General features: G+C 42.4%; 1 protein-coding gene and 1 pseudogene across 3 annotated transcripts; both read right to left on the bottom strand.

The window, feature by feature from the left end:
• Positions 1–5,710: 5,710 nt before the first annotated feature.
• On the bottom strand, positions 5,711–15,558 carry LOC136130342 (solute carrier family 2, facilitated glucose transporter member 3). 3 transcript variants are annotated; one of them, XM_065886553.1, is made up of 10 exons: positions 15,462–15,558; positions 13,763–13,855; positions 13,059–13,219; positions 11,989–12,229; positions 11,373–11,535; positions 10,898–11,085; positions 8,047–8,151; positions 7,580–7,681; positions 6,764–6,967; positions 5,711–6,220 (listed from the first exon to the last, which is right to left on the bottom strand). In XM_065886553.1, the coding sequence occupies exons 1-10, from the start codon at positions 15,474–15,476 to the stop codon at positions 6,008–6,010; spliced, it is 1,485 nt and encodes a 494-aa protein (XP_065742625.1). In that variant the 5' UTR covers positions 15,477–15,558; the 3' UTR covers positions 5,711–6,007. The 3 variants fall into 3 exon arrangements, with proteins under 3 accessions (XP_065742625.1, XP_065742626.1, XP_065742627.1); XM_065886554.1 differs by having other exon boundaries at positions 6,008–6,220; positions 13,059–13,086; positions 13,816–13,855; positions 15,462–15,476; XM_065886555.1 differs by lacking the exons at positions 13,059–13,219; positions 15,462–15,558 and having other exon boundaries at positions 6,008–6,220; positions 13,763–13,776.
• A 21,216-nt stretch (positions 15,559–36,774) lies between these two features.
• On the bottom strand, positions 36,775–37,188 carry LOC136130347 (large ribosomal subunit protein eL28 pseudogene; annotated as a pseudogene).
• Between the last annotated feature and the right edge of the window lie 34,901 nt (positions 37,189–72,089).

A 72,089-nucleotide genomic window follows, 5' to 3' on the forward strand; every position in this document is an offset into this window, starting at 1 on the left:
GTTCGAGCCCTGGTCCGCGAAGATCCCACATGCGGTAGAGCAACTAAGCCCGTTCACCACAACCATTGAAGCCCGCACGCCTAGAGCCCGTGCTCCGCAACAAGAGAAGCCACCGCGATGAGAAGCCCGCGCACCGCAACGAAGAGCAGCCCGTGATCTCAGCAAATAGAGAAAGCCCGTGTGCAGCAACAGAGACCCAATACAGCCAAAAGAGAAGACCTGTCTTATGGTAATGCATGGAATTCCATTTATTTACTTATTCATTCATTCATTCATTCATGCTGCTCTGGGTCTCCGTTGATGCGCGCAGGATTCCTCTAGTTGCGGCGAGCGGGGGCTACTCTTCGCTGTGATGCGTGGGGCTTCTCATCACGGCGGCTTCTCTTGTTGCGGAGCACGGGCTCTAGGCGCATGGGCTTCAGTGGTTCCGGCGCGTGGGCTCAGTAGTTGTGGTGCAGGGGCCTAGTTGCTCCGTGGCATGGCACGTGGGATCTTCCAGGACCAGGGATAGAACTCACGTTCCCTGCACTGGCAGGCAGATTCTTAAACCACTGCACCACCAGGGAAGTCCCTGGAATTCCCTTTAGATCATCTCTTAGCGAGTTGAGTGCAATAAAGTTTTCTCAGTAGATGTTGCTAGAAGGATATTGTAGAGGGAAGTGGGCTTCTGCTGGTTCCAGCGCCTACACCACAGATCAGCAGGGTGGATGAGCGAACATTTGGTGGTGTCCTGCCCCAGCCAAGCACGAAGAATGCAAGCTCCCTCAGCCACCTCATGGCCCCGGCCCACGTCTGGCAGTCGCTATTCACCCCAGGCCCCAGGCCTCTCACCTATTCACCCCAGGCCCCAGGCCTCTCACCTATTGGAGAGTTGTCAACTGCTTGCCTGGGGAATGCACACCAGCTCTGGCCTGTGTAATCTAGCAAACTCCTCTGCTAGCCAGTAGACTGCTACTATGCCTTTTCCAGTGAGATCTGAACCTCAGCTTTGGGGAGGTGGCCTCCCAAAGTTGTCCTTCCTTGGATACTCTCCCTCAGCCCTAGGATACCATACTGAGTTCTCGTCCATCATTTTTAACTTGTTCTTATCGTAGCCTGATTTTTTTTTTTTTTTTTTTTTTTAGTTAAACTTTCCCTGTTTAAGTCAATGTGTGGTTTTGGTCTTCTTCTTTATGTTTTTAGTTGTAGAAGTTTTGGTATTCTGATAGGAGCCAGACTGATATACTTAATAAAAATCAATTATATGTCAGGCAGTGTTCTAGGCATAACAAGACAAGGTACTTGCTTTTATGGAGCTTATCCTCTGCGGAGATTAACTAAACCCTAATCCACAAAGTAGACTCAGCCATACAAAATTCTGAGGCAGAATATTCCAAGCACGAGAGGATAAATGTCAAGAACCTGAGTGATCATGAACTTGATGTACATGAGAACTAGAAAGACCAGTGGGGCTAAACTTCAGTGAGCAAAGAAAGTAACAAGAGCAAATCCTTTGAAGAAGCAAACCCTTTAGGCAAGGGAAGCAGAATTTAGTGTCAGGACAGTTATGAGAATGAATGCAAGCAGATACAAAAAGCTACACCAGGGTCATAAGAGTAAACGAGGCCATATGGTCACCCAGTTTATAGGCCACAGCAAAGAAGTCTGGGTACTATTTTTTTTTTTTTTTACTTTTTTTGTTACTCAAAAATCTCCATTTTTATTTCATTTATTTACTTATTTTTAGTTTTTTGCCGCACCGTGTGGCTGGTGGGATCTCAGTTCCCCAACCAGGAATCAAACCCAGGCCTCTGCAATGAAAGCACCAAATCCTAGCAGCTAGACCACCGGGGAATTCCACCACCACCAACAAAAAAATCTCCATTTTAAAATTTAGCTCTCCGACTCTGTTCTTTTGCCTTCAACACTCTTGATTTTCTGCTCCTCAATAAGGAAAGCATGCTTGATCCTGTCATGGACACATTTACCTCCCATGGGCCCACCATAGGTCCTGGTGACATGCTTTTTTTTTTTTAGTTAATTAATTTATTTATGGCTGCGTAGGGGCTTTTTCTCTAGTTGTGGCGAGTGGGGGCTACTCCTTGTAGTGGTGCGCGGGCTTCTCATTGCAGTGGTCTCTCCCGTTGCAGAGCACAGGCTCTAGGGGCACAGCCTTCAGTAGTTGTGGCATGCGGGCTTCAGTAGTTGTGGCACACAGGCGTAGCTGCTCCGCGGCATGCGGGATCTTCCCGGACCAGGGCTCGAACCCGTGTCCCCTGCACTGGCAGGCGGATTCTCAACCACTGCACCACAAGGGAAGCCCCCGACATGCTTTTTCATTTTAGACAAGCTTATAAAAAAGTTTAGGTCTCACAGCACGAGCCCCTCAAAGTCAGCCTGGGCACACACTATATGTAGGTTTTGGGGTTCCAGATGGCCTAGTTTTGTTAGAGGCTGTTGTAGGACAGTCTAGGACGTACATCAAATGCTGGGCCATTCTGCATGCCTCTAGATAGCATCCCCTGGATACTATTTTAAGTGGAATTGGAAGGCTTTGGGCAGCGAGTGACATGATCTGATTTTAAAAGATCACTCTGGTCGTGTGAAGAATGAATTATAAGGAAGCAAAGGTGGAAAAAGGGAGCTAAGGCAACCACAATTTTGGAGAATACGGTGCACTCACTGGGGCTCTTTCAGGATAGCCAGGGTGTTTCATCCTTTCATCCCCTCTAACACACAGAGTACCACAGTATAAAGACTATGTTGGGGGTAAAGAAGCCTTTATGGAGCTCCTGCCTGGGCTAGTAGAAATATCTGTAGTAAATGAATGGAAACTAGGGAAGGGAGTGTCAGAACTACATGAAAGGAAAGCATGGAGGTGTGGAGTGCCTGTAGTGGGTATGAGGCGTTATTTTTCTGTTTTCTAGTTATTTATTTGTAACTAATTATTTTTATTTTTTATAACTCATAGCACTCTGATTTACAAAACAGAAACAGACTCACAGACTTTGAAAACAAATTTATGGTTACCAAAGGGGAAAGGTGGTGGGGAGGGGGACAAATGAGGAGCTTGGGATGAACATACATACACTACTGTATATAAAACAAGGACCTACCGTTGAGCACAAGGAACTCTACTCAATATTCTGCAATAACCTATATGGCAAAAGAATCTGAAAAAGAATGGGGATATATATAGAGAGAGAGAATACATATGTATAACTGAATCACTTTGCTGTACACCTGAAACTAACACAACATTGGTAATCAACAATACTCCAATATAAAATAAAAATTAAACAAAAAAGGAAAGAAATGGTGAATCGAAATGAAAGGTAGCAGGGACCTTGCCCCTGGAGGGGTTGTTAAGCCAGGGGACTGTTTTTCCTGTAGTCGACGGGAAGCTACTGAAGAATGTTTAAGCAGGACAGTGATTTAAATGTATATGTATATGTCATATGGATGCCCTGACATCAGTGTAGGATGAATTTTAGAGATCGAAGACTGGAGGAGAAAGGAACTAGGTAGGAGCATAAGAGAAAAATCAGAAGAATTCTCACTGGGGAAAGCAAGCAACATAATTTATTAAGTATGCAAGGCAATGCGCTAAGGCTTTTCCATTTCATCTGCATAATAAGCAAGTATTGCTATTTTCATTTGTACGAGACTCTCATACAAGAAACCTACTTAAGGTTACAACGGGTACTGGGTGGCCACATTGGGATTAAAGCTGATTTTGTTGTCACAGGAAGGACCAAAACAAAACAAAAAAGCCAAGCCTGTGATGTTATATATACATTCAGAATTTTTATTTCAAAACAAAGAACCATAGTAACAATAATAGAAAATCCGTTTGGAAATTATTCACAATCTGGTCACTGAGAAATGGGAAGACCTCCACACTGCGTGACTGCCAAGCCACTGATTCCGAGGGGCCAGCGTGGAGGTGCAGGTAGAGGAAACTCAGCCGTTCCAGCAAAGCCCCACCCCACGGCTCTGTGAGTTTTTATCCAAAGGCTCAAGGACCAGAGGGAATGGTGAGAACTTAGAACCAAAATCCTGGCAACAGGCAAGGGTTTGGCTAAAGGGCCTGAAATACGTAAGCACCAAAGAGGGAGAGGGAGATCAAGCAACATATGAAAAAGGGAAGAAGGGCCCAATCTCCATTTCTAAAAATACTGGGTAACTGGATGGGCGTGGAGGTGTTCGTGGCCTCTGGCAAGTGTAAACCCCTCCATCTCACCTAACTCTCCGAACCACCCCAGAGTTAGAAGCTTCAGTTTGTTTCTTACTGCCTTCAAGGAATGCCTCCCTCTCCCCTGTGACTCCCCTCCAGCACCCCCCAGAGGCACCGAGTCCCGGAGCATGGAGTGAGTCCTCCACTCTCAGTCTCAAAATTTAGGGAGTTCTCCCCTTCCTCTCCAAAAAGGAAAGGCAGCCAGATAAGACTGAACTCTAAAGTTTGAAAGAAAACCATACATAGATTCAAATTCCACCCAGCAGAGGCAGCGCTATCGACATTCTATCCAAAAGGGGGCCTTAGGAACACAGAGGAAACAAGTTACCCATAAACTACTTCCACCCAGAGCAAGGTGACAATGCACATCCACTCACGCTCAAGCGTGAGCTCCACTACACATCCACGCATACTGTCAAGTGTGGTCTGTGGGAAAGTTCAAGTCCCTGGAAGGACACTTGACATAATACTATGGTAACATGGTAACAAGGGTAACTTGACATGGTAACAGACATAAACGAGCATGAGATGACCCTAATGTAACAACATACTTCAACTGGATAATAATCGTTCTGGAAAAATCCTCTCCCAGAGCTGAGGTTACAAATTCCAAGGTAGCTATGCACATCTCTGAATTCTTTTAAAGCTATGGCTTAAAACAAAATAAAAATCAACATCTAAAATCTTCTAAAGAACAAACTGAAGAAATAACGAACCTCTACCAAGAACCAATATTTTGGCTTGTTCATTTGGAAGGCTCTCCCACCAGATGATAGGAGTATTAAAAAAAAAAAAGTGAGTTCACTACAAAGAAGCCGTTTGGTCCAGTGAGGGGAGAGAGGATTTCTAGAAATAACCATCCCTTCTCTGGACTCCATCCAAAATTAGAACCCATCAACTACCATTAACTACAATGCCCATCTTAGTGATAATCCTAGATTTCAAGTAATACTACATATAATCTTAAACAAAGGAAAAAGTTCCAAAGGAAACTAATAGCTTCTTCATACAGGCACGTGACTTTTCTGAGAAATTTGAGTTTTCACCTGAAGGACAGAAATTGTTAAGAGGCAACGTGCAAACCTCACACACCACGTCATACACCCTCCAACAATGCATCACATTTCTCCCTGAATTTGTCCTTTCTTATTGCACCCTAACCTCTCCGGTATTAAATCTTCCGCCCTATAACCTCTTTAAGCACCTCCCTCTAACCTCAATTTCCTTATGCTTTCATTATTTGGTAAAATTACTTTGTACTTACAAAAATAAATATTTATGCAATAAAACCAGAAGATCAAATAAATAAAACTCAAGTTAGTTTGCTCTGCAGAGCCGCATGGAAGTGAGGAAGACGGTCTTATGGAATCCCTCTCTGCCCTCCACATTCTTACGTGTATCTGCTTCCTGGTAAGTTGAGGTCGGAGGAACTGCAACCCCATGCCCAGTCCCCTAAATGCCCTCGAGAGGCAAGAGTAGAGCCTAAGGGAGCAGGAGCTGGCAGAGTTGTCATATGCCAAGCAGCCAATCCCTCCTGAAATGAAGGCAGGTTCCCTTGGTCTCTCCTGAACGGAAGAGAATGTCCAAGAAATGAAAATTTTAAAAGCCTTTGAAGATAACAACTAACCCCAGCATTGGGATCCTCTGAGCGCCCAAGGGTGTGTGGGATGAGAAAAGAATTGAGTAGCAGCATTCAGAAACAGTCCTGGGTTACAACCTGATGAGGTCTCTCCCTTGCTTAGGGAGAGGTTGCTTTTTCATGACAGGAGGGAGGTGGGAAGGAGGCACTGCTTAGACGTTGGTGTCCTTCGTGGGCTGGATGCTGTTCATCTCCACGATGGGACCTTTCTCATCTCGGTTACCCGCCGGCAACTGCCCTTCAAAGGCTCGTGTAATTTCCTCAAAAGTCCTGCCACGAGTCTCAGGGACTTTGAAGAAGGTGAAGACCCAGAAGATAACAAGGAAACCCGTGAAGATAATGAAAACGTAGGCTCCTAAATAGAACTAGGGAAAGGACATAAAACAAGGAGAGTCAGTGTCAAAATCTGGTCACTGATAAACTCCAGTTTCCCTCGCAATCGTTATTTCCAGTGGGCCTGAAGCCATAACCCTTCCAGACTTCATGAAGACAGTAAGGTTTCTTCAGAGACTTGTTTATGATTTCATTGGTAGCTTACTATATTTCTCTGCAATTTTTTGTCATTCCTTTTCCTAGTCATTGAAGTTAGCTGTTTCCAAATACCTACTGAGTTATTTTAGGCCTTCTGATTATGAGTTTTAAGATCTGGGTTTCTGAAAGACTCATGGGAACTGGGAATGCATTCTAGATGTCCACTGCTGGTTCCTTTACTTAACAAATCAGCTCTAGGCCATCTTATAATAGGACCTACCTCATCATTAACATCATAAAGCCATTAATGCTAAGCCAAATGATGGATTTTAAATATTGGTTTGGAATCCTAAGCCTTACTATTACCATTCTGTTTCTAGGCAGAACTATGTATTAGCTGGTTTCAAGATGGGCTGGGTGAGTTTTAAGTTACTTACTGCAGCTGAGGGGAAGAGCAGTCCGACCAAAAAGTTGGAGGTCCAGTTGGAACAACCAGCCACTGCCATGGCAGCCGGGCGGGGTCCCTGGCCAAAGAGTTCAGCCACAATAAACCAGGGAATGGGGCCTGGGCCAATTTCAAAGAAGGCCACGAACAGCAAGATGGCCGCAATACAGATAAAGCTGATCCAACCATAATTCTCCTACGAGAAAGGAACAAAGGAAAGTTAGTATTAGAGACAGCATGCCCCAGGCAGCATCCAGCTTCCCAGAGATGAGCACTGACTAATAATGAAAAGTTCCTTCCGTCCCGTGGTATAAAGGAGTTACTGGACCTAGAAGCCTTAGGTCCTTGTTTCTTTCTTCTTTTTTTGTTTTGGCCTCACCATATGGCATGCGGTATCTTAGTTCCCCCACCAGGGATTGAACCCGTGCCCCCTGCACGGAGAGTGCAGGGTCTTAACCACTGGACCGCCAGGGAAGTCCTAGAAGCCTCGGGTCTTTGAAACCTAGCAGTGTGATCACAAATGTCATTCTGCACTGAGACCATCTTATCAGCTGTAAAAGGGGAATAATGACCTCAAGATTTCTTTAAGAATTAAATGAGATAATGTATTTTACAAACTATATGGTATATAGATATAGGGATTATAGCAATTTAATTATCTATCTCTGATAATCCACTTGTCTTAAAACTCTGGGCATGTTGCCTCTCCCAAATGTCATTTGTATGATCTCCAAACCTCAACTACCCACCCCCTCACCTTTCCGCACCACCCCCTTCCCCCGCCCCTTCCTTCGCAAAGAAGACTCACCTTTAATAACAAAGAAATCGTCATGAGGACGGAACAAAAAGCCATCCCTCCGAGGCCTATCAGGTGTAGCGTCCTCCTCCCTGCCTTTTCTACCAGGAACACCTAAAAGAATAAAAAAGAAATATGTGCATTCCCTTTCATGAAAACAACTCTATGAGCTCTGGAACCTGCCTGACCAACAGCAGGCTACCTGCTATAGTTACATTTGCTCTCTTCCAGCGTCAAGTTAAAAGCACCCGACAGAATCCCCTCTATACTTCCTCTTGCCCATCCATTCCCTATGTGTTTGAAGAGTGAAGACTGTCTTACCCATCATTCAATAGCCCTTTTCCCCCAAAAGGAATTAAACGGAAAAAGGTTTAACTAAATGACGGAAGGGGGGTGTGGAAGGACATGCAACCCATCCTTGAACGTGTGTAGCAAGAATTCTTCTCCCACCTCAACAATGATCAAAACATCCGACTTACAGAAACCACGGTGAAGATGGTGTTAACCACGCCTGCACCAATAGTGGCGTAGATCGGCTCCTTGACACCTGCATCTTTGAAGATTCCTGTCGAGTAATAGAACACCTAACAGGGAACAAAAGATGCAACTGTGAAATACAATTGTGCATAGCAGTTACATGGAACCCTCCAAAAAAAATCAACTCTGAAAAGTCCCAGAAGTTAAGGACTACTTCCCAGGGGTTTTGTTCAATCACGGTATCTTTTCCACAAACGAATGGTCTTCTGTTATCTTATATCTATTCTCTTCTTCAGTCGTCTTCAATTCTAGCTACTTACTTCCACTTTTTTTTTCCTTCTAACTATGCTTCTTCTTACTGCTCCATTTAGCCTCTTCCTTAAGTTTACTTTAGTAACTTACATATAAAGGCTTAAGTCCCTTTAAGTTTTTCAATGACACTTTTCCAATAGACTTACTCCAACTCCCACCCCGACCAACAATGACAGGCATTGATGTCTCCACTTGATAGTGAAGAAACCGAAGAGTAACCTCAGCCTGATTGTGATTTAGAAGCAGAACTTGGGCTGGAATTCCGGGGACTGGGTCTTTGCAAGTGTTTTACAAACTAACACCAGCTATTCTTTTAATTGAATACAATTTAATGTATACTATTTTTATTATTTGTTCAACACTGTGCTAATACGTAGGGCTGCTGCAACTACCACAGCTAAAGAGATGTCAGAACACTGGTCTCAGACCTCAGGATAACAAGGGAACAGGGTCTAGATGGCTCAGTCCCTCAGGTTTGGTTTAGGGGTTTATGATTTCACCCAGAGTACCTGCCCTCGTAGCAGCCAGTATTCATCAGACTTTTTGATGAACATGTGCTTCGACAATGGGAGTGACCGTCTCCAGAAACAAGTCTTCAAATCCCTACTACCTAAGATAGAAACTATGTATATTTTCCAAAATAAGATTCAGGCTGAGCTCTTGGAAACTGAGATATGGGGTGTCATCCTCATTGAAAACTGCTGCTCTAGGAGAGAAGCATGGAATTAAAAAAAAAAAAAAAAAAAATCGAAGAATATTTAATAATATAAAGCTTGTGAGGAAAGACGTTCGAACAGTTAAAACCAGAGATGAATAGCTATGCCAATTCTCTTCCTTATATAAAAGCTCACATGTCAACAACCTAACACGTTATATACTCATCTCAAGCAAACTTCTTACAGTAAAATCTTGCTGCCTGGTGCCATGGAGCTAGGCCACATCATCTTACCTAAAGGCAGTTTACTCTGCTGGGTAAACACTATCCAGCCTCTTACCCCCTCTGCCTTTAAGGGAAATTAGAAAACATCCTTTGTTCAAAGGTAGGTTGGAAAACTGACTTTCTTTCACACACCATTTCCTGAAAGGGCGGGGACAGGGGCTGGGCGATGGGTAGGTCCTACCAGCAGAGCACTCATCTATCATTTGTAACTTTCCAAGGATGGTCTTTTTCTGATCCTGTTTTGCAGGGCTTCGACTCGGGGGGGAGGCAAGCAGGCGCCTGGGGTATAGAATTGAAGAAGGCGGTCCTTCTCAGGACACGTCTTGTATCTGGACACCTCACTCTAGTCCCAGCCTCACTGTTCTGGAAAGTCTTGAGAGTATATTTGAATTACAGTGGTTTTTCAAATGTGGATATTGGAGATTGAGATCCATCAAAACCACCTGAGAGGCTTTTTCAAACTATCTTTCCTCCCAAGGTCTGATATGACAGCCTCTAAGTCCTCAGGAGATGCACTGCGATTTCAAACACGAGTATCCTTGTGGTGCGTTAGGGAGAAAAGGCTAAGGACAAACTTTGTATTTTGAGTTATCACGTGTTTTGCAAAACACTTTGTCACAAAAAGATTTGATCACACTGATCACATTACGATGGGAAACCCTCAGGGCGTGAACCAGTACTTAGAAGGGGGACAGGGGTGGGTGTTCTTCATATCCAAATATTTTATCTGCAAAAGGATAGGCATAGGAATACCCTCTCTGCCCACAACCAAAACTCAGGAGCAGAAGCTGACTTTTGCATAGAATACAATGGCTACCTGCCCACTGCTAGCTCGCATTTTGCCTCACGCTTAACTATCATAGTCACTCTTCTAAGTTGTAAAAGATATAGAGAGTGACAAGCCCAGCTCACTCTGAGGTTGCCTGTGTGCCCACACACCTCCTAATTGCTCCCCAGGGCTTTACACTGATTTTAAATTGTACAGTCCTGGGAAAAAACCCAAGGTATATCAACTCTCAGATCTGCTTTGATTTTATGGCTTACGTTATCACTGATAACATCATGTAATAAGACAGATCAGAGTTAAAGAGGACTGAACATTTTTAAAATGAGTGGTCAAAGAAAGAGGATTAATAAAAACTGACAAATTGTGATACTCTATATATTAAAAAAAAAATCTGGAAGAGGACAAACGTTAACTATAAGTTCCAAGGCTAAGGGTGACAAACTTTTAGTTGATTCTCTCATCTTTCCACATGGAAAACATGTACTATAGATAATTTTAAGAAATAGGAATTCCCTGGCAGTCCAGTGGTTAGGGCTCCGTGCTTCCACTACAAGGGGCATGGGTTTGATCCCTGGTTGGGGAACTAAGATCCAACCAAAACAATTTAAAAATAAACAAATAAAAATGAAAAAATTAAAAAAAAAACGAAATGGAAACCTGGGTAAAGAGCATGTTTTGAGAGGCTGCTCTGTGGCAAGCATTGTGAGGGGCCCCTGGGTATAAAAGAAGGTGAGCAACCAATGCTATTCACCTCTAGTCAGGTGTTTTAAGTGGAATATTGTAGGACACGTTTGACAGACAAGTGGGCACTCACAGCGTTGATCCCCGAGAGCTGCTGAGAGAGCTGGAGCATGATGGAGATGAGGATGGGCTGTCGGTAGCTGGGGGCTCGGAAGAGCTCCACCACAGTGACTTTTTTTTCCTGTGCCATCCTTATACTCTCATCTTTCATCTCCTGGATGTCCTGAGCCACATCCTGGGTGCCCCACAATCGCTGGAGAACTGGTGAAAAGCATGAAGAGGAAAGGTTAATGATAAGGTGCTGTCCCGAATTCTTTTTCCCCGTGAGACGGATGGGAAGAAGCCGCCCAGATGAGCCCTGCATCTGGCGGCTCAATCAGCATCTGGCTTTAACTCGCCTTCTCACCCCATCCTTCAGGGGCTGCAAGTTTCTGACTTAAGCATAATCAGACAGGGAAAGGAGATGACGAAAACCAGATCCAATGTCCTCATCCTAAAACAAGCCACAAGCTTAAGATTCCTACAGTGAAGGCATGAAGGGCACTCACTCTCCTTAGCGCTCTCCTCTTCCTTTCTGTTAATGAGCAAGAATCTAGGACTTTCAGGGCAAAATGGAAGGGCAGCACATTGGAGAATGGCTGGGATGATGGTGAAGCCCAAGAGCAGCGGCCAGAGCTCTTTAGTCCCCAAGATGATTTTTAGACCAAAGATCTAGAAACCAGACAAAGACAGTACTATAAATTCTATACTGTACAGGCTACAGGTTGATTAAAAAAAAATGTTCAGAAGATCATCTGTTCTTTCATCACGGGAAAAGATAGTCTCTTCTACTTTTTCTACCCTGCCTGCTTCCTTAGCCGTCTGTGAATTATAGTAATATTAATTAATGTCTGAAACATATATAGTTGAATGTGTGCCAGACGTCCTTTTTTTCAATTGAAGTAGAGTTGATTTACAATGTTGTGTTAATTACCGCTGTACAGCACAGTGATTCGGTTATGCATATATATATATATACATATAAAGAAATATATATTCTTTCCCATCATGGTTTATCATAGGATATTGAATACAGTTCTCTGTGCAGACATTCTCTTGACTGTCTTCTCTATGTAAATTCATTTAATGAGTTGTGAAACTAACACTCAGTAAGTTCTAGAGTACCTGGGCCACCAGAATCCCAATAACGATGCCCAGCTGGTTGAGAGTGCCAAAGGCCCCCCGCAGGGCAGTGGGCGATATCTCTCCAATGTACATGGGCACGAATCCTGTGCAGAGTCCACAGAAGAGGCCAATAACCAGTCGGCCCAGGATCAGCATTTCAAATGACTCCGCTATTTTGCAGAACCCCATAAGGCAGCCACCAGCGATGGCCAACAGGTTGACAATAAGCATTGAATTGCGCCTGAAAGATTAAACAAAAACAAGTGAAGTTAGCAAAACAGACCTGATCCCCCCCTTCTTTCCTAATCATTCTACTCTTCTCCAGGCTCACATATCTTTTGGTCTAATTTTTCCACTTTCTAGTATCAGAACATATCTGGTTGGGATAATCAAGACCAATGGTTCTTACACCTCAGTGTGCATAAAATTCACCTAAAGAACTTGTTTAAGATTCTCCCCTCTACGTCCTAGCTGCAGGCTAGGATTTTAGCAAGCACTTTAAGGCCAGTTGTTCTCAAAGTGGTCCACAAACTAACAGCATCAGCTAGAAATTTGCTAGAAATTAAAATTATCCCACCCTACCCCAGAGTAATTATTAGGCCTGAATCTGGGTTGGAGCCCAGCAATCTGTGGGACTAGTTTTCCCTTGATGGGAATTTGAGGTTCTCTCATTCAAATGCATCTTCACCTCCCTGCTCTAAGCCTCAGTTCTCGTCCTCAATGCAACCAGTATAGACCCCTTCTTTGCCCAGCTTCTGATCAAGACCTGCCAAACCGGGACTTCCCTGGTGGCGCAGTGGTTAAGAATCCGCCTGCCAATGCAGGGAACACAGGTTCAAGCCCTGGTCTGGGAGGATCCCACATGCCGCGGAGCAGCTAAGCCCGTGCACCACAGCCACTGAAGCCCACACACCTAGAGCCTGAGCTCCGCAACAAGAGAAGCCACTGCAGTGAGAAGCACGCGCACAGCAACGAAGAGTAGCCCTCGCTCACTGCAACTAGAGGAAGCCTGCGCGCAGCAACCAAAGCCCAACTCAGCCAAAAAAAAAAAAAAAAAAAAGTATTAATACCTGCCAAACCGGTTGACAAAGAGTCCAACAGAAAAGGAGCCAACCATACCACCAACGGAGAAGATGGCCACAGACAAGGACCACAGGGACGTGAGTACCACCTCAGAGGGAGGGTTTTCGAACCTCTCTTGCAAAGTGTAATTGAGATAGTCCTTTATGATCTGCAAATTAAAATGGTTGGTGGGAGAAGAGACCGTTACAACTGGATGAGAAAAGAAACAAACATTGGGGATCTTCCCCTCCCTACGAGAACAGCATTACAGTTACTTTCTAGGTAGCGGATCAAGGGAATAAATAGATGGCAATGGATGAGACAGGTAACACACTGGAGTTAATGTTACCAGCTCTGAAAAGAATAATTTTTTATTTGTCCTGAAAATTCCAGTAGGTAGTAGTACTGATGTACTCTTGTTCGGTGACTATCCCAGCCACCCTCCCGCCCTGAGACTTGGTAACTAACCCCTAAGAGATAATAAAGGAAGTGTGTCACCGTAGGGTGAGAGGAAGAATGGGTACAGTCCAGGGTACAGGGAGCCCCTGAGCCTTTTGCCTTGATCAATGATTCAAATAGACCCCCACCAATATCATTCCCCCTCTAGGTTTTAGCCAAGCTACCTACCAAGTGTGTCTAAACTTGTTAATTCTGGAAACACTACCTAAAGGAATAATTATCCTATTCCAAACTCTAGCTGTCTGGCACTCACCACCTCAGGAGCATTGATGACTCCAGTGTTGTAGCCAAACTGGAAAGAGCCGATTGTAGCAATCATGATGGCAAAGATCAGAGGGGCGGTGACCTGGGGGGGGGGGGGGGGGGGTGGGGAGGGAGGAAAGAAGAAACAGTCAAAACTCTTGATGGATGATTGCCTCTTGTTAAGAAGATGTGTATATCAGAAGAACTCAGCCTGTGAGCGGTATGAAAACAACAAAAACTTAACGAGTTAGGTAATGAATGAGGAACACGAAAGAACTGAAGAGCTTATCTGGAAATACATGGGTGAGCATGCAGAGTAAACTTGGGGAAGGTGGCAAGAGAATTTGGGAAAAGGGAGAAGTTAAGATAACTGGGTTAGTCGGTTTGGAAGCATTCGAAAAACAGCCCCAGGTAAGAGCAAGCATAGAACCGTGCTCGGGAATAGAAAAAATAGTGAGGGCACAGTAAAATGCCTTAGGATTGCTAAGGACAATTGACTCTGGAAACAGCTAGATCCAGCGTACGCTCACCCGTACCCCAGATTCCACAGAAGCCCGAGTACTGGTGGTGTGTCGTCATCACCAGGCTGCTCTTAACTGCATCACGTAATCTACAGGATCAACCTACTGTATCCTTGGTCCCATCTGAAATTCTTCCCCGTTCACTTAATAATGTACTGCTATCCCCCACCCACCCACCAGGGGGCGAGCACAAGCTCACGCCCAACCCCAGATGGAGACATTTTGTGAGGGGCTGTGCAGTAATCAACCCAGTCATCACTCACCTTGCTGGGAATAATTCCAGTGGGCGTGATCTTACTTTCCACCTCAAGGTAGCTCAAGTTTTACACCTGAGAACCCCAACCCCTCCTCACCTTAAACTCCTTCCCTCTCAGGTCAGACAGTGGCAGGCCAGGAGTTTCAGTTCCCCAAATTGACCTTGCCTCCCAGGCATCTAGTACCCCTGAAGCCCCGCCAGCGCACCGCTTTCTGTTTAATCCTCTCCTTTTAGTAAAAACCTCTTCTTTTTCTCTCATCATTTACTATTCTTGAGGGCCGTCCCACTTTTTCATCCCTTCTCTTCTTTTATTTTTAAGTAAGTTACCTCAGTGAATGAAAATACCTTTCTCCCTACAAATACTGCATCCATAACACAATAATACATTAAAATATTGTGCACTCACAATCAACCACAACAGGAAGGACAACTGGAATTCTCTCTCCTTAGTATCCAGGGAATCCCATAGGTCATAGAACAGATGGCTGGACACCGACCCAGGCCCCAAAACAAATCCCAGGTCCTTTCAAGGTCTAAGGCGTCCAGAGAAATCCTCTTGCTGGTTCTCAGACCCACACTCGTAATCAACACAACCAAGCAGCCCCTGATCCCCTGAACACTCAACCGGTTTCATCCTCACATTCTCAGTAGCCTGTAATTGTATTAAAGAAAAAAAAAAAAAAAAAAAAACGAGAAACAAACACAACTTCCCCATGTGACTTTCCCTACCACAGGAAGGTGCATCAAACAGGGATAAATCCTTTATAGGAAATGACATCCAAAGAGAACTGGTGGAACTGTGGCACTGCAGGCTGGGGAAGAAATGGAAAGGCTTTAAGATGGCTAGGAAGAGAGCACAGCCATCACCATTAAGGCTTGCCTTTCGGAGCGTACCCCAAACAAGCAAAAACCAGTAACTGTATCGTTCTTACCTTCGCTGTCCCCATGGCCCTAAATTAATTCCTTTCAATCTTCAATAAAGATCTAGAAGTGGGATTCCAGAGACCCCTCTTCCAGCCAACAAAACCTCCAAATGTCCTTCTCAGCAGCAAGTTTTCAGACAGGTCCTCGGTACCGCTCCAACGTCTCCTCACGCACCCTTAGGATGGGCACCTATTTATAAGCTCCGCAAAGGGCGGAGCCTGGGCGACAAGCCCCCAGCCCCACCCCGCCCCCGCCCCCAGTGATCTCCGGACCTCCCGGAATTTTGTGACCTCAAGCTCTGCCCCCACCCTAGACCACACCCCCCCCCCATCTCTTTAAAACCACATCCTCCACCCTCCCTACTCCGTGGTTTTTTTTTTTTTTTTTTCCGAAGCTCGTCCTCCTTTCCTCTTCTAAGAGCAGCTACAGCCTCTTAGTTTCACAGACAAAAATGCTACCAGAAAAGCCTGGAGGGAGGGCAGATACACTTTATTTTTTGCTCTCGCAAGTGCTCAGAACTGAATAAATCCGTAAAGAATAAACGCTATCCATATAAGGAAAGTCGAGTGGGTGCTACTATATGAGAGTTAACGTTGTTTGACGGAGTGTAAACTGAAACTATTCCTAATCCTATGCATTTATCAGCTGCTCTTTGATTGTAGGCTGTGTCTACAATCTTGAAGGGGAGGGAAGGACAGTCTGAGAGAAGGAAAGCGAGTGAAGGAAGAATTGGAAGAATTTTTGGCTCTACTTGTCCTCTGATGAGCATACTCTCTCCTGGGAGAAAACCTGAGTGTCTAGGAGCCAAACCAACTCTCCCGGGCAGCAGAAAGGAGAGAATCAGCTGCCCATGGGACACAATCCAAACTCCTGAAAATATGGCATTCACCAACTCCCCACCCATTCTGAATTCTACCCATTCTGCAGTATTTTGCCTCTAGTCTCGGGTTTACAGTACTTAGAGAGAGGGAAATGATCAAATTCTGTTAAACAGGTATTTGCGGAGCACGTACTACCCATCAGACGGATTCATCAGTATATAGGACACAAAAGTCCTGGCCCTCAAGGAATTTATGGTGCTTCCCTTCCACTTAAAACATTAAAAAGGGGCGAGGCCAACTGATTCTTACACAACTGGAGTTAATTAGCAATATCCTATTCCTTCTGGGCTGTGAATTTCTTGAAAGAAAAGGGTGAGATAAATATCTGATTTCTAAGCCATACAAGCAAAGCGAGCAAGATTGAGTAGGAAAGACAGGTAAGAAAACTGTGAGCACAGGAAGATGAAGGAAAATAAAAGGAGAGAGAAGTGCTCCTGTGTGAGAGTTAACGAAGGGGGACAAGTTCGTAGTAGGTAGAGTTGGGTGGCTTTGCTGGGGGGAAACATCAGTAGTCAAATTCCTAATGCCTGTTAATCTGTAGCCTAGCAGGCCCTGCAGGGGAAGAGCGGGTGGGGTGCGACAAGCCGGTAAAGAGGTAGAATTATGTGAGAGGAGCCACTGAAAGAAAGTGCACCTTCCCTTGGGGTTTTGGTTGGGAGCCTGGAATTCAAACTGGTACCACTGGACCTGAAACAGACCACATCGTGTGGTCTTTCCTGAAATGAGGACTTCTTTTAAAAAACTGAAGTATAACTGGCATACATTATCATATTAGTTTTAGGTGCAACACATACTGATTCGATATTTTTATACATTACAAAACGAAACCACTAAATGAGGATACTTTCTAAATCTCATTGTTAGCTGAGAGAACTGGCGATGAGTGAAACGTGACAACCAAAAAAAACCTTCCCTGAAGTCATTCCTCCCCTCCCCCACTCTCCCAATCCTCCAGGAAACCCTGAGCCTAGAGGCCCCTTTAGTTACCACAGCAACTGAACTTAGCAGCCAAAGGACAAAATATCCTGTATGGCAGTGCTGCCAATAAACATTCAATCTGAGTCATTTATGTAATATTAAGTTTTCTAAGTGGCGGCATCAAAATTTTTAAAAGAAAAACATAGGAAACAAGAATAATTAATTTTAATAATTATTTTATTTGACCTGATATAGCCAAAATAATACTATTTGAGTTTGATTAAATTACAATTGATTTATAAATATATTAAACTATAATTGATTAAATTATAATCAATTTAAAAATTATTAAGATAGTTTACTTTTTTCCTACTAAGTCTTTGAAATCCCGTGTGTATCTTACATCCCCACTTAGACTCTGTTTTCTACAGCTAAAGTAATATGTCGTTCTAATCAAAACAACGAAGTTGTGTTTAACGGGAAGATATTTTAAATGAACTAAAATTAGCAATTCGGTTCCTCAGTCCCACCAGCCACATAAGTTCTCAGCAGCCCCAGGAGGCTGGAGGCCGGACCCTGAAGCCTCACAGCGACATGTGCCCACGTGAGTCTTTTCTCCATTCTTTGACTTTTATTTATTATTTGTCTCACAATGTCATTCTTCTTCTTCTTCTTCTCTCTTTTTTTTTTTTTTTGTCCACACAGCTTGTGGGATCTTAGTTTTCTGACCAGGGATCGAACCCACACCTTTAGCAATGAAAGCGCAGAGTCCTAACCACTGGACTGCCAGGGAATTCCCTCACAGTGTCATTCTTGGCTCTAAATCACTGTCTTTTATTTCTCCCTCTCCCTTGCCTTAGAATAATTACTCCTTAATGTTTTGCAAGAGTAAATGGCACCAGTGAAAGTAAAAAAGTAGGTCTTTCTGCCTTTCATTCACTCAGAGCAGGTTCCAGTGTAATTCCAGAACACAGTTATTTTTCCAATACTTACTGAAAGAACAGATGAAATAATTGTAAAGGCCTAGGATTATACCTGTCCCAAAGAATTTGTGTAAAACCAGTGTAGTGAAACAATACTGAGGGTCAGGATTTAGATGTCTGAAATCTGTGGGTATTTTCTGCTTGGTGGAAAAATAGGGAGGGTGAAGGCGAGAGAGATCTGAAACCTGTTTTCTCTGGCTAAACTCAGCCTGAGAAAATTACCTGTAAGGAAGCTAACTAAGCAGCTTAGAGGGAGAGAACACTTCTGTCAAAAATGTGTATCTTTAAACGGTAACAACTGGAATTCAGCTGGATCTCAGGAATCCGAAGGTATGCTGAATATATTGAGATGAATACTCCTTGAGCAAGTGGGACTTAATATAAGTTCCTGCTTCGCAGAAACCAGATCAGGAACCGGACTTGTCCCCAGGGTGACAGGGACCTCCAAGTCAGGCAACCCTCACTGTGGGCCACAGATGACAGTTGCTCAATACGACTGTTTGATGATGTGTTGGGGGGATTGGCTGGGGGACTGGGGTCTTGGGTGCACTTTGGAAGCAGGCACCACGAGATTCCAAGCTCCACCCAGGCTGGAGCCACAGCTCTGGTGACCAGTCCCCACGGAGAATGCCAGCAGAGGAAAGGTGGTCGATAAATTTCAAAATGGAATAGGTTGGGGAGGAATGTTATGAACTCCCCAGCTAACAGTTTAATGGAGGCCTGCTTAGAAGAATGGGAATGAATGAATCAGGACCTGAAATCTCTTAGATCCAAAGGCAGGTAACTGCCACGGTGGATCTCAGTCTCCTTCTCAGGTTGCCCTGTGAGAGGATGTTTGGTAATATGATAACCAAGCAGGAAAACAAACAGATCCAAGATCTTAAACCAGGGAACAAAGGGCTGTAAACACGTTTACCTTGTCAAAGTAAAGACGGGGAAAACTACCTCTTCAACAGGACAATGTAAATGGCATTTCAAGGCACAGAAAAAGCTAGTGACTGCTTTAAAGACATCCAAAGCCAATCCTACTCTTCGCTCGCGTTTGTAATATTCCTCATAAAGAACAACTGTTGCATAGAATGCTATTTGTTAATTTTCTTTTATTAGGTTGGGTGTAGATGGAGTTTATTTTGAATCTGAAAAAACCTTAGAAAATAAACTCTCAGGGTGAAGAAAGAAAAAATTTGAGAAATGTTGATTTTCCTGTCTGAACTGGGTTGCAACTATTCATTATTCCAAGCGATCCTGGAGGACCTAATCCCAGCTCCCAGATCCTTATTACTTTCTTCCCTCCTCCAATATTCAAAAGTTAATCCATCACACACCAGTGCTAGATGAATTACCTTAAACCAAAAATTTATTACATCATCTCCTAATCAAGTAACTTGAACAAGTTATCGAAAAAGTCTAGATCCGTTCTGTCCAATAGAAATATGAGTCACACATGAAATTAAAATTTTTCCGGTAGCTACATTAAAAAAATGAAAAAAAAAAAGAGTTGTCACTTTTAATATTATATTTTATTTAACTTAATATACCCCAAATATTCTCATTTCAACACATATTTAATATAAAAATTATCAGTAATTTTATCTAATACCAAAAATTTATCTCTTTTTTTTTTGGTATTAGATCTTCAAAATCCAATCTTCATTTTACACTTACAGCACATCTTAATTGAGACTAAATTTTCAAGGATCAAGGAGGAATGTAGTCCTATTAATTAGGCTGTGTTTAACAAAAACATTTTACACAACTTAAAACTTTTTTTTACACTGCTTCAATTTTTTTTTAATTGAAGTATAGTTGATTTACAATATTATGTTAGTTTCAGGTGTACAACACAGTGATTCAATATTTTTATAGCTTATATTCCATTTAAAGTTATTACAAAACATTGGCTATGTTCCCTGTGCTGTACAATACATCCTTGTCGCTTATTTATTTTATACACAGTAGTTTGTGCCTCTCAGTCCCCAACCCCTGTTTTGCCCCTCCTTCCCTCTCCCCACTGGTAACCACTAGTTGATCTCAATATCTGTGTGTCTGTTTCTGTTTTACTATATTCATTTCTTTGTTTTATTTCGTAGATTCCACATATAAATGATAACATACAGTATTTGTCTTTGTCTACACTGCTTCAATTTTTAAATACAGACTTTTTTCTTTAATGTTTCTTTTTTTATCAAGGTATAATTGATATACATTATATTGGTTTCAGGTGTGTAACATGATTCACTATTTGTAAACACTGTGAAGTGATTACCTTAATAAGTCTAGTTAACACCTGTCATCATACACAATTACAGAATTTTTTTCTCTTGTGATGAGAATTTAAAAAATTTTAAAGTTAGCAACTTTCAAGTATGCAATACAGTATTATTAACTATAGTCATCAATGCTGTACATCACTATAACTTATTTATTTTATAACTGGGAGTTTGTGCCTTTTGACTCCCTTCTATTTTGCCCCCCCCCCCCAGCCCTTTGCTTGTGGCAACCACAAATAAACTGTTCTCTGTACCTATGAGTTTTTTTTTTTAGATTTTACATATAAGTGAGATCATATAGTATTTGTCTTTCTCTGCCTGACTTACTTCACTTAGCATGATCCCTCTAGGTCCATTCATGTTGCTATAAATGGCAAGATTTCATCCTTTTTTATGGCTGAGTAATATTCCATGGACACTTAGGTTGTTTCCCTATCTTGGCTATTGTAGATACTGCTGCAATGAACGTGGGGGAGCATGTATCTTTTCTAGTTAGTGTGTTCATTTTCTTTGGATAAATACTCAGAAGTAGAACCACTGGATCATATGGTAGTTCTATTTTTAATTCTTTTTTTAAGAATTTGGGGATTAAAAAAATATATATTTATTTGGCTGTGCCAGGTCTTAATTGCAGCATGTGGGATCTTCCTTGCAGCAGGCAGGCTCTTTCAGTTGTGAAATGTGGGATCTAGTTCCCCCATCAGGGATCGAACCTGGGCCCCCTGCATTGGGAGCGTGGAGTCTGTAGTCTTAACCACTGGACCACCAGGGAAGTCCCTATTTTTAATTTTTTGAGGAACCTTCATACCATTTTCCGTAGTGGCTGCACCAATTTACATTCCTACCAACAGTGTAGGAGAGTTTCCTTTTCTCCAGATCCTCACTAACACTAATTATTTCTTCTCTTTTTGATGACAGCCACTCTAACAGATGTGAGGTGATGTCTCACTGTGGTTTTGATTTGCATTCCCTTAATAATCACTTAATGATTAGTGATGTTGAGCAACTCTTCATGTCGTTTTTTGCCATCTGTTTGCCTTCTTTACAAAAATGTCTATTCAGATCCTCTGTCCGCTTTTTAATTGGAAGGATTTTTTTTCTTTTGCTATTAAGTTGTATGAGTTCTCCATTTTTTTTTTTTTTTTTTTTTTTGCGGTACGCGGGCCTCTCACTGTTGTGGCCTCTCCCGTTGCGGAGCATAGACTCCAGACGCGCAGGCTCAGCGGCCATGGCTCACGGGCCCAGCTGCTCCGCGGTATGTGGTATCTTCCCGGACCGGGACACGAACCCGTGTCCCCTGCATCGGCAGGCGGACTCCCAACCACTGCGCCACCGGGGAAGCCCCTACATGTGTTTTGAATATTAACCCCTTATCAGATACATGATTTGCAAATCTTTTCTCCCATTCAGTAGGTTGCCTTTTCATTTGTTGATGGTTTCCTTTGCTGTGCAGAAACTTTTTAGTTTGATGTAGTCTAAATACAAACTTAAATGAATTAAAATGGGGCAAAATTAACAATTTTCCTCAGCTGGACTCACCACATTTCAAGTGCTCAGCACCCAACCTATCATTCCAGTATTGTCTGGAACATAGACTGTACACCCAGGAAGTATATGTCCTTTTTACCTAAGCCCAAGGGAACTATTTGTCAGTTTTCAAACAGTTTCAACATTTCCTGCCTCACAATTTTTACTTTGCTATTGCCTCTGACTTAAAAATCCTTTTCACCCCTGCTTGTAAAAATCGTTTTCATCCTTCAAGGGTCAATTAAAATGCGAGATCCTCACAGCCAAAGGAAAGACATTTGAAGATTATGCATGTTATGGTACTCCATTCTATCTTGAATTTTAGATATCTAGGTTGAAACTCCATGGGAGCATGATCTGGTTTGGGTTTTCTGGTCTGGTCTAGAATAGAATAGGGTTCCAATACATGTTAGTTGAATCAATGAATGGTTGTATGTTGATTTTAATTTTTTTTAAAAGAAGATTAATTAATTAATTTTGCAGCATGTGGGATCTTTGTTGCGGCATGAGGGATCTTTTAGCTGTGGGTGTGGACTTCTTCCCCGACCAGGGATCGAACCCGGTCCCCCTGCATTGGGAGTGCGGAGTCTCACCCACTGGACCACCAGGGAAGTCCCGTTGTATGCTGAAGTTGTAGAAATATGTGGAAATTGCCAGGTGATGGAAAAACTGATGAAGTCCTTTCAGAGAGATGTAGGATCAAGGCAATGGAACAACAGTAAGAACAGGTTCAAATTTAACTGAAGCATTGCTTCCTCTAGAACCTTTCCTGATTCCTCAGTCTGCTCCTGCATATTTTAATTGTCCTCCTTGTCTGTCTCCCTCATTCACATTTCCCTTAAGAGTAGGGATTTTGGACTTCCCTGGTGGTGCAGTGGTTAAGAATCCGCTTGCCAATGCAAGGGACACAGGTTCGAGCCCTGGTGTGGGAAGATCCCACACGCCACGGAGCAACTAAACCTGTGAGCCACAACTACTGAGCCCGCACACCGCAATGAAGAGTAGCCCCCACGCGCCGCAACTAGAGAAAGTCCGCGCGTAGCAACGAAGACCCAATGCAGCCAAAAATAAATAAATTAAAAAATTAAAAATAAATAAATAAAGTAGGACTCCTGTTTAAAAAAAAAAAGAGTAGGGATTTTTTTTCTTTTCTCCAGTCTCGGCTCCACATAAGGCTGGACATGTGAATAAACAACTGAATGAATGAATGAACAAATTAAAACTTATCAGTACGAGTTCCTATTTGCTTGAGGAAGAGCATAGTCATGTTTCCTGACCACACAAACAGGACAAGGCTGGCAGTGAAAGTAAACTCAGTGAGTACATGAACGCATAACCAATTATGTGGGGTTCTTTACACACCTGAGAGCGATCACTGAAGATATAATATAGCACTGCTGCAAGACTAAACCACGGACTATTGTGCTCATAACGGACCTGCTAAAATCAGTCCACGTGGTATGATGAAAATCAGTCCACATGGGACAAAATATTGACATCAGGATTGCTTTGGAAAATCTGGGGAATCGGGTCATTATGTTGATTTTAGAGTTCTCACCAACAGTCTGTAATTTTTTTAAAAATAAATATATGTATTCTTTAATTTTTGGCTGTGTTGGGTCTTTGTTGCTGTGCACGGGCTTTCTCTGGTTACGGCAGCGGGGGCTACTCTTCGTTGTAGTGTGCGGGCTTCTCATTGCAGTAGCTTCTGTTGTTGTGGAGTACGGGCTCTAGGCACGCAGGCTTCAGTAGTTGTGGCTCGTGGGCTCTAGAGCGCAGGCTCAGTAGTTGTGGCACACCGGCTTAGTTGCTCTGAGGCATGTGGGATCTTCCCGGACCAGGGCTCGAACCTGTGTCCCCTGCATTGGCAGGCGGATTCTTAACCACTGCACCACGAGGGAAGCCTCTGTAATTTTTTAAACTTTTAAAGTTTGTAAGTGCTTAGCACAAAAAAGATTTGATGTTTGTTGTATTGATTACAGAGCACAGATAGACACAATATTCTTCTTTTTTTTTTTAAATAATAAGTTTCAATAGGACTTTAAACCTGCCATCTGTAGGCCCTTTCATTTTATCGTAGCCACTTTTGTCACTCAGATGCATTAAAACATTGTCTATAGTTTTAACAGCTGATGTCTTAATGTTGACCAAAATTCTTTTTGAATTTCATTTAAAGAAATTTTTGTTGGGACTTCCCTGGTGGTGCAGTGGTTAAGAATCTGCCTGCTAATGCAGGGGACACGGGTTTCGAGCCTTGGTCCGAGAAGATCCCACATGCCACGGAACAACTAAGCCCATGCACCATAACTACTGAGACTGTGCTCTAGAGCCTGCAAGCCACAGCTACTGAGCCCTCGTGCCACAACTACTGAAGCCCGCATGCCTAGAGCCTGTGCTCCACAACAAGGGAAGCCACCACAATGAGAAGTCCGCGCACTGCAACGAAGAGTAGCCCCCGTTCACCGCAACTAGAGAAAGCCGGCACGCAGCAACAAAGACCCAATGTGGCCAAAAATAAAAAAAGAAATTAAAAAAAAAAAAAAGAAATTTTTGTTTTTGCCTAGTATCACTAGTCTCCAATGCCAGGATCCGTTGGGGCTGTGACTCACAAGAAGGGTAGCACTGGTTGCACAGCAGCCGGCTCCTGAGAGCCAGTTGTGCACACTGCTTCCCAGCTCTGTGTTCAGTGAAATCACGCAGGTAGCTAGACATCTATCACAGTGTGGGTATTTACACCATGGAAATTGGCAAATGCTACAATCAGATTTTTTTTCTTTTTCCTTCTTTCTTTCTTTTTTTTTTTTAAGCCCAGAATCCTAACCACTAGGCCACTAGGGAACTACATTTTTTTTCTTTCCTTCTTTCCATTTTTTTTTTTTTTTTTTTGCGCAGTATGCAGGCCTCTCACTGTTGTGGCCTCTCCCGTTGTGGAGCACAGGCTCTGGACGTGCAGGCTCAGCGGCCTAGCCGCTCTGCGGCATGTGGGATCTTCCCGGACCAGGGCACGAACCCGTGTCCCCTGCATCGGCAGGTGGACTCTCAACCACTGCGCCACCAGGAAAGCCCCCATTTTTTTTTTTTTTAGAAGCACTGATTTAACAGTGACTCCACTGAAAGTAAATAAGGCTTCTTAGAGAAATAGCTGATTCCATACCTGGGGCTAAGAGATAGATAAGGCTGGAACACCTTACTGTGTCAGGAAGCATAGAAGTTTTCAAAGATCAATGTAGCCATGTCAGAAGGACACAGGAGCCAATTTAAAAGGGACTCCTACTGGCCAAAGTTACGATAATTTGGGCATCTAAAAGAGAATACTGTCTGAGGTTAACATATTGTAAAGCTAAAAAATCCATAATGATACCAAAAGTAAGAAAAAGGTAACATCAAGTAGTCTGAAACGAAAGTGAATAGAACGTATTTCCGCTAAATCTTATTATTCAATCATATTTTTTAAAATAAAGAAATAAATTTATTTATTTTTGGCTGCATTCCTTCTTTGTTGCTGTGCGGGCTTTCTCTAGCTGCGGCGAGCAGGGGCTACTCTTCATTGCGGTGAGTGGGCTTCTCATTGCAGTGGCTTCTCTTGTTGTGGAGCACGGGCTCTAGAGTGCAGGCTCAGTAGTTGTGGCACGTGGGCTTCAGTAGTTGTGGCTCATGGGCTCAGTAGTTGTGGCTCGCAGGCTCTAGAGCGCAGGCTCAGTAGTTGAAGCCCGGCACTGTTGTTTCTTGACTGCTCCTCTCTTGTCTCTGCATCTCTTCCCTTCCCTGATTAACAAGTGTTTGAACCTGATCTCTAGTACTCAGGGAAAGTCAAGAAACGGGGGACACAGAAAGGCTTTCATGCTCAGGGGCCCCATAGGGTCCTGCTCAGTTTCAGTCCCACAGATTAAAGGCTCAGTCTCACAAGACTGTCCCCACGTCAGCTGCCAATTGAAAGTCTGAGTTGTTACTTGTGCTTCCGAATGACTGTCTGTAAATTGGAGGCTCCTATCACCCGTTTCCTGGGTTCAATCAATGTGCCATACTGGCTCACAGAATTCAGAGAATGTTTACTTACATTTACCAGTTAACTACACAGGATATTATAAAGTATTCAGATGAAGAGTGTCACCTACAAATTGGCACTTGCCATCTACCTCTACAAGGATCAAATTATGAGCCGCTGCAGGTGCTGACCTTTAACAGCCCCCTGAAAGGAGTTCAGGGTGGAGAGCAGAAATGAGGCACTCTGTGCTCTGGGAAGAAAACTGGCAGAACAGGTCTTCAGATAGTTAGATATTTTCAGGAGCCGATTTTATGAGCCCAATTCTTGCATCTCCTCATACCTAGAAAAGCACTAAAATCCTTCATGGTGACGTCTGCCCCTCGTGACTAGCAGAAACATTCTGCCAAAAAGTACGTGCTGGATTGCATGTACTTACCCTTCACCAAAATCATATACATACTGACCTTCCTCCTCACCTCTTTGGAGCAGTTTCTCAGAGCTATCTGAAATGCTGTCTCCCAGGCTATAGTCCTCATTTTGCCCCAAATCAAACTTAACTCACAACTCTCACCTTGTGCATTTTTTTTTCTGTCAACAAGAGGTACATAGATAGGGCAAGGTCTGGAAAGATCCTAAGAGCAGAAACCTCTGTCTGCATGGAACTGGGATGCACCACACTCTCCAAATATGGAAATGATCATCAACCTGGAAACTCATCAAATCTCTTTGTTCCAGAGTTTTGTTTTGCTTTTTTTTTTGGCTACGTTGGGTCTTCGTTGCTGCACACGGGCTTTCTCTAGTTGCGGCGAGTGGGGTCTGCTCTTTGTTGTGGTGCACGGGCTTCTCATTGCAGTGGCTTCTCTTGTTGCGGAGCATGGGCTGTAGGTGCACGGGCTTCAGTAGTTGCAGCTTGTGGGCTCTAGAGTGCAGACTCAGTAGTTGCAGCATGCGGGCTCAGTAGTTGTGGCGCACGGGCTTAGTTGCTCTGCGGCATGCGGGATCTTCCTAGACCAGGGCTCGAACCCGTGTCCCCTGCATTAGCAGGCAGGTTCTTAACCACTGCGCCACCGGGGAAGTCCCTGTTCCAGAGTTTTTGTACAGTTTAACGTGTAGCTCCTCCTTGCCGAGGTCAGTGGGTAGTGCTAAAAGTGTTAACCCTCTAATCGTTGGGTCTCTCTGGTGACCAGCCCCATCTTTAGGCTATCCGGGGGCCGCACCCTGAATCACTTCACTGGCATAAATTTAGGTGTGTCCCAACGGGCTCCTTATGAATAACAGACATTCCTACCAGTCAGGAAATTCCAAGGGTTTTAGGAGATTTTATGCCAGCCACGGAGACAAAGACCAAGTATATTTCTTATTAAATCACCCAGCCTTAGAAAACAAATACAAATGGTTATTTAAATATTTATAAGTAGTTAGGTATAGTTGAAACATAAAGGTATATGTGGGAGAAGAGCAGAAAAAAGACTGACTCTTAGGCAAGGGAATATATGTGGTTTCTAAGAGCAAAGACTTCGGAGCCAGAGTGCCTAGGTATAAATCTGGTCGATATCACTTACCAGCTATGTGTGTCAGCCTAGGCAAGTTATTTTCTCATTTAATAAAATGGATTCTTTGTGTCTATCAGACTCATTAGTAGTTAATGCATGTTAACTGGTATGGTGGTCGTTTTCCTTAAGTGGCTCAGTTTAACATAGTGTTTAATAAATGTGTATTAAATAAATTATATAGTATAGATGAAAAGAATCTGAAATCTTTCTAAAAATTAGTAATGTTAAAACTTAATTCTAGGGGCTTCCCTGGTGGCGCAGTGGCTGAGAGTCCGCCTGCCAATGCAGGGGACACGGGTTCGTGCCCCGGTCCGGGAAGATCCCACATGCCGCACAGCGGCTGGGTTCGTGAGCCATGGCTGCTGAGCCTGCGCGTCCGGAGCCTGTGCTCCGCAACGAGAGGCCACAACAGTGAGAGGCCCGCATACCGCAAAAAAAAAAAAAACTTAATTCTGACAGTCAGAGGTCCCTTTTTATTTTATAGTAGCCGTAACTTCAAGGCCTTGAACTTTTTGAGATTCTAAGAAATATAACTTTAAAGACTCCTGGCCCTGATAGAATTTTTCATATTCTCAGGGATATACACTTTCTAAGAATACTTAAAATTACATCCACTTAAATTTAGGGTATTACCTTTGCCTTTGACTTGAGGCTATATTTCGAAAATCATTCTACCAACATCCTCCTTGAGTCAGAAAATGCCTTCTAACTGGTACATTTACGTTTAGTTGTTTTTGTATTGTTCATGAATAAAATATATGAGTAAATATGATTGAATAGGGACTTCCCTCGTGGCTTAGTGTTTAAGAATCCACCTGCCAATGCAGGGGACACGGGTTCGAGTCCTGGTCCGGGAAGATCCCACATGCCGCAGAGCAACTAAGCCGGTGTGCCACAACTACTGAGCCTGCGCTCTAGAGCCCATGAGCCACAACTACTGAGCGTGCGTGCTGCAACTACTGAAGTCCGCGCATCGCAACGTAGGGTAGACCCCACTCGCCGCAACTAGCGAAAGCCCGTGCGCAGCAACGAAGACCCAATGCGGCCAAAAAAATAAATCAATACAATAAATAAATTTAAAAAAAAAATAAAGAAACAACAGTGTTGCCTTGGGAAAGGATCCTGGCTCCGCCTCAAGGGATACACATAACAATATCTTTGAGCTCTTCTGAAAACCCCAACAAATGGAAGATGTTAACTACTTGACGAAGTAGTCTTCATTCCAGAGAGGAGGTCACAGTTTTATATCCTCGAGAATCACAGGTCATCAGGAGACAATCTGAGGCCAGATTAAGGGATGCAGGCCCTGCACACACCCTGATCCTTTATCAGCAACTCCACCCTTGAAGCATTGCTATAAAACTCCTCACCAAATCCCCCTAGGTTGGGACACACAGTTTTTGAGGCACGAGCCCACTGTGACGCCCTTTGCCTGGCAAAGCAGCAAAGCTACTCTTTTCTACTTCACCCAAAAGTCTGTCTCCGAGATTCCGTTCGGCACTGGTGCAGAGGCCAAGCTTTCGGCACCAGGATCTGATGCTAGGATCAAGTAGACAGTGTCAGAATTCAGTTAAATTGGTAGGGTACCCAGTTAGTGTCAGCTGAGAATTGGAGAATTGCTTGGTGATGTGGAAAAACACACATCAGAGGTTGCCATAACATTACACCAGACTGGGTGGCTCAAACAACAGAAATGTATTTTCTAGCAGTTCTGGAGGCTGGAAGTTCAAGATCAAGGTGTTGACAGGTTTGGCTTCTCCAGAGGCCTCTCTCCTTGACTTGGAGATGCCAGCTTCTTGCTGCGTCCTCATACAGCCTTTTTCCCTGTGTGCACGCATCCTTGGTTAACTCTTTTTGAGGGTCTAAATTTCCTCTTATGAGGACATCAGTCAAACTGGATTGGGGCTCACCCTGAGACTCTCATTTTAACTCCAAAACCTCTTTAAAGGCTGTCTCTCCTAATACAATCATATTCTGAGGTACTGGGAGTTAAGACTTCAACATGAACTTTGGAGAGACAATCGAGTTCATTATATCATGCTTCTGTTGGAGACTCATTCTTTTGTCCTCTTCTATCTTGAATATCCTTGCCAACTGGCTAACTCCTGGTCAAGATCTAAGTAGATGTAATTTCCTTTGTGCCATAATCTATCTCAAAAATACCTATGTATATCCTTAGGACTGCTGAATATCTAAACAAGCTATAGCCTAATTAGCAAATTATATAACATGATTATAGAAAAGATAAAGGTAGTGATTCATAGAAGTCTCAAAAGAAGGTCCCTTAGATAAGAAAATTATTTTAGGGATGTAGGTGGGTGGGACTTCATAAAATTGATTTTAGGTGATCCAAGTTCCTTTATTTCCCAAGAATCAGTTCTTAAAATATTCAAAGATCACAAATATACTAGCATCCTTGAAGCTTTTTAAATGATAAAGCATAAAGCCAATATAAAAAATATAAAATCGGTTTTTTGTCTGTTTAGATGGCACCATTCATCTCTGAATCTCTGTCTAATCAGTCAACCAGCTCTCTCTGTTTGACATTAAAACACAAACAAACAAATAAAAACTCTAGTAATAGTCTAGGCTAGTCTGCTTTATTGGTAAGCACATACTGTTGAGGATTTGTTATCCTTACTCATTAATGTTACAGCCTATACTCCTAATCTAAATAGGTGTCTTGAAATGTATGCTTTTGGTCAATATTTTATGTCTTAGAACATCTGTTTTTATATATTTAGGTCTGTTGTTAATTTTAAACTGGGTATAGTAATCCCCCTTATCTGTGGGAGATATGTTCCAAGACATCTAGTGAATGCTTAAAACTGTGAATAGTACCGATCCCTCTGTATACTGTGCTCTTTCATATACATACATATGTGTATACAGTGTGCGTACGATAGACAAAGGCATGATTCACTCCCTGGGTGGGACGGAGGTGGACAACACAAGATTTCATCATGCTACTCAGAACAGCACACAATTTTAAACTTACGAACAGTTTATTTTTGGAATTTTCTATTTAATACCTTCAGGCTGCAGTTGACCATGGGTAACTGAAACCTCAGAAAGCAAAAAAGCAAATAAAGCAAAAAACACCAAATAAAGCTAAGTGTATTTAGCATATACAAGTCTATTACCATACCATGCCAGATTATTGTGTGTATTACTTAATATATTCTGAATATCTCAAAAAGTGATGAATAAATGTTTTTGAGAGAGTTGAATAAATAAATGGCAATTTCTAGAGAGTAATTTCTCAGGATTTGACTAGGACTGAGCATAGTTTTAATTGTTTTTATAGCCTGACTGTCTCTAAAAGGGATATGTTAACAAACGAAAGAAGAGTGGCCTGTATAGCTGATTCACTTTGCTGTACAGCAGAAACAGACACATTATAAAGCAACTACACTCCAATAAAAATTAATAAAAAAAAGAAGAGTGGTCCTGTATTTCTTAAACAAAAATACTCATTTGATGATGGAAACAGGTGGTTAAAGTTTGATATTACTCACCACTAAGACGATTAGTTCCCTCCAGACTCATTCTATAAGTCCAGCATTACCCTAATACCAAAACTAGACCAGGACATTACAAGAAAAGACAGCTACAAACCAATATTTCTCATGAACATAGATACTAAAATCCTTAAAAAAATATTACCAAAATTTCATAAAACAATGAATAGAAATAATCATACATCATGACCACCTGGGATTTATCCCAGGTATGCAAAGCTGCTCAGTATTTGAAAATCAATGTACTCCATCACATGAACAGGCTAAAAAAGAAAAATCACATGATCATATCAATAGATACAGGAAAAGTACTTGACAAAATCCAAAGCCTATCATGATAAAAACTCTAAGTGAAGTAGGAACAGAGGAGAACTTTCTTAACTTGATAAAGAACATCTACAAAAAAACAAATCAAAACAAAAAAACCATGTAGCTAACAACATACTTAAATGGTTGAGAAACTCAAAGCTTTCCCACTAAGATCAGGAACAAGGTAAGGTTGTCTCCTCTCACAACTACTATTCAACATTGTTCTAGAAGTACTAGCTAATGTAATAAGACAAGAAAAGGAAATAGAAGGTATATAGATTGAGAACGATGAAATAAAACTGCCTTTGCTTGAACGTGACATGATCGTCCATGCAGAAAATCCAAAAGAATTCACAAAAAAATTTCTATAACTAATAGACAATTATTGCAAGGTTGCAAGATACAAGGTTAATATACAAAAGCCAATCACATTCTTATATACGAGAAATAAAAAAGTGGAATTTGAAATTTAAAAAGCAATACCATTTATATTAGCATCCAAAACAGTAAATAACTAGATAAAAATCTAACAAAATATGTACCAGACCTATATGAGGAAAACTACAAAACTCTGATGAATGAAATCATAGAACTAAATAAATGGAGAGGTAGTATACGTTCATGGATAGGACGAATCAATATTACCAAGATGTCTGTTCTTATCAACTTGGTCTGTAGATTCAGTGCAATCCCAATCAATATCCCAGCAAGTTAATTTTTGGATATTGAAAAAGTGATTCTAAAGTTTATATGGGGCTTCCCTGGTGGTGCAGTGGTTAAGAATCCGCCTGCCAAACGCACAGGCGACACGGGTTTGAGCCCTGGTCCGGGAAGATTCCACGTGCCATGGAGCAACTAAGCCCGTGCACCACAACTACTGAGCCTGCACGCCACACCTACTGAAGCCTGCGCACCTAGAGCCCATGCTCCACAACGAGAAGCCACTGCAATGTGAAGCCCACACGCTGCAGCAGAGAGTAGCCCCCACTCGCAACTAGAGAAAGCCCGTGTGCAGTAAAAAAGAGCCAATGCAGCCAAAAATAAATTAAAAGAAAAAAAATCCTAAAGTTTATATGAAGAGGCAAAAGACCCAGAATAGACAACACAATACTGAAAAAGAAGAAAAAAGTTGGAGGACTGACACTACCTACCCAAATTCAAGACTTACTGTAAAGCTTCAATAATCAAGACATTGTGGTACTGGTGAAGGAATAGACAAATAGATCAATGGAACAGAACAGAGAGCCCAGAAATAGAACCACATGAATATATATAGTCAAATGATTTTTGACAAAGAAACAAAGGCAACAAAATGGAGCAGAGACAGTCTCCTCAACAAATGGTGCTAGAACAGCAGGACATACACACACACACAAATTAATCTAGACACAGACCTTACACCTTTCACAAAAAAAAATTAACTCAAAATGGATCATAGGTCTAAATATAAAACGGAAAACTATAAAACTCTTAGAAGATAACAGAGAAGAAAACCCAGATGACCTTGGATATAGAGATACCTTTTTAGGTACAGAACCAAAGGCACAATCCATGAAAGCAATAATTGGTAAGTTGGGCTTTATTAAATTAAAAATTTCTGCTTTCCAAAAACACTGTCAAGAGAATGAGAAGATAAGCCACAGATTGAGAGAAAATATTTGCAAAAGACACATCTGATAAAGGACCATTGTCCAAAATATACAAAGAACTCTTAAAACTCAACAAGAACACAACTAAATGTTCTTTAATCATAAAAAAACCCTCAACAATAATAAAACAAACAACCTGATTAAAAACTATGCCAGGGCTTCCCCGGTGGCGCAGTGGTTAAGAATCCACTTGCCAATGCAAGGGACATGGGTTCGAGCCCTGGTCCAGGAAGATCCCACATGCCGTGGAGCAACTAAGCCCATGCGCCACAACTACTAAGCCTGCGATCTAGAACCCGAGTGCCACAACTACTGAGTCCAAGCACCAAAACTACTGAAGCCTGCGTGCCTAGAGCCCATGCTGTGCAACAAGAGAAGCCACCACAATGAGAAGCCCGCACACCGCAACAAAGAGTAGACCCCGCTCGCCGCAACTAGACAAAGCCCGCACACAGCAACGAAGACCCAACGCAACCAAAAATAAATTAATTAATTAAAAAAAATAGGCCGAAGACCTTAACAGACACCCCACCAAAGAAGATATGTTGATGGCAAATAAGCATTTGAAAAGATGCTCCACTCATATGTCATAAGGGAAATGCAAATTAAAACAATGATGAGATACCACTACACACCGATTAGAATGGTCATTGAAACACTGACAATACCAATTGCTGGCAAGGATGCGGTGCAATAGGAACTCTCATTCATTGCTGGTGGGAATGCAAAATGGTACGGCAACTTTGGAAGACAGTTTGGTAGTTTCTTACAAAACTAAACATACTCTTACCATATAATCCAGCAATCTCACTCCTTGGTATGTATCCAAAGAAGTTGAAACTTATGTCCACACAAAAACTTGCACACAGATGTTTATAGCAGCTTTACTCATAATTGCCAAAACTTGGAGGCAACCAAGGTATCCTCCAATAGGTGAATGTATAAACAAACTGTGGTACATCCAGACAATGGAATGTTATTCAGCACTAGAAGGAAATGAGCTATCAAACCAGGAAAAGACATGAAGGATCTAAGGATCCTTCCCTAATGCATCCCTAATGCATGTTAATAAACTAAAGACGCCAATCTGAAAAGGCTACGTACTGTATAATTCCAACCCTATGACTTTCTGCAAAATGCAAAACCATGGAGACAGTAAAAAGATCACTGGTTGCTGGTGGTTGAGAATGGGTGATGAGAGGAGGGATGAATAGTTGCAGCACAGAGGTTTTTAAGGGCAGTGGAAATATTCTATATGATACTGTAATGATGGATACATGTCATTACCATTTGCCCCAATCCATAGAATGTACAAGACCAAGAATGAACCGTAATGGGAAGTCTGGATCTTGGGTGATTGTGATGTGGCCATGTACACTCATCAATTGTAACAAGTGTACCACTCTGGCGGGAGATGTTTTTAATGGGGGAGGCTATGCATTTGTGAGGGAAGAGAGTGTATGGAAAAAAAATCTCTGTACCTTACTTTTAATTTTGCTTTAAACCTCAAACTGCTCTAAAAAAAAAAAAATCTTAAAAAAAAATTACCAATTCCCTATACAAGCAATTTTATCCAATCTTGAAAGCAGAAGCTGTGCTCATTTCATTTCATATCTCTTCCTCCAACACCATTTCCATCACCCTGTCAATACTTGGCACAGTTCATTATTTAGAGTATTTTGGAGGAATTAAATAATTTCACTTTGGAGGAAGACAGTTCTGTATGGAAGAGAATGTCCTGATTGGACATAAACTCTTATTGGTAAACCACAATGCCAACTAGAAGTTTATAATCTGTCTCTCGTCAATTTCACCAACACAACTCACCTCTTAAGCCCTACCTAATCAGTTAACTAGGCTTGCTCCTTGTCAATTTTTAAATGAAATTCAATTATTAATTTCTATTGAACAATTAATTCATAAGAATGTCTTATGAAAACAACAATGAACTTTGCTCTTTAATACCATACCCCAAAGTTCTTTGAACATATGCCCTTATTTAGTACTGTCTCTTCAGAAACTTCATTTCATGCTTTTAAGTCTGTCGTCAATGCGAAGTAATTTTTTTTGGATCAAGTACTGTTTTTTTTTTCTTTTGGCCACACCCCATGGCTTGCGGGATCCTAGTTTCCCAACCAGAGATTTAACCTGGGCCCACAGCAGTGAAAGCGAGGAGTCCTAACCACTGAACCACCAGGAAACTCCTTGGATCAAGTACTCTTGAATACTTGCAGAAATTAAATTGATTCTACCATACCATAGCATCATGTTTATTATACTTATTGCTAATAATCAATAATAAGTCAGAATATGCTCTAAACAATAGTGAGGAAGATAAATAGGTCATTATAGTTGACAAAGGCAGAGCTGAAGAAAAAGGAGGAACCAGGTTACTAAGAGGGGGAAGTGAGTGTCTATGTCACAATTCAAACCAAGGAAAAAAAAAAAACAAAACCCACTACCTTATACAACAACTGCCCACAATTCAGCCCCAAACTCTCCCCAGTGCCAACAGACACCGCACCAAAGATATTAAATGGAAAGTTCCAGGAATAATTCATAAGTTTAAAACTGCATGCTGCTTTGAGTAGCATGATGAAATCTTGTGTCATCCCTCTCCGTCCCACCTGGGGAGTGACATGCTAGACTAATTCTGAAAGCAAGCAGCACAGAGAAAAACCTCTGGGTTTATACAGAGAGACCCTCTCCAGTGTTTTCATAACTGGGCTTCTTCCAGGATTAGAGCCAAAAGAGACTCTCTCTCCTTGCTGAGCACCTGAGCGCTCCCCTGAAATGATCACCCACCACTGAAGCAGAAGCTCCTCTCTGACACCTCCCCTTACTGCGCTGCCTTGGGCAGGAACACAAATATCCTCCTCACTCACTGTTTACCTTTTTTTTTTTTTTTTGCGGCACGTGGGCCTCTCCCCGCTGTGGAGCACAGGCTCCGGACACGCAGGCTCAGCGGCCATGGCTCATCCCGCGGCATGTGGGATCTTCCCGGACCGGGGCACGAACCCGTGTCCCCTGCATCGGCAGGTGGACCCTCAACCACTGCGCCACCAGGGAATCCCTGTTTACCCTTTTTTAACACCCAGCAGAGACTTGGCACTATTAAGCTACCTATTTCCTCTTATTATCAACACTAGGACGAACAGGTAAAGTGAGAGAACAATTGCAATGTAGTGTAGTTGACTGGGCAGAGGATTAGAAGTCAAAAGAGTGAAATCTGAGTCCCACCTCTGGAACATGAAGAGTTGTTTAGACGTTTGAACTGGTCATTTAACTTCTCTATATCTCAATTTCAGTATTTAACTGGAGGTCATAATACCCAGCTCAAAGAATTTTTGGGATAAAGAAATCAGATAATGCAAGTGGAAAGAAACCTGATAAACTGTAAAGCCCCAGCAAACAGTCATTTATTCAGTCATTTATGCATTTTTCATCAACTGTTTATTGCATACCTACTGCATGCTAGCTACAGTTCTAGGCACAAGCTATATGAACGTCGCTAAGACAATGTCCCTCTCCTCATAGGGCTTAAAATTTAATGTAGAAGGCCTGTGAGAGGTTAATTTTATGAGCCACCTGGCTGGGCCATCATACCTAGATATTTGGTCAAGCATTACTCTGGATGTTTCTGTGAGGGTGTTTTGCTGTTGTTGTTTTGTTTTGTTTTTCCCCCGGCTGACAGCTTTATTGCTGTGGGGACGGGGACAGATGGCTCAGGAGCTCTTGGTGGGATGGGTCCGCTTCCTCGGCACCACCACAGGCTTCTGGCTGCGCAGGACGTTGCTGGCTCTGCAGAGGGCGGCCGTGCGCAAATCCGGGCGCTACTTGTTGTTTCGGATTATGTGCCAGATGCTGGTGAGGGTGGCCCGGGCGTTCTTGTTGATGTTGGTCCGCACGTAGGAGGTGGCCAGCTTTCGCGGGCTGGATCTCTGCTTCGTGACCGCCACGACCCCTTTGCCGGCCGCCGCCGGCTCCACACCCACAGTCTTGCGGTGAATGAGCTCATTGTAGCGGAAGAAGTTGCGGGCCTTCAGGTTATTGGGCTCGGTGCCGTACATCTGCCTCTTCCTCTTGATCAAGAAGCTGGAGCAGTTCTGCACGACCATCCATTGCAGATGCGCGGACATGGTGGCACCTCCTCTCGGTGCGACGGCCGGAGATGGAAAGAGGGGGGTGTTTGGGGATGAGATTTACATTTAAGTGATGGATTTCGAGTACAGCTGGTTGTCTTCCATAATGTGGGTAGGCCTTGTCTAATCAGTTGAAGACCTAAAAAGAACAAAGGAGGGACACCTTCCTCCCCACCCCAACCCGGTCCCCCGCAAGAAGAATTCTACCAGCAGACTGTTTCGGACTTCAGCTGCAACGCCAGCTTTTCTGAGGCTCTAGCTTGATGGCCCTTGTACTTGAACTGCAGCAATGGCTCTTCCTCGGTCTCCAGCCTGCCAGCCCACCCTGCAGATTTTGGACTTGCCAACTTCTATAATCACATGAAAAATCCCTCAGAAAAAATCTTTTTCTACATACAAGTGTCCCCTGCTTTTCGAAAGTACACTTTATGCCACTTCACTTTCATGAAAGATATACAAACATTAGTACCTGTTTTCAGTAACCAAAAGAAATCGGAAGAGGATTTGCACTTTTAGGGAAAAAGGTGAAAAGTGAAAACAGCATTAAGTAAGCATTTGTTTTGCAAGAGCCTTTATAGAGACAGCAGCCAGCCCCAGCTTTGAGAGTGGCACTGCAATTTCCTTCCCCAGGATTTACACTCAGCATTTCAGCGTCAAGCTGCCATAGCTTTGAACTACGATTCTGAGCATCTCTGCTTTGTCTTGATTTATTTTGTGCACCCGTTAGCAAGATGTGTCCTAAGGTAATTGCCTCTTTGTTTTATGCCATTTCAGCTTAAGAAAGGTTTCATAGGGTGGCTGTACTTCCGGATAACTGGGAAAACCTGTATTTACACATTCTATTGGTTCTGTTCCTTTGCAGAACCCTGACTAATACAGATTTTGGTACCAAGAAGTGGGGTGCTGCTATAACAAATACCTAAAAATGTGGGTAGAGGCTGGAGGAGTTTTGAGACACACGCTAGAAAAAGCCTAGATCACCAGGATGAAATTGTTGGTAGGAATATGAATGATAAAGGTGATTCTGGTGAAGTCTCAGATGGAAATGAGGAGCATGTTATTGAAAATTTGGGGAAAATTGATCCTTGTTATCAAGTACCAAAGAACTTGGTGGAATTGTGTTTTAGTGTTTTGTGGAAAGTAAACTTTGTGATAAAATAGGATATTTAGCTGAGGAGATTTCTAAGCAAACTGTTAAAGGTATGATTTCCCCTTGCTGCTTATAGTAATGTGAGAGGAGAGAAACAAAATGAAGGTGGAATTGTTAGGCAAAAAGGAACCAGAAATTGAGGATTTGGAAAATCCTCAGCCTATCCATATGGCAAAAAACAAGAAAGATTTCTCTGGAGAGGACACCGTGGGTATAGCTGGAAAATCATTTGATAAAGGGATTAGGAGTGAAATTCCTGGGTTTAATCAGCCATCTCAGCGGAGTCTAGCAATAGAGTTGGTGTTACACCAGCAGAAACACTGCCAGACTAGACTAAAAGGTGAAGAGATAAGACAAATTGAAGGAAGGCTATCAGACTTCTGAGATTCCACAGGATAGGGCAATCGATCTATCAACATGTGTTATCCTTTAAGGGAAGAATGACCCTGATTCATGATGGTATCATGGGAATGATATCAGAGAGCTGCCACTCCCACCACAGACCCAGAGCACACAGGCCATTAGGGCAAGGCTCTCTCTTCCTCAGTTTCAGTGGGTTCAGGCCAGTGGCCAGGGCTGAGGGAGCAACAGGGCCACCTCAGTGGGCCTGGAGGTCAGACACTGAGCCAATAAGAATTATTTTTGAGACTTAAAATTTAATGGAATATTGATTTCATGGATATGACAACAAAAGCACAGGCAACAAAACCAAAAATAAACAAATGGGACTACATCAAACTTAAAACTTTTGCTCATCAAAGGACACAATAACAGAGTGAAAAGGCAACATATGGAATGGGAGAAAATATTTGCAAATCATATATCTGATAAGGGGTTAATATCCAGATTATATAAAGAACTCATCAACAAAATAATCAAATAAACTGATTTAGAAAATGGGCCAAGGACACGAACAGATGTTTCTTCAAAGATGATATAAAAATGGCCAATAAGCATATGAAAAGATGCTAAACATCATTAATCATCAGAGGAATGCAAATTAAAACCACAATGAGATATCTCTCTTCACACTCATTAAGATGAAAAAAAAAAAGAAAGATAAGCTACCATCAAAAAAAAAGAAAAGGAAAGCTACCATCAAGAAAAAGAAAGAAGGGGCTTCCCTGGTGGCGCAGTGGTTGAGAGTCCGCCTGCTGATGCAGGGGACACGGGTTCGTGCCCTGGTCCGGGAGGATCCCACATGCCACGGAGTGGCTGGGCCCATGAGCCATGGCCGCTGGGCCTGCGCGTCCAGAGCCTGTACTCCGCAACGGAAGAGGCCACAACAGTGAGAGGCTCGCGTACCACAAAAAAAAAAGAAAGAAAGAAAACCAGAAGATAACAAGTGTTGGTGAGGATGTGGAGAAATTGGAACTATTGTGCACCATTGGTGGAATTATAAAATAGTGCAACTGCTATGGAAAACAGTATGTCGGTTCCTCAAAAAATTAAAAACTTCTAGGTACTGAAAGTATTGAAAGCAAGGGCTCAAAGAGCTGTCTGCACACCCATGTTCACAGCAGCACTATTTACAATAGCCAAAGGTGAAGCAACCCAAGTGTCCATCAGTGGATGCATGGATAAATGAACTGTGGTGTATACACACAACGGGATAGTATTCAGTCTTAAAAAAGAAGGAAATCTTGTCACATCCTACAACAGGATGAACCTTGAGGGTATTTTGCTAACTGAACTAAATTAGTCAAAAAACACACTGTATGATTCCACTTAAATGAGGTGTCTAAAGTCATCAAACTCATAGAAAGTTGAGTGGTGGTTGCCTCTAGCTGGTGACAGGAAGAAAAGGGGACCTGTGGTTTAATGGGTACAGAGTTTCAGGTTTTTGTTTTTGTTTTTGTTTAATTTTGTTGAAGTATAGTTGACTAACAACGGTGTGTTAGTTTCAGGTGCAGAGTTTCAGTTTTGCAAGATGAAAAAGTTCTGGAGATCTGTTTCACAACAATATGAATATACTTAACATTACTGAACTGTCCAATTAAAAGTGGTTAGGATGGTGAAATTTATGTTATGTGTTTGTTACCACAATAAGAAACAAAAGGGAAAAAAATCTAATGGAATTTACCTTGCCAAGTTTTGGACTTGTTTGGGCCTCTTCACCCCTTCCTTCTTTCCGATTTCTCCCATTTTGGAAAGGGACTGTCTATCCTACGTCTGTCCTACCACCGCATTTTGGAAGCACATAACGTGTCTGCTTTCAGAGGTTCACAGCTGGAGAGGGATTTTGCCTCAGGTTGAATCATACCTCGAGTCTCACTCACACCTGATTTGGATGACATTCAGGTGAGACTTTGTAGTTGGAATGGATACTGGAATGGGTTAAGCTTTTGGGGGCTGTTAGGGGGAAGGTAATTGTACTTTACATGTGAGAAGGACATGAATTTGGGGGGGGCCAGAGGGTGGGGTGTTACAGACTGAACTGTGTCCTCCTAAAATTCACATATTGAACCCCTAACCTCCAGTACCTTAGAATGTGACTGTCTTTGGAGACAGGGCCTTTGAGGAAGTGATTAAGTTTAAGCAAAGTCATAAGAATGTGATGTAATCCAACGTGACTAGTGTTCTTATAAGAAGAGAAAGAGACACCAGGGGTGTGCACACAGAGGACAGGCCTTTTAAGGACACAGCAAGGAGGCAGCCACCTGCATGGAGACAGGTCTCAGGAGAAACCAGCCCTGATCTTGGTCTTCCAGCCTCCAGACCTATGAGAACATAAATCTCTGCTATTTAAGCCACCCGGGGACTTCCTGGAGGTCAAGTGGTTAAGACTCCACACTCCCAAAGCAGGGGGCACAGGTTCAATCCCTGGTCGGGGAACCAAGATTCCCGCATGCTGCCGTGCGGAGTGGCCAAAAAAAAGCCACCCAGTCTGTGGTATTTTGTTATGGTAGCCCTAGCAGACTACTACAACAGACAACAAACAAACAAACAAATACATAATGTCAAGTAATGATAAGGGAGCACTTGGAAGAATATATGAGCAAGGTATGGTAATAAAGAGCTGGGGAGGAGGGTTATTTAAGGCAGGGTGCTGAGGGTAGATCTCAGCAGAGATGACGTTTGAACAGAAACCTGAATGACGTGAGGGAGCAATTCTTGGGAGCGTTTGTGAGAAGACTGTTCCAAACGGAAGGCATTCCAAACACAAAGACGCCAAGCGAAGGATGTGCTCTTGGCCTGGTGCCAAAAGACTGAGGTGCAGGAGTGCGGTGAACCAGGGGCAGAGAGGATGGAAAAACTGTTGGAGAGAGAAGTAGGAGTCTGATCACGCAGGGGCATGGTAAGTGATGGCTTGGATCCTGGATTGTACTTTAAATGCGACAGGAAGCCAGGAAGCTGCAAAGCCATTTTAGGTTTGGGGGTGAAGGAGTAACCTTAGTCGACTTATGTTTTTAAAAAGGTATTTGCTGTTGAATGGAGAAGATGAGAGAGGACAGCAAGAGTGCAAACAGAGACCAACTAGGAGGCCACTGGTCCAGGTGAGAAATGATGAGGGCTTGGACGACGGTGGTAGTAGTGGCAGTAGTGAGACGTTGTATTTGAAATATATCTTTGAGATACAACCAACAGGAGTAACTAACTGGATGTGGGGCGTGAGGAAAAAAAAGAGTCAAGAATGATCCTAAGGGTTTTGGCCTGGGTAACCAGAGTTGCCATTTACTTCAGTCAGGAAAACAGAGAGAGGAGGGGTCAAATCAAGAGTTTTGTTTTAGACATGTGAAGTTTGAGATATTGTTAGGATACTCACTAATAATAGTGCACTAATAATAGAACACTCTCCTTGTTTTCCCCAGATTCTGGCAATATACAGGTACAAAAGATATGGTTCTTGCCTTTACGGTCTCATGGAAGGGGGTGGAGAGTGACATATAAACCAATTTTTTTAATTAATAGGTTTTATTTGGGGGGAGCAGTTTCATGTTTACAGAAAAATTGCTTAGAAAGTACCCATATACTTCCTCACCTACCGTATTATTAACATCTTGCATTAGTACGTACATTTGTTACAACTGATGAACATGAATTGACATAGCTTAGTCACCCGAAGTCCATAGTTTACATTAGGGTTCACTCTTGGTCTTGAACATTTTACAAATTTGGACCAGTCACCCATCATTACAGTATCATATGGAATAGTTCCACTGCTCTGAAAAACCTCCAGCTGTTCATCCCTCCCCCCCACCCATCCCCCACCTCCAATCCCCGGCAACTAGCGATCATTTTACTCTCTACACAGTTTCGCCTTTTGCAGAACGTCATATAGTTGGAATCATACAGTATGTTGCCTTTTCAGACTGGCTACTTTCACTTACTAATGTGCGTTTTAGGGTCCTCTATGCCTCTTCATGGCTTGATAGCTCATTTCTTTTTAGCGCTGAATAATATTCCATTGTCCGGGTATACCATATTTTATCTCTTCACCCACTGAAGGACATCTCGGTTGCTTCCAAGTTTTGGCAGCTATGAATAAAGCTGTTACAAATACTCACGTGCAGGTTTTTGTGTAGACGCAGCTTTTCAACTCATTTGGATAAATACCAAGGAATGTGATTGCTGGATTGTAAGCAAGTATTTTCAATGTCAATTTCTATACAAGGGCCAACAGGGAACACAGACTATTGCTTGCAGGAAGCAAAGAGCTTTCTTTGAGGTCCTTAAGTTTACTCTAGCAATGCTCTAAAACTATAAATGTCCTTCCTTCTCTGTATTACTATTAGTCTGACACTATCACCAGGATACCCCTGCCCGGCTCATTTACAGGAAGGCAGCCACTGAATAGCGATAACTCAAGTGCTCCTGCTGACTCACATCCACCTTTTCAAAAAACCGTAAGCAAGTGCCAATCTATTGATGACGGAGGAAGCAAAGCTACTTTTCAGTACGTTTCATAATTAAATGTCTATGTTCTTTAAGCAGTGGTCTTCCCTAACTTTGGTGAGCCCAACTCCGCCGAAAAAAATCCATCAAGTTCTATACGAAGAAAAAAGCTACTGAAGCTCTAGGGTGGTGTTTATTCATATGGGGTTCTAAGATGGACCAGGCAGGTATACAAACCCCCTAAAAGTAAATGCAAAGATTGTATTTCAGTGTACTTTTCTGAGAGGTAGGGGGACCATAATAAGCTCTTATCACAGTCCCCAAAACAGTGCAAGATCAGAAAACAGCCAAAGGAGCTGCCAAACCTTGGGTGTGTACGAGGGGGAGGAGAAGAATCTGACCTCCCCTGGGTCATCAGAGGAACAATAGTGTGGAGACCTCCGGCATTGTCTGCTTTCCCAGTGGTTCACCGCCCACTCTTAGAGAAGGTCTGGGCTCTAATTCCCTCCTAGCAGGGGGGAGGGCAAGAGTCCAATGCCCTCCTGGAGTGTAGGACTAGCTCTCCCTATTACTAAGGTACTTGAGCAAGAAGTAAAACCAATCCTCAGAACACGGCGTAGTCTGAACTGGCTAAAAATCTTCACCTTTACGCATACACTTGGTCATGGTAATATTTTAGCATTGCCTTTAGCAACTCAAAGAGGAAGAGCTGTGAAACAGTAAAGGCAAAGGTCTCTCGAGCTAAACTTTGAATCGTGAGATCTCCTCATTAAAACTGTCCACACTATATGCAGACGACAGATTTTGTCTAGTGCCAAGCAGGTGCCACACAGGGCTCTGGCCACTGTACTTGTAATCATTCTATGTCTCCCACATATGCTTCCTTTACAAGCGCCATGTGGTCTTTCTGTGTAGTGAAAAATCGGCTTCCCTAATTTACACAGCTTTCTTACCAATCATTGAGGCCATTCGGACTTCTTGTTTTCAGCCTCAAATTGAATCAGGCAGTCACAGAAATATTTGGATGAGGCGGGCCCAGAAACCCAAGAATCTCTTCTGGTCTGTGTCTACCCAGTAGGTTAGCCCCGCCTGCCCGCGTTTTTTTTTAGGAGGCTGCTACGTAAGAGGGTGCAGACGTGCTTCATAGACCGTAGACCATCAGGCAAATCTCCGTGGCGACCAGTTCCATCACTCAAAGCTGACCAAAGTCTCCCCACCCTTTATACTTCTGCTTCTCCTCTCCTCCAACGGCATTTATTTCGTGCTAATGCTACCCAGGGATGCAGGCAGTATCTTTACCTCCCCTGTTGTGCTGTTTTCCCTCATCCTCTTTGCCTCTCCTTCTCCATTGGACATGAATCTGCACAGTCCCATGGTGTAAAGCCCTGAGTACTTCTTCCGTGGTGGGATGCAGATTTATTGAATGAATGTGTACTTATTTCAAAAATGTGTGCAACGAACGAGTGTTTACTTTGATGGTGTGACCCTATAATCCTATAACTGTTTAAGTGTTCACATCGGGGGGAAGTTACTTTGATTACAATCACAGTCTAAATTCTTTAAATATTAAGTTCCAGGTGGACTTTTTAATCCAACTTAATTCCAATTACACATAAATGGCTGTTTTAAGCTACTTGTAAATAAACAAGTTTATACATGCTTTTACAAAATTAAGAGGAGCAAGATAATCCATTAAATTTCATACTCTTGACAAGTGGCCCTTTAAGAGCTTTGAGTCTTAGCTTGATATTCTCAGGCCAGCTTCCTCTGGATACTGTTAGTAAGCAGAAACAGATCAACATACTGATAGTGAGAAGGAGGAAGAAAGATAAATGGCCTGAAAAGCCCACAATGGGATATAGATCTGGGTTAATTCATTTATGCATTTGTTTACCTCTGCTATGTTGCCAGGCCCAGTTTTAGATACTGGGGATATTGTGGTGGTAAGAGAATGCCAGTCCCTGCTCTCGTGGAGCTTAAATTCAAGTGGATTGGGGTTATGTACACGTTTTTACTTTCTTTAAAAAATTTATTTTTGGCTGTGTTGGGTCTTCGTTGCTGCATGTGAGCTTTCTCTAGTTGTGGCGAGCGGGGGCTACTCTTCGTTGTGCGCGGGCTTCTCATTGCAGTGGCTTCTCTTGTTGTGGTACACGGGCTCTAGGTGCGCGGGCTTCAGTAGTTGTGGCTCGCGGGCTCTAGAGCGCAGGCTCAGTAGTTGTGGTGCACGGGCTTAGTTGCTCTGTGGCATGTGGGATCTTCCTGGACCAGGGCTCCAACCTGTGTCCCCTTCATTGGCAGGTGGATTCTTAACCACAGAGCCACCAGGGAAGCCCCGTTTTAACTTTTTATTTCTATTAAAAAATTTTTTTGGGGGGGAGGGTTCCCTGGCCACCTAGTGGTTAGGATTCAGCGCTTTCACTGCTGTGACCCAGGTTCAATCCCTGGTCAGAAAACTGAAATCTCACAAGCTGCTCAGTGCAGCCAAAAAAACCAAAAAACAAAAAGACCAAAATTCCTTTAAAGCAAGTGTAGCTAAGAGCATGGATTCTGGAGCCAGGCATCCTGGGTTTCAATCCTAGCTCTGACACTTGCATTGTGTGATTTGGGGAAGGTCATTCAGCCTCACTGTGCTTCTATTTCCTCACCCGTAAAATGAAGGTCATAATAGAGTCTACTTCATAAGATTCATTGTGAGAATGAAATCATTTAATATGAGTAAAGTACTTAGAATAGTGCCAGTATATATTAAGTGTCACCTAAGTGTTTGCCAAATTAAAAAAAAAAAAAAAAGAAAGAAACAAATGTATCTATTTAATTTCATAGCAGAATACATATGCTCAGAGCTATAGAAGCTACTGCAGGTCATGAATTAAAGCCTAGATCCCCATTTTTTCCAAGAACCTAAAGACTTTCCAAAGATTCTCCAGTTACATGGGAGAAGTTCAAACAAATCATCACAGAACTATTCTCCTCTATAGTAGTAGTAAGAGGTTCTTGATAAACTGAAGGCGTTTTTATTACATGCCTGGTTCTTATCAGGTTACATCATTTACAATTCACAACAATAGTTTAAATTTATTATTACCATCCTCATTTGCCATGAGAAATCTATAAGTAATTTGCTCAAGGACCCACGATTTGGGGCAGAACTAGCTGTCTGACTGTACTATAGTATATTCCTGTAGATTAAGAGACAGATACAGCCAATGTAGGTTCAGAAAAAACTATCTAGGATAGCCAGTGTTTTCCTGTTCTCACTCCCTACCCTTTTCCTCCTAGAAATGGGGCCTATTCTTCCTCCCTTATTAAACAGCTGATCATAAACAGGAAGCATAGCTGGGTGCAGTAAGTCTGGGGCTGAGGATAAGTGGCTGTAGACAGACATCCTCCTAGGTGGAGCCTACCTGAGGGAAGAAGCACTCCTGCTACTTATCAGGGTTGTCTTTGTCAACAAGAAACACCAAAAGGAAAAAAAAAAAAGAAGGGTATCCTTCAGGAATAATGGATTTGGGGAGCCCAGTGCCTGCTTTTGTACCACCCATAAACTAAGAACATTTTTACATTTTTGGAAAAAAATAAAAATAAGAACTATATTTCGTTGACTTGTAAAAACTATATAAAATTCAAATTTCAGTGTCCATAGGTAAAGTTTTACTGTACACAGCCATGCTCACTCATTTATACAAGGGCAGAGCTGAGTAGTTATGACAGAGACCCTATGGCCTGCAAAGCCTAAGATATTTAGTATCCCATGCTTTACAGTGAAGTTTGCCAACTTCCGAGTTAGGCAGTTGATGAATCAAGTGGAATAGGGCCATAAAGTTGTAAAAACCCATAGTATAGGGTTATACTAGGCCCAAGTCAGGGGAAAGAATGGGATGGGGCAGTGCAGCAGGAGGAGAGGGTGAAGAGAGAGAGAATGGAATACATCTGGGTGGGATACAGACATCCCGAGAAGTAAAAAACCTCTGAGGACTTCCTGTTAGAGAATGCAACAAAGTGGGCCCACCAAGATGGAGATGCAAAAGGCCGGAGACTAAGCAATAGGAAATTCTCCAAATTTCTCTCACACCACGTAATAGGGACTGAGAAAAACACTTACCAAGGTTGAGTGTGACCTCCCAAACTGGTTCCCTAGGTTCACCCAGGGCCGATAGGGTCACCTGTTCTTTTTACTTATCTATATAGAAACACAGTATAGATATTATTGGGCTGGCAAAAAACTTTGCTCGGGATTTCTCATAAGAGCTTATGGAAAAACCGGAACAAACTTTTTGGCCAACGCAGTATCACACCTAAATCCCTAAGCAGCTACTTTGAACATAGCACTTCCCTCCAAATATTTTTTCCATTTTATCGAGATATAAGTGACATACTGCCTTGTATAAGTTTAAGGTGTACGCCATAATGATTTGACTTGTGTACATCATGAAATGATTATCACAGTAAGTTTTGTGAACACCGATCATCTCAAATAGACAAAAAAATTTTTAAATAGAAAAAAAAAATTTTTGTGATGAGAATGCTTAGGATTTAGTCTTGTACCAACTTTCATATATAACATACAGTAGTGTTAATTATATTTATCATGTTGTACATTACGTCCTGGTACTTACTTATCTTATAACTGGGAGTTTGTACCTTTTGACCACCTTCATCCAGGTCCTCCTCCCTTCACTCCCTGCCTCTGGTAACCACAAATCTCTCTTTCTATAATTTGTTTGTGTTTGAAATATAATTGACCTAGACTGCCCTCTTTTAAGGAGGGGAAAACTCAGGACTGGATTAAAGAAGTGGCTAATCGAGTGGCTAACTTGGTGGACTGATGGATGATCTCCAGATGCAGTCTTCCTATCTTCCTTAGCTACATGTCATTTTCTGTGACCCCCAAAAAGGTGGCAGTCACACTGCATTTTATATCAGTGCTGAAGATGGTATAGGGAAGAGGGCTGTAAGGACGGCTGAAGTGTGCAGTGATGCACTGCGAGACTGTTGCCAGGGATTTCTGTGTCTTCTAATATTCCTTTCTACAGTTGGTAAGTGGAAATCACAAAAGTTGGAAACTGGAGCCAAAATGTTACCACCCCCATCACCCATTTACCTAATGAAATCATGTGTGAAGAAATGGGATGCGGAGACTAGTAGAGAACAAGGACCTTAGTGGAATCAGGTCCCTCGATAAATCATTATAAATAGAACACATTATTAAACCTAGATCATTAATTTGCTTATTCTACACTTACTGATTTCTACCACTGCTTGCTGCTGAGTCGTATTTTAAAACACACTATGGGAGCCTGTTTTAAAAAATAAAGTCAATCTCTACATAATTTTTTAAAATCCTGCATAATTCTATAATATCAATATAAATGATTGTTCTAATTAATTTCTTTGCAAATTCAAGATTTTAATGTGGCACAATAGGTGTGTTTAAAGTTGAACACGTTGAATTTCCTAATGATTAACTTTCTACAATATGTCGGATGCTGTTTTGAAGACACATATTATTTGCTGATTATGTTTACCCAAAGTCCTAAAAAGTTTACATGAAGGGGCACTACCAAGTTCATAACTAAAATATAATGCACAAACAGAATGTCATGATACATAAATCGCCTCGTTTTTTAAAACGGGGCGCTGGCTTATTTTTCTCCACGGTACAAAAAGAGAAAGATAAACACCAATAGAAGAATGTATTTACATCTCAACTGAAGGGAAAATGAATGAGGCAGGAAAAGAAGAGTCCCAGAATTAGAGTTTTTTCCACTTTCCTGGTTTCTCCTCTCAAGCACTTCTTCAGCCATGGCAGCGCGCCAAACAACTCCCCGTTTGCCCGCAACCTGCTTTTTTCTTTTTTTTTTTTGCGGTACGCGGGCCTCTCACTGCCGTGGCCTCTCCCGTGGCTCCCGGATGCGCAGGCCCAGCGGCCATGGCTCACGGGCCCAGCCACTCCGCGGCATGTGGGATCCTCGCGGACCGGGGCACGAACCCGTGTTCCCTGCATCGGCAGGCGGACTCTCAACCACTGCGCCACCAGGGAAGCCCCCTGCGTTAATTCGTAACTGCTCTTCCCCTCCCAATCTTGAAGCGTCTTTCTCAGCGACTTATTCGTTCTAAATCACCTCTTCTCTCGGTACCAGCTCTCTCCCTCTCCTGCACTCACATCCCCCCATCCAGTTTCCAATCCCCCTTTCCCCTCACTTGCTCTCTACTCTCCTTCTTCTAAGCCCACCACTCCGCCCCCGCCGGCCTCGCCCCTGCCAACTGGTATCTCTCCCTCCTTGGCCAAAATTGGCCCGATGAAGAGATCAAGAGCTGACACACACGGAAAACACACGTGCGTGCAGTGACCGTCTGGGGCGGGGACGCACGGCCGGGGGCTGGGCAGGATGCTGCGCCGGGGGCGCTGTGCCTTCCCGCACGTCCGCGCCTGCGCCCCGCCCCCGGCCAGATGCTGAGGAGGCCCGGCAGGCGCGCCCGCCCCGGTCTTCGGAGAAAGCTGTAATTTCCTGAATCTGAAGCATCTCTAGAGAGATGCAAAATGTTCCACAAGGGTTCTGCCTCTAGGGCGGGTTTTTGTTCTAGGCAGCTAATCCCAAACCGCCCTTTCAGCGCCACTCGGCAGTGTCCGTCTGCATCCCCCCTGTTCCTCGACCTTACCCCGACTGTTTAGCCTCGGGTCTGGTCTGGTCTTGTTTTCTGTTCTTTTCTCTCCCCTTCTGCCTCCCTTCTCCCCTCTTCTCTTTTCTGTGTATATTGCACATTTCACATTACCACACGGCCTCGGATCTTTACAAAAGCGTCCAGTTCTTTACGTACCTGCAGCGCCCTGAATTGACTTTTTTTGAAGTCAATTTCATTTACATGCTGGGTGTCCAGGGCGGCGACTTTTGACAGGTATACGCACCCATGCACTCACCGCCCGACAGATTTGCATCTTACAAAGTGTCCCCAGCACCCTGATTCCTGCTGCACTTCCTGTCATTTTTTAATCATACTGTATAATTTTAGTCTCATGCATTCACCTTTTTCATATATCGGCAAATATTTATTAAGTGCCTTCTATGAAACAAACACCGATGTTACAGAGATTAAAAACTACAACTACTCAATTTAAAAGGGAAGGCAATATAATGCGACTCATGCTTTCTGCTCTACTTCCACTTATGTATTTCTGATCATCCCCCCACCCCCTTTTTAGACCCTCAGACAACTTGGTCAGCTGACTAATCCTTCCTGAGAAATAAATGTCTTCTTTCTTCCTAAGTTTTCTTTTTTCCTGAGGAAGGCTGAAGGTGAAGGAAGCACAGGAGACCCAGAACAGCTGCTGAGGAGAAAGCAGGGTGGGAAAGCACTAAAATGGGGAGAATGCCCTGGAGGTGTGGATGGGAGGCTTAATTAGAGTGGGAATTGTCACAGGCACTGTTCCCAAACCAATAAAGTCTGAGAATGCAGCTGTAAAGCCTACTGGAAGGCTCTTTGGGCAGGGGGACAGGATGTAAGTCCCTGGGATAGACTCATAAAAGAAAATGTCAGCATATACCATTGAGTTTAATCAGACACATTTAGAAAAGATGGGAAAGTAGGCTACTGACCAGAGATGAAGAAAATTTGAAGACCGCCCCCGTCCCTAAAGGGTATGCTATTTGGCGGGGAGGGTGAAAAATCAATCTAAGAAAAGTAGGCATGGGAATTCCTTGGTGGTCCAGTGGTTAGGACTCCACGCTCCCACTGCGGAGGGCCCAGGTTCAATCCCTGGTCGGGGAACTAAGATCCCATAAGATGCACAGCCACAGAAAGAAAGAGAGAATGAAAAAAAAAATACGTTAAGAAAGAAAAGCAGGCATAAGGACACAAAGGTGAAAACTAAGAAGGAAGGAAAAACAACAAAAAGATTGGTTGCAATGTTGATGTAAACACAGCCCTCTTCCTGAACCAGTGACACAGGGCTTCCACTTCCCTTTACTGTCACATGTTGCTCAAGTCTAGAAACGGAGATGTCTGACCACCAACTTCAAGCGAGGGGATAACCTGTAGATTCACATAGTAGATGTTCAAATTACAAAACCGAGCCTCTTAACAGTGCTGAGCTGTTGGAGTTGAAACATTTAAAAAAAAAAAAAGAATTTGCCCTCTAGTGGTGTTAGAAGTGAGGGTGAGTTCTTTCTTCCTTTTATGTCTTTTTCTTTCTTTTTTCTGCTTTACTTAAGTATAAAACGCAAACAGGAAAGCAGGTAAAAATGCGTTAAGTATACAGCTGGGTGAATATTTACATCCACGTTCACCTGTACAGTACAACCACCACCCAGATTAAGATCCAAATTCTAAAACACTTCTAGCTCCCTAGAAGGTTTCCTTGTGCCTGTCTATAGCCTCCCTCCCCAGAGGAACCCACTATACTGACTTCTATCATCATTAATTTTGTTGCTCTTGATCTCCATGTAAATGGAATCATATAGTATGCACTCTCCTGTGCTAGGATTTTTTTCTTTTTCACTTAACATAGTGTCTATGAGTATTATGTGGTGTGAATCAGCAATTCATTCCTTGTTACTGCTGAGTAGTATCTCATTTATGGACATGCCAAAATTTATGTATCCAGTCTCCTTTTGATGTACACATTCACACTACTCCATTATTGTTTTTAGTTTTGAGCTATTATAAAACATCCCTGTCATTTGCCATACATATGAATTCTTTTCTCTTGGGTGTATACTTAGGAATTGGATTGCTGTGTTGCTGTTTTTTTGGCAATAAATAACAAATGCTAAATAAAAACAAGTGAGCGACATCTCTGTCTTAATATATGTATGGTAGTTTCATAAAAATCTTTTATATACATTGTTTTAATTGATCTTCTTCAAAAATTTTTTTGTGAAGTAAGAAGGGTAGGTAATGCTATCTCCATTTTACAGGTAGAAACTGAAACAGGGAGATTTAAATGCCCAATTTAAAGTCATAAAATTAATAAGTTATGAATTAGGACTGAAAACCACATTTCTAGTCCTAATTTATGACTCAAATTCATTTTTCCTTTTCTCAGATATAGAAAACTGCTGTTTCTTATTGTTTTTATTAGATGTTATCCAGCCTCATGTGAATGGAGAGGTCACCCAAATGTCCAGGTTCCCTGAACTGTCCCAGTTTAGCACAGAAAGGCCCTGGGCAAACTGGGATGGTTGGTCACTCTACAGAACAAAGAAAGGAGTTAAATGGGTATCACAGCTTGCAGCTGGGCACAAAAAAACAAAACCTATCTGATTTAGCTCGTTCACACTCCTCCATCCCCAAAGAAAAGGATACTTTTAATCACAGAGCTATGCAATATCCACACGTTTATGTACCATGTATGTCAGTTGTGCTCCCTGACTCTCGAAATCATCCAGACTCGTGTTACTCAAGTTGTGGTCCTTGGGCCAGCAGCATCAGCATCTCCAGGAAGTCCGTTAGAAATGCAAATAAAAACCCTCTACCCCCTCCTCTTACACTCCCCTCTCTCCTGACCTAAGAATCCGAATTTCTAAGGGGTGGAGTTCAGGAATTTGTGTTTAACAAGCTCTCCAGTGGGGGTCAAGGGAAGCAATGGGAAAGGGAGCTCAGGTTTGAGAAGTACTTATCTAGCCCATTTCCTTTACAGAGACATGGATCCTATCTGGTTTTAAAGGTATCTCTGGGCAGAATAATTCCATTATCTCACTGAGTAAACTTTCCTTATGTAAAACAAATCCCATTGTTGGTAAAATGTTCTTTCTTGCTTATTAAATCTCTTATCTACCATTCTGGTCCTAATGAGAATGTACAATATCATTTTACAGTTGACTTTTTGTTGTCCTTTTCTAAGGCCATTCCAATTGTTCTCCACTATCACTTAAATTATAGTGTCCAGGGCATTCCCCGGCAGTCCAGTGGTTAGGACTCCACGTTTTCACTGCTGAGGGCCTGGTTTCCATCCCTGGTTGGGGAAGTAAGATCCTGCAAGCCTCCCAGCATGGCCCACAAAAAAAAAAAAAAAAAAAAATTAAGGTGTCCAAAAGGAATCCTAGTGAAAAACCCTAGCACATCTAAAGAAAGACCTCGTGGTTCCAATGTGAATATTCATGAATCTTTAAGAAAATCACTTTTCAAAGTAAAATACACCCCAAACCACACAGGTATAAAAATCATAAAGCTTATAAACAGAAGGAAAGAGTTAATCTGGATCACAGGAGAGGGAATAAAAATGACAAGACTGGCAGAATGAAAAACAGAACGAAGTTACTAGCTGGGGCTGGATTTGGGTACCCAATATATGTTCCCGTAGGATTTTGTGTAATTTGGCTGACATCCACCTACATAGTTTGTCTGTACTCTGTTTCAGGACTCAATCCAAAAGGTCACCCTCCAACTCCAATCCAGCTTCTCCCTGTCCATCTAATTCTAGGCTCTCTCTTCCTTCCCTTTCCCCTCATTCCTCCCCAGAGAGGGGTTGCTATGGGGATGGGACCACAGCAAGCCAACTGGTAAAGAAAAGCAGTGACAGAAGCAGAGTGGGAGAGTACAGAGAGAAAAATAAAAGACTAAGGCAAAAGGAAAAGGCACAGACATAGATGAGACTTCAGACAGTCAAAAGAGGAACTGCAGGGACTCCCCTGGTGGCACAGTGGTTAAGAATCCGCCTGCCGATGCAGTGGACACATGGGCTTGAGCCTTGGTCCAGGAAAATCCCACATTCCGCAGAGCAACTAAGCCTGCGAGCCACAACTACTGAGCCCACATTGCCACAGCTACTGAAGCCCGCGTGCCTAGAGCCCGTGCTCTGCAACAAGAGAAGCCACCACAATGAGAAGCCCGTGCACCACAACGAAGAGTAGCCCCTGCTCACTGCAACTAGAGAAAGCCTGCGGGCAGCAACGAAGACCAACGCAGCCAAAATAAATAAATAAGAGGAACTGCACAAGTGATAAGATACCATAAACAGCTTACAGAAATGGATGGAGACATACAGCCCACAGTTAGAGAACAGAACAGAGGCATTAAGGCAATAGACATAAGCAAACCCAGGGACCTGAAATATATGTAGAGACACGGAGGGGAAAGACACAGTCATGTCTTGAACCAGATCATGCAGGATTCTGGAGGAAACAGCTGCAGACAGAACCTTGCTAAGAACAGAGACTGTTCCTGGGAAGTGTTTATTTATTCTCATATGCCTCCATGAGTCATTTCAATTTCCAAGGAAGGGACCAGCAGGAGGTTATAAAGAGGATATGCTTACTTGCTTACTTCTGTATTGTTTTTCATTTCCTTTTCTGACATGTATGAAAAGGAACCTCCCAAAGACAAGCAAAAGCTAAGGTCTTTCCCTTTGACATAACCCTTTTAGTCTCTTGACTGTTCCTCCATCCATCTCAATATTTGTATCTCAAAATTTCTACAGTTCCTTCTCTTTCTGGCTCCTTTGTCTTTTCTTTCCATCTCCCCAGGTTCTAAGCCACCATCTTCAGGCTCCTTTTGTCTCTCTGATTCTCTTTGCCAATATCTCCCTGTACCTAAAGTCATACTTGTCCCCATATCTTAGCCAGAAACTTTGCTTCTTCCAAATCCATTCTCTATTTCTGCCCCTTAGCTGCATTCTTGGACCTCTCAATCTTTGGAGAAGATAACATCTAATAAAAACAACAGTTTTCTAACTCTGAGAAGATTTTAATTGTTTTTTAAAGGCAGTTTTTAGAAAAATTAAAATATATACATACATATATGCCGAGAGAGCCTATAAAATCGCACAGTACTCTGCTGAACAGTGCAGAGACCCCACGTTCCTGCCATCGGCTTGATTACAATTTGGCCCATGGAGGGGACCGGAAAAGAAAATGCTTAAGGAAGTCAGAGAATTGAGAGACTTTATTCATGTGGAAACAATCCAGAAAGGCTTCTGAAGTTAGAATCTTCCAGAAGTTAGAATTTGGAATAGCTCTTGAAAGATGGGTAAGATAAGAGGTAGGCAGAGATTAGAGAAGGGCATCTCAGGAAGATGGGATGGCCTGGGCAAAGGAATGGTGCTAGGAAGTCTGTGCAGAGGACTGGGGAAGAGTGCTTTGTCCAATTTTGCTGAAGAGTAGGGTCCTTACAGGAATCTAGTAAGAGAGAACACTTTTCTGAAACCAAGTTCAGGCTCTGCTGCAGCAGTCTTTGAATACTGGACATGCTACTTTGTTTGTTTTTGCGGTACGCGGGCCTCTCACTGTCGTGGCCTCTCCCGTTGCGGAGCACAGGCTCCGGACGCGCAGGCTCAGCGGCCATGGCTCACGGGCCTAGCCGCTCCGCGGCATGTGGGATCTTCCCGGACCAGGGGCACGAACCCGTGTCCCCCGCATCGGCAGGCGGACTCTCAATCATGCGTCACCAGGGAAGCCCAGACATGCTACTTTGAGTGCAAGCCCTTAGTTGAAGAATAAAGCAAAATCTTACCGCATTTTTTCCCTTTTTTACAGCACCAACATACCACTTGTACTCCAGAGACACCAAATGCATCACTTTTATCTTACATGCTTTGCCACAACTAAAATATAGTCTCCTCACTCTGTGCTTCTTCTAATTTCCCCTCTCCATTTCATCCCTCCACCCCAGCTCTGAACCCCAAACTCTGTTGCTTCATTTCATTATCCTATCCATTGTTTCAGCCAGAAGGCTTTCTAGATAGAAACCAACTTGGTACAGTGGCGGAGAGCGTTTTCTGCAATCTTCTCTCACGTATGTTTTTAGAACAATGACAAGGTTGAAAGTTAGAAGACCCAGGTAGCTGCTCGGACTATGGCGTTAACTTGCTGTGCTATACACTATGCTAATAATTAGTTAAGTTGTTAAATCTGTGTCTCAATTCTCCAATCCTGAAAGGTAGTCTTAAGGCTGAAGGGGAAGGACGCCAGCTGATTCACTCTCTGCCATCTCAAACACACCGTCTGTACAAATACTTGGGGATTCATGTATGCAGAGCAATTATTACCCCATGGAAGAAAGGAGATCAATTATGTAAATATTTTGACTACTAATTAGGCATGCACGCGTCATTTCTCTCTCAAACACACGCTCGAAATCTCCAAATGTTTAGAAGTTTCCCTGGTTCATTTTTGTGCCTGGTACATGTAGACATACTCAATAAATATCTGAATGAATGAATGAATCTCTAGCTCTAAAACACAAAGGTACTGGGGAAGGCTTATTTTTTGCCACTAGATTCTGAGGGGCATCACAGTTGTAATTTGAAAACTTAGAAGCATCTGAAAAGAGCTACCTAGTTGTTGTTTCTGGGTATGGCTAAAGAAAGAATTTACTGCTCCCCTGGCACTTCAGAGTTTCCATCAGCCTTTGCTCCTTTCAGGTACCCTGAGAGTGAAGCTATTTACCCCTGTCTCACTAGTTCCTCTTTGATCTTGACAGCTGCCATCAATACCAAGAAACAAAACGGCCCCAGGAAAAGACTGGAGCTGCTCCCAGCATGGAGCACATGCAGTAAAAAGCATTCCTCTTGGTGCCCACACCTTGGCCTCTAAGTACAGCCAGTGACAGGACAGTGACTCTGCCTCCGCCTGTCTCACTAATAGCAAACTAGTGAACATGTCTGCACAGCCACGTCCCAGAATAGCCACATGCCTCATTGGGGCACCTGAAAGATAAGGAGAACAGAGCTTCTGGTTTAAGTTGTGTTGTATTTATCGAGTAGAAAAGCAGGATTGTTCCTTTTCTCAAGAAACATGACCTTACAGATGGAAAGAATGAGCAAAATATGGGGAAGAAAAAGGAAAGGCCAGAAAGGTCAGTGAGATAAATGAGACCGTGATTTTACTCTATTTATAATATTTATTTATTTATTTTGCCCATGCCTTGAGGCTTGTGGGATCTCAGTTCCCCAACCAGGGACTGAACCCGGGCCCTTGGCAGCGAAAGCACTGAATCCTAATCTCTAGACCACCAGGGAACTCCCTGATGTTGCTTTAAATGAGAGCCTATGAAAATAATGTCCAAATGTGATCACTGAACATTGTCAATATTCTAAACAGGATGGAGACTGAGAGCGGTGACAGAAAACTGGGGCTCTGAAAACATTTTCTTAGGTGAAAAAAAGTTGTGCTTCAATATTGTCCCATTAAATTATAGAAAGATTATTAACAGATGGTTGGCATGAGATAAAGGGAGAGAGCAGTGATTAGTTGGAAGCAGAATTAATTCATTAAGTTTAAATTGTGTCGATTTTTTTCACGTAGGTTTTATTAACCTTTTTTTTTTTTCAGTGAGGTTAGTAAACAACATCAGGGAGATATCATGGTCCAGGGTTTGTAAACCTAGGTACTACTGGCATTTGGGGCCAGATAACTCTTTGTTACTGGGGCTTGTCCTGTGCATTGTGGGATGGTTTGCAGCATCCCTGGACCCTACCCACTAGATGTAGGTAGCATTCTCTTTGCCACAAGTCATAGCAATGAAATAAGTCTGCAGAAATTACCAAATGGCCCTGGGGAGCAAAATCACTGCAAGTTGAGAACCAGTGCCCTAGACTGAGAAAATCTCTAAGAAGTTCCTTTCGTAAAGGACTGAAATACCTTACCCATCTGGAAATCAACTATTTGAAAAACTCACTTATTTTGAATATAGATTAGAAAAACAAAGTAAGGAAAAAAAAAATTCCTCACTAGAGTTCAAAGCTTTACTCACAGAACGGCTCAGGTGGCCCCTCTCAGAAAGCACATACTCTCTCTCCATTTTAAGTTATTATAAAATATTCCAAACATACAAAGCAAACTGTTAATATCTGATACAAAGCATAAGTTGGTTATTTGATTTTCAAATCAACAACAGATTAGGAGAAAATTAGAAGAAATGTCGTATGCCTCAGGCAGGGACCCTAACACATGAATGACAAGACAGAACACAGACAAATTATAAAAAGTGAACATATTTCTGAAAGAATAACAAATCAGAGGGAAAACAGTCCTACATTTTGGGTGTGTTATTCAGGTCACTTTAGTCCTTGGCATCCTACTTTAAAAAGGATATGACCAGGATGTTGAAGAGTCTGGAAACAAGGTCCTGCAGAGCAGCTGGGGAAACTAGGATTATTAGCTTAGAGAATAAAAGACATTCGGAGAGAGCATGCTAATTTCCTTCAGACATTTGCTGTGTTTCCAAAAATATGTATTTTTCGGTAACCTCAGATGGAAATGGGCGTCATATTTATACTACACTTATAATCATCTCAATGTAATAGAAAGAACTTGCTGGTAATTAGAGCTATCCAATACATAATAGGCTACCTTGAAAGGTAGTAAGTTTCTCACTGCTGACTTACTTCCTGATTTCCAGAGTCATAGATCTATAGCCTGTCTGATATCTCCATCTGAATGGCCAAAAGGCATCTCAAACCAAGCAAAGCCAGACAGAAGTACCGGTTTCTCTTCCAACCCCCCAAATGTTTTCCTTCCTTACTCTCCTCCATCTAGTAAACATTATTACTATTCACCCCTTTGCCAAAGCCAAAATGCTAGGAGCTATGCAGGATTTCTCTCCCACCTCCCACATCTAATCCAACAGCAAGAACTGTCAGCTTTACCTCCAGAATCTACCCAGATTCCTTCCACTCTCCTATCTCCACTGCAGCACCCTTGTCAAAACCATCAAAATCTGTCATTTGATCTGCTGCAGTAGTCTCTTAATCAGTCTTACTGACTTCATTCCTATTCTTCTATAACTCATTTTTCACAGAAGTATCAAAACTGTACCTGGCCTCTTCCTCTTTTTCCTGCCTTACTATCTACCACTATTCCCTTGATTCATTAAGCTCTAGCCATAGGAGGGTTGTTTTGTTTTGTTTTCCTGTCCTTCTATTATATCAAGTTCACTTCTGGCACAGGACTGCCTGGAGATATCTTCACAAGGTCTTCAAATGTCTGACTCCTTCTTGTCATTTAAGTCTGAGCTCAAAGCCTCTTCCTCAAAGAGGTCTCCTTCACCAGGCTATCTATGTTGTCCTTCTACCCACTCACCATTTATCACATTTCTGTTTTAATTTTTTTCATAGGTCTTATCACTATCTGGAAATATTTCTTTGTTTATTATCTGACCCCATTACAACAGGGACCTTGTCTATCAACATTATTTGTCCCATATACTTAACATCTAGAAGGAGCCTGTACGTACTAGACACTCAATTAGTATTTGTTGAATAAATGGATAAGCAAATAATAATATAGATAAACTGGATTATTGTTCCTCAATTTGGTAAAAACTTGGATTAGATGATTACAGACTGCCGAACATTATTAATATCTCAGTGAGATGGGTGACTATGAATTTATAATGGTACCATCCTCTTCCAGGTTGTGTTTATATTTTTTAGCATCCTGGGGGTAGTATCAAAGAAGGCTAAACCAATCCTGGGGATTTTTTAGGTGGGTAAAACACAAGGACTGTTAGGCAAGGGACTCATTCAACCAAAAGCATTTACCTTTGGAGGGTTAAGTACAGGAAATGACATCTCTCTGCAGAAGTACTGCTCAAGGTGTTAGGGTATGGAGAAAATATTGCATTCAGAGAAATAAACCTTTTCCCAGCCTCTTCAAACCCTTGTTTTCCCCATTTACCCAGATGACCAGACTCCATGCTTTTTCAGAAAATATATTTTGCTAATTTTCATTCCTTACCCTCACCTCACCTTTAATCCATTCCTTCTAGAATCCTGCCTATTTTAGAGGTTTCCATCCTCCTCTCCATATTTTATCCCACCCATGCTTCAAGACACTGTTCTGTCCATTATTCCTGTTTCTGCCTTAAGTTTCTCACTTCCTGCTTATCTATCCCTGCTGCCAAGGGATTCTAAAGTGCCACCATCCTGAATCACTCTCATTCTTCCTATACCTCTACTTCCCATAAGGTACTCCGTCCTTCACTGTGAAAATCCTCCAAGGAGTGACCTACACTCTGTTCCTTTTTCTTTCCCTCCCATTCAACATCAAGTTATTTCAGAATCTCTAGTGGTCTCACAGACGTTCAGCCCTCTATATGAAATTACGTACCTGCTACTAACAATATTTTTGGTGTGACTGGAATTCTTATTTATTTTACTGAAATAATGATTAATCCTATGGCCACACCTTTGTGAGAAGGTAGCTTCTCCCTGAAAAAAGTGGACATTCCCATATCTAGAGAAAAGAGGTGGGTGCACAAAAAGAAAACCAGAACTCTTACACATATGTATAAGGAAACTTGACCTTGCTCCCTTAGACTTTGAGTTTAGAGGTGTTTGAGGACCCTCCCAAGAGGTACAAGGTAACGCTGGCCTCTGACAAATGGAACTAGGCCAGGAGCTTCTCAGGAAGATAGCTCTGTAATGAATCACCTCACTAAAAGTAAAACATCTATTACTCATAACTCTTGTAGTATTCTTTTTCTCTTCTTTTATCTCCTAGTCTTTAGAAAGTTTTGCTACAACATTCCAGGCTTATCTCAGCTGTGTTAAGTACTGGAGTATGCAGCCACAATCAAAGGAAAAGAGAAGCATTCGACCTTCTTCGTGCTCCTTCCCTTAGGCTACCAAGATGGTAGTTATAGTCTTTAGCAATAATTTCCAAGGGACACATGTACTTTTTGCTTGAAGGTTCAAGCACTCTTCCCCACATTCTATCGCAACATCTCTGTTGAAGCTTCTTCAGCTGCCAAACACAGGAATGACCTAACTGCAGAGCCAGTGACCTCCTTGGCTATTATCCTACTCAAATTCTCTTCATCATTTAAATTGCTAATGAGCTCCCCAACCTCCCTCAGCACCCACACCATTCTCTAGGTAGCCTTCTCAATGTCTCTCATTCCTAATTCTACTTCTTTTTCATTGATTCTTCCCCCTCAGTGACTCTTAAATGTCAGGTTTATCTCTGACCAGATTCTCGGTTATCTCAACTTTTCCCACAGAAGAAGGGGACTTCCAAATCTATGGTTTTTCACTCCAAACATTCTTTTGAATTCCAAGCCAAATGTACAACGGCCTGTACATCCTGTAAGTATCTCAAGCTCAACACGCCTCAAACCAGTCTTGTGAAGCTGCTTCTGCTCTTCCTCCTCTAGTGGATTTGCCCACACTGGTTAATGGCATTACTGGTTATCTAGTTCCCAAACAAAAATTTTTCACTCTTGCATCTCCTTCACCTTCCAGTTGTCAAGTCCTTTCAAGTCTGCTTTCAAAAAATGTCCCTCAATCCCTGAATAGTTATTGACAAAATCAAATCTTGTTTTGAAAAGATGCTGTTAACAATTGGCTATCCACAAGCATAAGAATGAAGTCGGATCCCTTCCTCACACCATAAATAAAAATTAACTCAAAATGGATAACAGATCTGAACATAAACCTTTCCGACTTGAGTTAGAAAGAGCTTTTGTGATATGACATCATAAGTACAAGTAACAAGAGGAAAATTAGATTAATTGGACTTCATCAACATAAAAATTTTTGTGCTTCAAAGAATACCACCAAAAAAGTGAAAAGGGACATGAGCAGACATAACTCATATACCCGATAAAGGGCACATCCAGAATATGTAAGAATTTACAACTGAACAAAAAGACAATACAATTAATAAATGGACAAAGACTTGAACAGACATGTCTCCAAAGAAGGTATACAAATGACCAATAAGCAAAAAACATGTTCAACATCTTTAGTCAATGAGGAAATGAAAGTCAAACTCATAATGAGATAGCACTCTATAGCCACTAGAATGCTGTAATTAAAAAAAGATACATAATAACAATTGTTGGTGAGGATATGAAGAAATTAGAACCCTCATACATTGCTTGTGGGTATGTAAGATGGTACAGTGCTTTGGAAAATAGTTCGGTAGTTCCTCATGAAGTTAAACAGAGCTACCATATGACCCTGCACTTTCACTCCAATATATATACCCAAGGGAACTGGAAGCCTATATCCACATAAAAACTTGAACAAGAATGTTCATAACAGCATTACTCGTAATAGCCAAAAATGGAAAAAACCCAAATGTCCATCCACTGGTCAATGGATAAACAAATGCAGTAATAATCATCATACAATGAAATATTATTTGTTCATAGAAAGAATGAAGTATCAATACATGCTACAACACGGATGAACCTTGAAGCGTCATGCTAAGTGACAGAAGCCAGTCACATTAGGTCACATATTTTATGATTCCACCCATGAAATGTCCACAACAGGCAAATCTATAGACAGAAGTAGTTTACTGGTTACCAGAGGCTGGAAGCAGTTAAAGAGGAAAGCAGAATGACTGCTAATGGTGATGGGGCTTCTCGTGGGGGTGATAAAATGTTTTAAAATTGATTAATGGTTGCACATGTCTGTGAATATACTTAAAAACCCTTGAACTGTAACACTTTAAGTAGGTGAACTGTATATGTAAACTATATCTCAGTAAAGGTGTTACATTAAAAAAAAAATCCCTCAAATCTCTCTTCTATTCCCCAGCTCATAGCCACTGCCTCAGCTTACAGTGAATAACTAAATGGTCTCATTTTCTTAAATTTCCTCAACATCTCCTCCCCACCCACCTATCATATACCTCCATATAACTACAGTTGCCTTTTTAATACAGATCTGTTTTAAGGAAAGTATATGTGAATTATAAAGGATAAAACTTATACTTCTAACCACATAAAATTAAAACTTTCTATTGTGATAAAACATCATCAAAACTTTTTTTAAAGAAAAACTGGCAAAAATGTGTGAAAGCCATGACAAAGTCTTCGTTTTCATAATATACAAAGAGAAAGGAACAATAAAATAAGAACCATACAGGGCTTCCCTGGTGGCGCAGTGGTTAAGAATCCGCCTGCCAATGCAGGGATAGAGGTTTGAGCCCTGGCCTGGGAAGATCCTACATGCTGTGGAGCAGCTAGGCCCGTGCGCCACAACTACTGAGCCTGCACTCTAGAGCCCGTGAGCCACAACTACTGAAGCCTGCGCGCCTAGAGCCCGTGCTTCGCAACAAAAGAAGCCACCGCAATGAGTAGTCCCCCGCACCGCAACTAGAGAAAGCCCGCATGCAGCAATGAAGACCCAACGCAGCCAAAAAAAAAAAAAGTTGTATTTTTATCACTGTAGCATGTTCACTACTGAGAAAGGCCTTTCCTAGTCATCCTTCCTATGAAGCTCCTTCTCTTGCAGTTGCTGAGTTTTTTTTGGCCGCTTGCAGGACCTTAGTTCCCTGACCAGTGATTGAATCCACGACCTCGGCAGTGAGAGCTCAGAGTCCAGACACCAGGGAATTCTCTGTTAATTTCTATTTTAAGTGTTCACTGCTTCCTTCAATGCTCAGCCTGAGATCTGCAGGAGAGTGGACTCTCCATAACTGTAGAATAAATCAATGGTGTAGCTATTGATGAAATACTATGTAGTTGTTAAAAAGAATGAAATATAACTATATATATTGACTCGAAAATATGTCTAGGTATATATTTTAAAAATAATACATATGTTCATTATTAAAAAAAATTTAAATACACAAATCTAAAAAGTAAAAAGTTAAAGACATACACTGCATTCCTATTAAATTTCAAGATTAACCATTATTAAAAACTTTGAGGGTGTGTATACACATATATGAACACACATGTTATATATGTATGCACATTATAGAATACATATGCATGCTCTGTTTGTATACATGTATACTTTTTTGTTTATTTATTTTTATAAGTCCTTGTCTACATTAAAAATTTTTTTTAAATTTATTTTTGGCTGCGTTGGGTCTTCATTGCTACACGAGGGCTTTCTCTACTTGTGGCGAGCGGGGGTTACTCTTTGTTGAGGTGCACGGGCTGTCCATTGCGGTGGCTTCTCTTGTTGCAGAGCACGGGCTCTAGGTGCGGGGACTTCAGTAGTTGCAACACGTGGGCTTAGTAGTTGTGGCACGTAGGCCCTAGAGCACGCGGGCTTCAGTAGTTGCGGCGCCTAGGCTTAGTAGTTGCAGTGCATGGGCTGGGCTCTAGGGTGCCTGGGCTTCAGTAGTTGTGGCTCGCAGGCTGTAGAGCACAGGCTCAGTAGTTGTGGAGCACAGGCTTAGCTGCTCTGTGGCATGTGGGATTTTCCCAGACTAGGGATCGAACCTGTGTCCCATGCATTGGCAGGCAGATTCTTAACCACTGTGCCACCAGGGAAGCCCCCAAAACAGAATATTGATCACTCTTTTTAATTTGTCGCATCTCCTAGGTAAAATAAGATATAATTTCTATGTGCATTAATATTGAAGTAGTAAAAATATGAGTACACGTGCCTCACACTTTTGTTGTAGTTGATAATGTTGTGTGATCTGCCACCCCATAGAATATACACAACATTACTTCAAAAAAGGTAGTGGTCAAAAGTATGGTTAGAATGATGTCATTCCTTATAAATAAACGAGTTATATATAAACACATAAACACATGCACGTGTGCACAGGAAAACATATGGAGCATTACACCAAATGATTAACTCTAGTGAGTAAGATTATAGAGACCTTTCACTTTATCTGATATCTATTTTTCTGGAATAAACTTAAAAAAAAGAAAAAAGAATAAGTATACATTGTTTTCAGTGAAAAATACTTTTAAACACAGATCTGATTATATCACTGCTGTGCTCCAAACTCTTCAATGATTTGTTGCTTACAGAAGAAAATTCACATTGATACAGGAAGCACTCAAGGCCTTACACAATTTCATTCACTCCTATCTAATCTGATCACACAAAATACATCTGTACTCTTTTTATTGTGATTTTCTTTGCCTGAAATATGGTTATTTACCTTTTCTGCCTGTTGCCATACCTCCGAGGCCCAGCTCAAAAGTCCCTCCACTTGCGTTCTTTCCAATCCTCAGGAACAATTAATTATGCTCTCCTGCGTGCTTACACAGTACCCCCCCTTATTTTTTTTTACAGTTCTATTATAGGACTAACCATAATCTTATGTACTATAGTTGAGTGCACATATGAATTCCTTTAGAGTCCCTTTGTTTTCTTCCGGTGCTCAGAACAGGGCCTAGATTACCAAGATTGCAGTTCCGAGGGGGAGAACAATAGGCAATGTCACTACAGAATATTAGACTTATGGGACTCATAAACTCCCATGGTGACACCACATAACATTGTGCCAATTGTGTCTGCACACCCAGACTACCATTCACGTCACAGTTTATGCCAATAGCGCCTTCCTTCCCCCAGCCCAGCCGTGCCTGATTTCCAGTCTTGCATGGAGGACCTGAGGGAGAAATAAAAAATGCACAGGAGGAAGGGGTGTGGTATTGTCCAGAAGGCTTCCCCTTTGAGAAGGTAGGTTGAGAAAGACCTGAAGGATCCGTGGTAGTTGCCCTGACAAAGTAGGAGGTAGGGAGATAGGAGAAAATTGTGTTCTAGGTTGGGGGGACAGAATGAGAACGGGCTGGAAGGTTGGACGATGGTGTGTTTGTGATCCTGCAAAAATGTCCACATGGCTGACCTGTAGGGGGCCAAGGGATGAGAAGAAGCTGGGAAGTAAGCAGGGATCGTATCACATATGGCCTGATATGCCAGGTGAAAGTCTGGACTTTAGTCTGAGGACCACAGAGAGCCAGTAGGTTAAGTACAGTAAAAACATGAACAGAAAGATTACTGATTGTACTAAAACTAATTAGGAGCTTTCTATAATAGATGACAATGGCTTGAACTGAGGTACTGGCAGGGGGCTCAGAATATCAGGTATCAAAAGGACTTAAAAAGTACATTTAATGCAAACCTCTGTTCTCAAGGAAATTTCCTTGAGAGGCAGATCTTATGATTTTCTGTTTGATTTTATTTTTCCGAAAATACAGATGGGAAAATAAGGCATAGAAATAGTTGTGACAAAGCAGGAAAAAAAAATACAAAACCTGTCGGTGGGGTATTCATTCAATAAACGTCTACTGATCAACTACTACATATTGGGTCCTAGGCACAATTCTCCGTATTCCATAGAAAGACATATCAAGGCTTAAAGCGACTGCTAAGCTTCAGGATATGTGCTATCTGATCATGGAGAAAGAACATTTCTGAGTGCTGGGGGCCCTCCTTGTAGGATAAAATCTTTTAGAAAATATTTCAGCTATTTCTCAGTTTGTTTCTAGAACAGAGGCAAGGTTACATACTCATTAGATGATCGGGTGATCTTTAGCATTCCCCACGTTGAATCGGGTTTGGAAGGATAACCTTAAGTTTATCCACTGTAAGAAGGCTGTGTGGATTGACCTTCCCTTCTCTTTCTCCTGTGTTGGAAAGAACTATTCCTCCTCCAACTTGCCACAGGTTTTTTTTTTTTCAACTTGCCACAGTTTTTACCAGGGGGACTTCCCCACGTCGGGGGCACGTTTATTTTCATCTTGAACTGTTGCATTTCACTTTCTCTCTCTTGCTTGGCTTTTATCACCAACCCCGTGGAGCCATAGATAACACTTTATAATTTAAGAATGAAAGATATTTGGAATGTTAGGTACTCAGACAAGGAGAGATGTCTGGGACAGAGCATAAGCAGGAAAAGGGGAAAGGTGAGGTAGGTTGACATCTCCTGGCAGTAGGTGCAGGAGTTCCCATCTCCAAAGACCTCTCATTGCCTGGAGACACTGGTTCTTGCTTAGGATTAAGTTAGGTTCTAGAAACTCTAAGAATTAGATCATCTCTAAGGTCCCTTCCAGTTTTAAAATTTTACAATTCTCATAAGATTTCCACAACATACCTTTTCACGAGGTCAATTTGTAAAGAGAACGAGATAATTCTTAATTAATTAAAAGAATTAATTAATTCTTAATTAAAATTAGGATTGAGGACCTGAGACTCATAGATAAATCTGGAAATAGAAGTTACATTTCTGGGATCTCCTACAGTTCCTTCAGCGGATTCCTACAAAAGTTATCCAAAACATTAACAACATTTTGCCTTTAACTTTTGGCCCCTCTTACAATCCAAACACCAGTAAAATAAGGAGTATTAGCTAGGGAATTTGTTTAAGTTGTGCAATGTGTTTTGAAGAAAGTCATTTATTTTTAATACGTGGGATAAAAGAAACAGGTAGAGTTGTCAGATCTAGCAAAAACAAAAAAATGAACTAATAGAATGCCATTAAATTTGAATTTCAGGTAAACAATGAATAATTCTTTTAGTATAAATATGTCCCATGAAATGTTTGGGACATACCTATACCACAGAACTATTTCATGTGGCAACTCTCAACAGGGAGCTAAAGTTCTGTTCCATCCCATGGGATTAAATCAGAAAAAGTGGAGGAAGTGCCTAACACAATAAATAAAAGTTCTTTTTGCTTTCCCCTTAGGCTGAGGAATATGATATTGATAATTTTCAATCATCCATGTATAGACTGAAAAAAAGTTCAACTCCAGTCACCCTGCATACTTCTGGTTCATTTTTCCCTGCTGTCCATCTGTCTTAGCCACAGAAATGAAAAAAAATGAAAAAATACTCAGTATTGTATGAAACATATTTAGAAAAGTAAATCTGCTAGTGGCTATTAAAAAGTCATAAATTGGGCTTCCCTGGTGGCGTAGTGGTTGAGAATCCGCCTGCCGATGCAGGGGACACGGGTTCGTGCCCCGGTCCGGGAAGATCCCACGTGCCGTGGAGCAGCTGGGCCCGTGAGCCGTGGCCGCTGAGTCTGCGCGTCCGGAGCCTGTGCTCCGCAACGGGAGAGGCCACAACAGTGAGAGGCCCGCGTGCCACAAAAAAAAAAAAAAAAAAAAAGCGTGTGTGTGAGGTGGGGGGTACATAGTTTTCCAAAATTATTTTCTGAGTAAACAAGCCAAAATGGAGATCACTGCTTCTTTCTTTCTGTGTTGTTCTGGCACCCACCTTCCACCCTAAATCTCTTCCTTTCTCTGTGGTTCTATTTCTTATACCCCATCAAAGCCTATCGTATGGGGACTTCCCTGGTGGCGCAGTGGTTAAGAATCCAGTTCTTCCTTGGGGCTTCCCTGGTGGCGCAGTGGTTAAGAATCCGTCTGCTAATGCAGGGGACACAGGATCGAGCCCTGGTCCAGGAAGATCCCACATGCCACGGAGCAACTAAGCCCATGCACCACAACTACTGAGCCTGCACTCTAGAGCCCACGAGCCACAACTGCCGAGCCCTTGCAGCACAACTACTGAAGCCCGCGCCCTAGAGCCCATGCTCTGCAACAAGAGAAGCCACCGCAACGAGAAGCCAGCGCACCGCATGAAGAGTAGCCCCCGCTCGCCGCAACTACAGAAAGCCTGCACAACAACAAAGACCCAACGCAGCCAAAAAAAAAAAAAAAAAAAGCTTATCATGAACAGCTTCCTTTCCTTTTACCTTCTGCCTGACCTTCTGCCTAAATGTTCTCAAGTTTACTCTTCTTTTGCCGATTCATTGCTAGGACAGCACTCTCAGGCCTAACTAAACACACCAACCCATCACTAGCTCACCTCATCTGGACTCAGCTGGATTCTCATTTCCAGCCCCTGTAAACCCACAGGACCAGGAAGGGAGCCCCAAAGGCACACATCGCCACCTGGCGGCCGATTGCTAACCAGACGTGGTGACACCAGGACGCTCTCGGTGACACGGGGACAGGCCTGAAGGCAGATTGGCAAGAAGCACCAGTCGCGGATGGAACTGCCAGGGTTAGCCCCCTCTGCTTGGGTAACAGCATCTTCTCTGGCTGGAAACATCCTTCCAAATCTGTTTCTCTCAAAATTCATTTCATCTTTCATAGTCCAGTGTAAATGCCGTGATCCCTTTTTCTGACCTTTCGAGTTAGAGGATCTCACTCCTCTACAAGTCCCAGAGTGGGGTCAGCATTTCATTATAAGTCAGGGAGCTCCACATTGCCTAATCCGAACTATTTCTCCTCCTCTAGTGCCTCAAAGACTCAGGTCCTTTGAAGTACATGCCATCAGGATATTGCAATCTGCTGATCTCCTGGGCCACTTCCCCTCATTCCCTGGAAATTTAAAAACCTGACTCATCCTCTTGGTTACACAACTCCTGCTGTCCTCATTTCTAGTGACTTCGTCATCCTTGGAAACGATTCATCCCATGAGCTGGCCTCAGTGTCTTATCCGCTCATTTCCAATCATCTTGTTTTCCAGCCCACCTTAGTCACTTATTCTCATGGTGACACCCTAGCCCTGGTTATTAGTAATAAATGCACTCCTTCCGAAACTTCTGTTTCTTGCATCTCACACTGATCGTTATCACCTCTTCAACAATTTCTGGACTGAAGTAGGATTTTTAAGCTATTGACTCTATCAAATTTTCACTGCCATTATCCTTCTATTTTTACTTTCCATACCTCCCAACTTAAATTGTTTGATTCATCACTTTAAACACTCCTTTGTATAAACTTGCAACTCCCTAGCACTTCTTTCCCTCCTGCTGTATTCCTTGGTAAAATCCCAACCCTTGTTAAATCCAGTTCTAATTACTCTACTTGCTTGCATTCACTAACTAAATAAACATAACTGGAGAAAAATCCACAACCATGCTAAGTGGCCTCACATTAAATTAGATGATAATCTCAAGTGGGCTCTCCCGTTTTATTTTCCCAAATCGATTCACTCCCTATTGTCCAAGAAAACAGTTTCACACCTTTTCCTCTCGACTCAAATTTCCAGGATCCCCTGTCCTTTTTCACACTTAGCTGATAATCGCATTTCTTTGAAAAACTAAAGAAATTTCTCATCTTCCTACTTCCCTACCAAATTGAATTTGACTGAATCAGTATCCACACACTCAGTTTGCTTCTTGTTGAAACAGACTGATTGTCTAACATCTCCTAAGGCTAGCCCATCCACCACACAACTGGATCCCTTTACCTCTGACCTTACTCAAGAATTTTGTCCTAAAAGCATTTCCCTTATATCATCAAATTTTCCTTTTCTACCAGATCCATATCATAATGTCTCTTAACAACTCCCTCCCTTAGATAAAGACAAACTTCAGAAAAGTAGATACTTCTGGCATGGCAAGAAGCTAGAGGAGAATCTTACAATACATACAAGATTCGATTTCTTAAGCAGCGTGGGTATCAAGGTGTTTATCTGCGAAATTCTTGCCTTGTTCACAAAGACGATGCTGAAAGCGAAGGAAGCAGCGCTGAAAGGCATCCACACACTGCGCCTCTGAAGGCAACCCAATATCCCTGGAAGAGCTCCCCCCGGGAGAAACGAGCTTGACCCCTATGCCATCATCAAGCCCCCCTGACCTGGGTCAGCCATGAGGAAGACAGAAGACAACAACATACTTGTGTTCATTGTGGAGGCCAAGGCCAACAAGCACCAGATCAAAAAGGCTGTGAAGAAGCTCTGTGACACCTACATGGCCCAAGGTCAACTCCCTGATCAGGCCTGATGGACGGAAGAAGGCATGTGTCCGACTGGATCCTGAATACGATGCTTTAGAGGTTGCCAACAAAATTAGGAGCATCTAACCTGAGTCCAGCTGATTAATTCTAAATATAAAATTTTCCACCATAAAAAATTCTTATAATACATCCATTCCTTCAGAGTAATGAAAGAAATAATTCTTCTCTTGACCTCAAGTCCCTTCTCAAGGTAAGCGCCCCTTTGATGTAAATTCCTCCAATTCCTCAAACCATTCTCTATTAAACCTATTCCAATTAGGCTTTTGTCCCTCCTGCTCTGTTTGAACGAATCCTATCAAGGTCATCAGCGAACTCCATCTTATCAAATCCAAGGGTCAATTCTCTATCCTTCTAACCTGACCACTCCAAAACATCTGACAAAACTCATCACTCTCTCCTTGTTCGAGTAAATTTCTTCCCTTGGCTTTTCATACACCAATTTGCTCTGGTTTCTCATTTACCTTACTGCCTTTTATCAGCATTTCTAAATGCTGGAATGTTCCCAAGGTTCAATCTTTAAGACACTTTTCTACACACACTCACTCCCTGGGTTCCCTCCTCCAGGCGCATGGCTTTAAATACCATTTACATCAAATCTCAGCCTCCAGTTGGACCTGGTCTTTAGGCTGTAGACTTGGATGTCTCCACATGGAGGGCTAATGAGAATCTCAAAGCCAGGAGTGCCCCAGGCTCCTAACTTGTTCTTCCTCCAATTTCCTACCTCAATTGCTTAAGCTAAAAATCAAGGAACTAATATTGACTTCCGTATTACGCTTGAACCCCATGCCCAATTCATTAGCAAGTCCTGCCTGTTGAATCTAGCAGTTTTTACTACCCCTTACTACCACCGTTGCCCAAGTCACCATTATCCCTACCAATACAACAGCAAATAACTGATCTCTCTGCTTCTACGTTTGCCCCCTACAGTCCATTCTCCCACTCACAGAAACAGTGATCTTAAAAACATAAATCTGCACTTACTTGTCCCCTGGTCGAAATCCTTCCAGTGGCCTTCCAACATATTCAGAAAAAAAAAAAGGTAAGCATCTCATCATGGACTACCGGGCACTACGTGATCTGCTCTGGGCTGTCTCCCCACCTCACTTCCTGCCACTCTTCTCCGGATGCACCACACTCCTTCCCTGCTGTTCTTTGAATGCATGGGCCAAATGCAGCCTACCCCGTTTTTGGTTGTCGTTAATTTTTTTTCCCTTAACTTTTTGAGATAATTATAGATTCACAGGTAGCTAGAAATAATACAGAAATCCCATTATGTTCCTCACCCAGTTTCCCCTAATGGCAACATCTTGCATAACACAATCACAATATCACAACCAGGGAACTGATACTGATAAGTCTACTCACCTTATTCAGATTTTGCCAGTTTTACATACGCTCACTTATGTGTGTGTGTTTAGTTCTACGTAATTTTTTTTTTTTTCTCTCGGTACGCGGGCCTCTCACTGCTGTGGCCTCTCCCGTTGCGGAGCACAGGCTCCGGACGCGCAGG

The sequence above is a fragment of the Phocoena phocoena genome, chromosome 11 (assembly GCF_963924675.1).
Source record: "Phocoena phocoena chromosome 11, mPhoPho1.1, whole genome shotgun sequence".
NCBI classification, from domain to species: domain Eukaryota; kingdom Metazoa; phylum Chordata; class Mammalia; order Artiodactyla; family Phocoenidae; genus Phocoena; species Phocoena phocoena.

Coding starts and splice junctions, on each gene's coding strand:
- LOC136130342 (XM_065886553.1), bottom strand. Junction 11,086..11,372: donor AGAGGAGAGCGCTAAGGAGA/GTGAGTGCCCTT, acceptor GCTTTTCACCAG/TTCTCCAGCGATTGTGGGGC. Junction 7,682..8,046: donor CCATCTTCACCGTGGTTTCT/GTAAGTCGGATG, acceptor TTATTCTTTTAG/GTGTTCCTGGTAGAAAAGGC.